At 44.1% G+C, this 59,876-nt stretch overlaps 1 protein-coding gene across 1 annotated transcript; it reads left to right on the top strand.

Annotated features, from left to right (window-relative positions):
- The first annotated feature begins 2,931 nt into the window (after positions 1 to 2,931).
- AGBL2 (ATP/GTP binding protein like 2) lies at positions 2,932 to 53,660 on the top strand. Its single transcript, XM_038765223.1, has 18 exons — positions 2,932 to 3,041; positions 9,140 to 9,200; positions 9,753 to 9,888; positions 14,243 to 14,428; positions 15,471 to 15,578; positions 20,323 to 20,479; positions 23,120 to 23,968; positions 28,173 to 28,332; positions 29,942 to 30,068; positions 30,439 to 30,539; positions 33,540 to 33,670; positions 35,245 to 35,311; positions 37,946 to 38,065; positions 41,023 to 41,115; positions 42,068 to 42,169; positions 47,077 to 47,152; positions 48,980 to 49,198; positions 53,641 to 53,660. Exons 2-18 carry the CDS (start codon positions 9,186 to 9,188, stop codon positions 53,658 to 53,660), a joined length of 2,667 nt encoding a protein of 888 aa, XP_038621151.1. The 5' UTR covers positions 2,932 to 3,041; positions 9,140 to 9,185.
- Positions 53,661 to 59,876: the final 6,216 nt, after the last annotated feature.

Genomic DNA, 59,876 nt, shown 5'->3' with positions numbered 1-59,876 from the left:
CTTTCCTCCTTCCTTTTGTCTTTCTCTTTCTTTCTGTCTTTCTCTCATTCTCTTTTCTTTACATTCACGTACAGTTCAGGTTTTTTGGTTACCAGTTTTCCTGTCGTCAATAAACTGAATGTTTTGAGAGAGAACATTTGCATTACCCAGGTTTGAGGCGAAATATACACAGGCCAAGATTTCACATTTGGGAGCATTGAAGCATATTGGCAGTTCATTGAAGTGTGATGTCATCGGTGATCTTTGGATCGCCCCTGCCTTTTATTTCAGCCGTTGAAAATTCATCATGTTGTGACTGGTTTCTTTCGATTTAATCACAGAACTCCAAGTGGTAGGCTCCTTTTGGGGACGTTAGGCTGATAATACAAAATCATTTCCCCTCTGTGAATAGGATCCATTTGTGACTTGCAGCTCTGCCTCAGAATTCCTACCCTGAACAAGTGCAATTAAAGAGGAAACATCCTTTTGTTCTTCCTTTTTTTTTGTTTATTTTGTTTTGTTTTGGGTTTGTTTTTTTGTTTGTTTTGATTTTTCACCCCAGCATGTTTAAACCATGATTATTCCTTGGGAATTTTTGACTTCTACTGTTAGCATAAGGCTATTGTTCCTGTTCTACACCGTTGAGGTCTATCAAAAGCTGTTTCCCCATGTTGATGAATGACTGAACTGTGCAAAGAAGGTGTTCTCCAAGCAGGAAAAGAATGAAAAGTGACTGCTCATTTCACCTGGACTCACTGAGTATTGAATTTCAGAATTGGCTCAGAGATGGGCTTTTAATAACTTGAACTTTTTTCCTGGCAGTGGGTATGTCAGGAGCCACTTAAAGCTCCATCGGATTTCATTTTATCTGGGTTTCTAAGGCGGCTGATTTTTCTCCATAAAGATTCTAGTGTTTAAGCAGCAGTGCCCTTATTTCTATGTTTTATTGTAATCAGGTGAAAGTCACTTTGTGTAAACTGAAGGAAGAGCAAATTGTATTTTAAAAGGTGTTTGTATTTCTCCAGTTTTTGACTTTGTAAATTTGTACATAATGCACTAATAAATTCATTTTTTATACTTCCGACACCAGTTTTCCTTGTTTGTAACTAATCTGTTTTCCATTAATTCTGGAGTCAGTGGCACAAGAATTTGTCAACTTTAGGTATTGTTTTCTTCAGCATCACAGGGAAGATGGCTCAGGACGGTTATCTTCCACAGATCAATCATCAGTCGTATTTATTGAGCGCTTACTGTGTGCAGAGCACACAGATATAGAAAAGCATTAGCAGTGACTGCAGAGGTCACACTAAATCATGTAGGTTTTTTAAATTTGTTTTACTGCAGCGTACATAGGAACATTGCAGCGTTTGGGTGAAATGAACGACTTGGAAATCTGATAAAATTGAAACATCCACACCCATCCAGTCTTAATCTTCCCTCAATCCATCAGTATTTGAGGACCTACAGTGTGAAGCACTGTACTAAGTGCTCGGGGGGGGAGTGCAGTAATAATTCTGGTCATTTAAGTACTTACTATGTGCCAAGCACTGTGGATACAGTAGAGGGTATATTATACCAGAAGGACTTTGGCTATGGGGGAGAAGTGGTCAGTTGCATATGAAGGGGAAGAGCATTGAGCTGGAAGTCAGGCCTGAGATAAAAAGCAAGGAATAGTGCTTAGCTTAAAAGGAATCAAGTGTGGGATAATAATAATGGCATTTACGAAGTGCTTACTATGTGCAAAGCACTATACTAAGCGCTGGGGAGGTTACAAGGTGATCAGACTGTCCCATGGGGGGCTCACAGTCTCAATCCCCATTTTACAGATGAGGGAACTGAGGCCCAGAGAAGTGAAGTGACTTGCCCAAAGTCACACAGCTGACAAGTGGCAGAGCTGGGACTTGAACCTCTGACTCCAAAGCCCGTGCTCTTTCCACTAAGCCACGCTCTGGGATATACCGGGATAAAAGTGCAGGGAGAGTCGACTGCCTTAAAACCAAAGGTTAGGAGTTTCTACTAAATGTAGAGAGGGATAGGCGCAATTGAAAGGTTATTTTTTTTTTTGAGTGGGTGACAAAGTTATAGAAAAATCACCATTTCCCCTATCAGAAATTTAACATCTGTCTTCCCCTGTAGGCTTTAAGCTCCTTGTGTGCAATCAATCAATCGTATTTATTGAGCGCTTACTATGTGCAGAGCACTGTACTAAGCGCTTGGGAAGTACAAGTTGGCAACAACTTGCGTGCAGGGTTTGGTTCTACCAGGTATTGTATCGTTCTTTCCCAAGTGCTTAGTTTACAGTGTTCTGCGCATGGTAAGCACTCATCAATCGTATTTATTGAGCGCTTCCTGTGTGCAGAGCACTGTACCAAGCGCTTAATAAATAGCATTAATTGATCGGAGAGACAGGAAGCCGATCCAGAAGTAAAGCTGGGATATGGCGAGGGCTTATACCAAGGAGGTAGCCCTGGATGGAAAGGAAGGTAGAGATGCTGCAGACCTTGTGGAGAAAGAACTGACAGCATTTGGCCGGTTTTGTGGTGAGGTTGAAAGAGATTAGATGACACGTCCTTGCTGATCTCTGCCTTCTCCATCTGAACTTTTTCCCTATTTCTGAGGGTCAGACTTGTTCACCTGGAGATATTAGGCGCTTCCTCGAGCACCGGTGGCCACTGAAGTGGGCCTCACGGTGGCCTTTTTCCAAGATATTAGGCGCTTCCTCGAGCACCGGGGGCGACTGAGGTGGGCCTCACGGTGGCCTTTTTCCCCCCTCTCCTTGGTTTCCCGTGCCAGGTCACACGGGAGGGGGCAAGGGGAAGGACCCACTCGGTTTCCATGGTGACTAAGGGGGGGGGGCCAGCCTATGGGTGCGGAGCTCGGTTGCCTGGAAACCGGAGCTGTCTCGGAAACTGTTGACTGTTGACAAGCGAGCGGTTGAGTCTCCCCACTACAGAGAAAAAGGAGGAGCAGGAGCACTAAAGTGAAGCACCACCTCAACGGTATCCTCTGCCTCTTCCTGGGACACCTCTTCTCACCCGTATCTTTTTCTCCCCCACTTCCAGGTATCCTAGCAACCCAATCCGAGCCTGTCGCTTCCTTGGGATCTGTAAGCATTCCACTCTCCTGATCCTCTCCTTCTAGCCTTTCTTTTAATGATGGCGTTTATTCAGCGCTTACTATGTGCAAAGCACCGTTCTAAGCGCTGGGGAGGTCACAAGGTGTTCAGGTTGTCCCACATGGGGCTCACAGTCTTCATCCCCATTTTCCAGATGAGGTACTGGGGCCCAGAGAAGTGAAGTGACTTGCCCAAAGTCACCCAGCTGACAGTTGGCGGAGCCAGGGTTTGAACCCATGACCTCTGACTCCAAAGCCCTGGCTCCTTCCACTGAGCCACGCTGCTTCTCTGAGCATGAACTTATCAAATATCTTATCAATACCTATATATATGAAATATATATATATATATATATATATATATATATATATATATATATACAGTCTTTTAGACTGTGAGCCCACTGTTGGGTAGGGACTGTCTCTATATGTTGCCAATTTGTACTTCCCAAGCGCTTAGTACAGTGCTCTGCACATAGCACTCAAATACGAGTGATGATATATGTTTGTACATATTTGTTACTCTATTTTACTTGTACATATCTATTCTATTTATTTTGTTTTGTTAGTATGTTTGGTTTTGTTCTCTGTCTCCCCCTTTAAGACTGTGAGCCCGCTGTTGGGTAGGGACTGTCGCTATATGTTGCCAACTTGGACTTCCCAAGCGCTTAGTACAGTGCTCTGCACACAGTAAGCGCTCAATAAATACGATTGATGATGGTGATGATGAAATATCTTGCTTTCAGGTGGGTCCTGGGGTCATGTTTGGGGCAAGGGGGAGCCGGGCTGAAAAGTTGTTGCCAACTTGTACTTCCCAAGCGCTTAGTACAGTGCTCTGCACACAGTAAGTGCCGAATTGTACTTTCTAAGCCCTTAGGATAGTGCTCTGCATACAGTAAGTGCTCAATAAATACGATTGAATGAATGAATGAATGCACAGTAAATACTGCTGATTGATATTTTATTTGTACATATTTATTCTATTTATTTTATTTTGTTAATATGTTTTGTTTTGTTGTCTGTCTCCCCCTTCTAGACTGTGAGCCCGCTGTTGGTAGGGACCGTCTCTAGATGTTGCCAACTTGGACTTCCCAAGCGCTTAGTCCAGTGCTCTGCACACAGTAAGCGCTCAATAAATACGATTGAATGAATGAATTAATAAATATGATTGAATGAATGAATGACTGAATGAAAAGAAAGGAGACAGCTTTGAGCAGATCACCTGCTCAGCCTCCACAAGACTTCACCGTTTTTAAATGATATTTATTAAGCTCTTACTGTGTGCCAGGCACTGTACTAAGCTCGGGGGTAGATAGAAGTCACTTCACTTCCCTATGCCTCAGTTGCCTCATCTGTAAAATGGGGATTAAGACTGTGAGCCCCCTTTGGGACAACCCGAGCACCTTGTAACCTCCCCAGTGCTTAGAACAGTGCTTTGCACATAGTAAGTACTTAATAAATGCCATCATTATTATGTCAGCTGCCAATCAATCTGCGCATCAGGCAGAAACTCCTCACCCTGGGCTTCCAGGCTGTCCATCCCCTGGCCCCCTCCTACCTCCCCTCCCTTCTCTCCTTCTCCAGCCCAGCCCGCACCCTCCGCTCCTCCGCCGCTCATCTCCTCACCGGGCCTCGTTCTCGCCTGTCCCGCCATCGACCCCCGGCCCACGTCCTCCCCCAGGCCTGGAATGCCCCCAATCCCTCTGCCCATCCGCCAAGCTCGCTCTCTTCCTCCCTTCAAGGCCCTGCTGAGAGCTCACCTCCTCCAGGAGGCCTTCCCAGACTGAGCCCCTTCTTTCCTCTCCCCCTCGTCCCCCTCTCCATCCCCCCGTCTTGCCTCCTTCCCTTCCCCACAGCACCTGTATATATGTATATATGGTTGTGGTTGCACATATTTATTACTCTATTTATTTATTTATTTATTTATTTATTTTACTTGTACATTTCTATCCTATTTATTTTATTTTGTTGGTATGTTTGGTTCTGTTCTCTGTCTCCCCCTTTTAGACTGTGAGCCCACTGTTGGGTAGGGACTGTCTCTGTGTGTTGCCAATTTGTACTTCCCAAGCGCTTAGTACAGTGCTCTGCACATAGTAAGCGCTCAATAAATATGATTGATTGATTGATTGATTGATTTTTAACTCAAACTATTATTGTTTTTTTTCTGTAGCTTTTTCAATGTATGGAGGCTGGGCGACACCCCCCCCGGGAGCCCCTTCCTTCCTCTCCCCCTCGTCCCCCTCTCCATCCCCCCATCTTACGTCCTTCATATATGTACATATGTTTGTACATATTTATTACTCTATTTATTTTACTTGTACATATCTATTCTATTCTATTTTGTTAGTATGTTTGGTTTTGTTCTCTGTCTCCGCCTTTTAGACTGTGAGCCCACTGTTGGGTAGGAACCGTCTCTATACGTTGCCAACTTGTACTTCCCAAGCGCTTAGTACAGTGCTCTGCACACAGTAAGCGCTCAATAAATACGATTGATTGATTGATTGTGTCCGTGTAGTAATAGTAATTATATTTATGAAGTGCTTATTGTATCCTCAAGTGCTTTGCACATAGTAAGCACTTAACAAATACCATCATTATTATGAGGTAACTGAGGCACAGAGAAGTGAAGTGACTTGACCAAGGTCACACAAGCAGACAAGTGGTGGAGCCAGAATTAGAACCCAAGTCCTTCCAACTCCCAGGCCCGTGCTCTCTCCACTAGGCCACATTGCTTCTCACCATTAATAATAATAATGGCATTTGTTAAGTGCTTTGTGTGACGCACTATTCTAAGCACTGGGGGGGATACAAGGTGATCAGGTTGTCCCACGTAGGGCTCACGGTCTTAATCCCCATTTTACAGATGAGGGAACTGAGGCTCAGAGAAGTTAGGTGACTTGCCCAAGGTCACAGAGCAGACGTGGCGGAGCCGGGATTAGAACCCATGACCTCTGACTCCCAAGCCCGAGCTCTTTCTACTGAGCCACGCTGCTTCTCACCATTAACTGTCCTGGAGCGGGGAGCCTCCATAAACTGAACCTTAGTGTTTTATCACCCCAGTCTTGACTTTTAGGAGAAACACGATAAGACAGCTGGTCTCGGTTGCCCTCCGTTTCCCCAACTCAACTGTTTCCTCAACTACAGAGAAGCAGCGTGGCTCAGTGGAAAGAGCCCGGGCTTTGAAGACAGAGGTCATGGGTTCAAATCCCGGCTCCACCGATTGTCAGCTGGGTGATTTGGGGCAAGTCACTTCACTTCTCTATGCCTCTGTTACCTCATCTGTAAAATAGGGATTACGACTGTGAGCCCTCTGAGGGACGACCTGATCACCTTGTAACCTCCGCAGTGCTTAGAACAGTGCTTTGCACATAGTCAGTGCTTAATAAATACCATCATTATTATTATTAACTCAAACTATTATTGTTTTTTTCTGTAGCTGTTTCAATGTTTGTACATATTTGTTACTCTACTTGTACATATCTATTCTATTTATTTTATTTTGTTAGTATGTTTGGTTTTGTTCTCTGTCTTCCCCCTTTTAGACTGTGAGCCCACTGTTGGGTAGGGACTGTCTCTATATGTTGCCAACTTGTACTTCCCAAGCGCTTAGTACAGTGCTCTGCACACAGTAAGCGCTCAATAAATACGATTGATGATGATGATGATGATGATGATGATGATGAATGTATGGAGGCTGGGCGATGCCCCACCCGGGAGCTTGTGTCCATGTAGTAATAGTAATTATGAAATGCTTATTGTATGCAGAGCACTGGGAAAGAGTATGCTGGTGTATATACACCTGTATATATGTATATATGTTTGTACATATTTATTACTCTATTTATTTATTTTATTTGTACATATCTATTCTATTTGTTTTATTTTGTTAGTATGTTTGCTTTTGTTCTCTGTCTCCCCCTTTTAGACTGTGAGCCCACTGTTGGGTAGGGACTGTCTCTATATGTTGCCAATTTGTACTTCCCAAGCGCTTAGTACAGTGCTCTGCACATAGTAAGCTCTCAATAAATACGATTGATGATGATGATGGTGAGAATTAAGCATGGACCCTGTCCCTCAAAAGGCACACAAATCTGTGCCTTTCAATAGCCTCAAGTGCCTTATGCAGAAATAATAGCCTGAGACCGGGAGTTAGATCGGAACAGACAGGTTAGTCGATATGCATGACACCCAAAAACAGTGTTAGTCATAATTCAGCAAAAATGAAATTATTGATTCTTTCATTCAGTCGTATTTTTTGAGCGCTTACTGTGTGCAGAGCACTGTACTAAGCGCTTGGAAAGTGCAATGCGGCAACAGAGACGGTCCCTACCCAACAATGGGCTCACAGTCTAGAAGGGGGAGACACAACAAAACAAAACAAGTAGACAGGCATCAATAGCATCAAAATAGATAAATGGAATTATAGATATATACACCTCATTAATAAAATGAATAAAATAAATATGTACAAATATACATAAGTGCTGTGGGGTGGGGAAGGGGGTAGAGCAGAGGGAGGGAGTAAGGGCAATGGAGTGAGGATTTTTTGCTTCAAGCGAAGGTTGATAGGCAGCCACTCGAGATTTTTGAGAAGAGGGGTGACATGCCCAAAGCTTTTCTGTAGAAAGATAATCCGGGCAGCAGAGTGAAGTATAGACTGAAGCAGGGAGAGACAGGAGGATGGGAGATCAGAAAGGAGGCTGATGCAGTAATCCAGTCGGGATAAGATGAGAGATTGAACCAACAAGGTAGCAGTTTGGATGGAGAGGAAAGGGCGGACCTTGGCGATGTTGTGAAGGTGAGACCAGCAGGTTTTGGTGACGGATTGGATGTATGGGGTAAATGAGAGAGCGGAGTCGAGGATGACACCAAGGTTGCGGGCTTGTGAGACGGGAAGGATGGTAGTGCCGTCAACAGAGATGGGAAAGTCAGGGAGAGGACAAGGTTTGGGAGGAAAGACAAGGAGCTCAGTCTTCGACATGTTGAGCTTTAGGTGGCGGGCAGACATCCAGATGGAGATGTCCTGAAGGCAGGAGGAGATGCGAGCCTGGAGGGAGGGGGAGAGAGCAGGGGCAGAGATGGAGATCTGGGTGTCATCAGCGTAGAGGTGATAGTTGAAGCCGTGGGAGCGAATGAGGTCACCAAGGGAGTGAGTGTAGGTGGAGAACAGAAGGGGACCAAGAACTGACCCTTGAGGAATCCCTACAGTAAGGGAATGGGAGGGGGAGGAGGAGCAGCCCGCAAAGGAGACTGAGAATTAATGGCCAGAGACATAAGAGGAGAACCAGGAGAGGACGGAGTCCGTGAAGCCAAGGTTGGATAGCGTGTTGAGGAGAAGGAGATGGTCCACACTGTCAAAGACAGCTGAGAGGTTGAGGAGGATTAGGATGGAGTAGGAGCCATTGGATTTGGCAAGAAGGTCATTGGTGACCTTTGAGAGGGCAGTTTCGCTGGGGTGGAGGCGATGGAAGCCAGATTGGAGGGGGTCCAGGAGAGAGTTGGAGTTGAGGAATTCGAGGCAGCGAATGGATGCAACTCGATCACCTTTCCCCCTCCTACCTCACCCCCCCTTCTCTCCTTCTCCAGCCCAGCCCGCGCACTCTGCTCCTCTGCTGCCACTCACCTCCTCACTGGGCCTCGTTCTCACCTGTCCTGCCGTCGACCCCTGGCCCATGTCCTACCTCTGGCCTGGAATGCCCTCCTTATATCCGACCAAACTAGCTCCCTTCCCTTCTTCAAAGGCCTTCTGAGAGCTCACCTCCTCCAGGAGGCCTTCCCAGACCGAGCTCCCCTTTTCCTCTGCTCCTACATACAGGAGGCTCCTTAAGTGCACTCCAATGGTTCTTAATTTTTTATGCTCAATTGAAAACAGGTGGTATCTGATCCAAAGGGTGAGGTAAGAGCTCTAGGTTTAGAATTAATCTTCTAAACTTAATTTCATGCTTTCTGACACCTAGAATTAACCTTAGATAACTGTTTGACACGTTGATCATTATTTGACTGGAACTGGCCAGGCCGATGGTCTTTTCTTTTTTTTCTTCCACAGTCCTTCACTGATTCCTACGAGGACTTTTTGTTTCATTTGCAGTATTATGGCTACTTCAGAGGTAAAACATAATTCCTGTGGGGTTGGGAGTGGGGTGAGAGTATCGGAGTGTTTAAGAAGAACAGACCCAAGTGCAAAGGTGATGTAGAAGGGAGGGTGAATACGGTGGGGAAATGAGTAATTTGTCAGGCATCATGGTCTAACCAGACAGATGCGTGTTGTCAGAAATATTTTTCTCCAATTCCCAACGGGTGAAAACGCACGTGTGATGAGAGAGCAGACTGTATCTAACCAATATCATCTCATTGACTCACAATATGCTTAAATGGAGGCCTCGTTTGGCATACAGAGATTGGATGACTTCCACGCGCAGGAGCTGAAATGGAATCGAGTCTCATTTCCTGATTCCCTGATGTTCCATCCACTGCCAGAGTCATTTCTCCATAGCTGTTCTGTTAGGAATTACTTCAGCGCTTTCATCCATCCCTTCCCTCTAGGCTGACAAATCAACACTCTGAAAGTGTGGGCTAAAAATTGCGGCGGTCAATTCCAGTGTTGTTTCTTTGAGCGTCTCAAGTAACAGGCATCCCGTTAACGATATATTTGTTCTTAGAGCAGAGTGATCATTTGCCGGACTGCCAAACACCAGTGTGTTTGGAAAAGGTGCCCTCAAATCCTTTTGGAAAGGGATAGTAACCCCAAGAGAAGTGATTTGGGCCAGAAAGAGGAGGAGAAGAAGCAGCTAGTATGTGAGTATCTGACAAGTGCAACCAAACATCTCTACAATCAATCAATCAATCAATCGTATTTATTGAGCGCTTACTGTGTGCAGAGCACTGTACTAAGTGCTTGGGAAGTACAAGTAGAGAAGCAGCAGACAAGTGAAGCAGCATGGCTCAGTGGGAAGAGCACGGGCTTTGGAGTCAGAGGTCATGGGTTCGAATCCTGGCTCCGCCACATGTCTGCTGTGTGACCTTGGGCAAGTCACTTAACTTCTTGGAGCCTCAGTTCCCTCATCTGTAAAATGGGGATGATTACTGTGAGCCCCACGCGGGACAACCTGATCACCTTGTATCCCCCCCAGCGCTTAGAACAGTGCTTTGCACATAGCGCTCAACAAATGCCATCATTATTTATTTATTATTACAAGTTGGCAACATATAGAGAGAGTCCCTACCCAACAGTGAGGTTGGATTTAAAGTGGTGGTGGAGGGAACCAGGGGAAGAGAGGTAGGGAATTCGCCATATTGCCTCAGCCTCAAGCGCTTAGTACAGTGCTCTGCACACAGTAAGTGCTCAATAAATATGATTGATTGATTGATTGATTATGCGTAGACCAATCACGCATAATCGATCAATCGTATTTATGATACGATCTGCTTCCTCCTTTCTCTCCCCCTCCTCCCCCTCCCCCCAGGCCTTACCTCCTTCCCCTCCCCACAGCTCCTGTATATATGTATGTATGTTTGTATGTATTTATTACTCTTATTTGTACAGATTTATTCTACTTATTTTATTTTGTTAATATGTTTTGTTTTGTTCTCTGTCTCCCCCTTCTAGACTGTGAGCCCACTGTTGGGTAGGGACCGTCTCTATATGTTGCCAGCTTGTACTTCCCAAGCACTTAGTACAGTGCTCTGCACACAGTAAGCGCTCAATAAATACGATTGAATGAATGAAAGAATCACAGAGCGCACATGCTGCTGGTCTGCCTCTGCTCTTTGCCTGAGGCTCCTCGCTGACCTCCCTGTCTCCAGCCTCTCCTTTCTCTTCATTCTACGGCCCATATAATAATAATAATGGTATTTGTTAAGCGCTTGCTATGTGCAAAGCACTGTTCTAAGCGCTGGGGGATACAAGGTGATCAGGTTGTCCCATGTGGGGCTCCCAGTCTTAATCCCCATTTTACAGATGAGGGAACTGAGGCACAGAGAAGTTAAGTGACTTGCCCAAAGTCACACAGCTGACAAGTGGGAGAGGCAGGATTTGAACCCATGACCGGTGACTCCAAAACCCGGGCTCTTTCCACTGAGCCACGCTGCGCCTGTCTCCCCACTCCTCAAAAACAGCCAGTGGTTGTCCATGCCTCTCTTTAGCCAGCGGAAACTCCTGAATATTGGCTTTAAAGTGCTCAATCAGCTCTTTCCTCCTGACTTATCCTCTCTCTTCTCCCACAGCACCCCAGATCACACTCTTCATTCCCCTCAAGCCAGCCTATTCCCACACCTCGTTCAATCAATCAATCAATCAATCGTATTTATTGAGCGCTTACTGTGTGCAGAGCACTGTATTAAGCGCTTGGGAAGTCCAAGTTGGCAACATCTAGAGACAGTCCCTACCCAACAGTGGGCTCACAGTCTAGAAGGGGGAGACAGAGAACAAAACCAAACATACTAACAAAATAAAAATAAAATAAAATAAAATCATTCCTGTCTCTTCCACCATCAGTGGCTTGCTCACGACCTCCCTCCATCCTGGAATTCTTGGAAGTACTTGCTTCCTTTATTTTTTTACATATTTATTTATTTATTACTATTTTATTTTACATATTTTACATATCACACATATTTTACATATTTATTACTCTATTTATTTATTTATTTATTTTACTTGTACATTTCTATCCTACTTATTTTATTTTGTTGGTATGTTTGGTTCTGTTCTCTGTCTCCCCCTTTTAGACTGTGAGCCCACTGTTGGGTAGGGACTGTCTCTATGTGATGCCAATTTGTACTTCCCAAGCGCTTAGTACAGTGCTCTGCACATAGTAAGCACTCAATAAATACGATTGATTGATTGATTGATTGATTCCGCTCCCTAAAGCACTTCTGAGCTTTCCACTCCATTATTTCATCTATCAAAGTAATCCAGTGCTTCTAATCAACAAGGTTTCACAGGAGCAGTGTGGCCTAGTCATTCACTCATTCAGTCACTCAATCATATTTATCGAGTGCTTACTGTGTGCAGAGCACTGTACTAAGCGCTTGGGAAAGTACAATATAGCAATAAAGAGAGACAATCACTACACACGACGGGCTCACAGTCTAGTCGTTAGAGCACGGGCCTGGAATCAGGACCTGAGTCGTTATGTCAGGGAATGTATCTACTAATTCTGTTCGTATTGTACTGACACAAGCACTTAGTACAGTGCTTGGCACTTAGTAAGCGGATCGAATCATAAATACGATTGATCGATTGATTCTAATCCTAGCCCCACCATATAGTCTCTATATGTTGCCAATTTGTGCTTCCCAAGCGCTTAGTACAGTGCTCTGCACATAGTAAGCGCTCAATAAATACGATTGATGATGATGATGATGATATAGTAATAATAGTGGTATTTGTTAAGCGCTTACTATGGGCCAAGTGCTGTTCTAAGGACTGGGGTAGAGACAGGGTAATCAGGTTGTCCCCCGTGGTTTGTACATATTTATTACTCTATTTATTTATATTACTTTTACATATCTATTCTATTTTATTTTGCTAGTATGTTTGGCTTTGTTCTCTGTCTCCCCCTTTTAGACTGTGAGCCCACTGTTGGGGAGGGACTGTCTCTATATGTTGCCAACTTGTAATTCCCAAGTGCTTAGTACAGTGCTCTGCACACAGTAAACGCTCAATAAATATGATTGATTGATTGATTAATCCTCATTTTGCAGATGAGGTAACTGAGGCCCAGAGAAGCTGTGTGACTTGCCCAAAGTCACACAACTGACAAATGGCGGAGCCGGGATCAGAAACCCATGACCTCTGACCCCCAAGCCCATGCTCTTTCCACTAAGCCAAGCTGCTTTTCAATGATGATGATGATGGTATTTGTTAAGCGCTTACTATGTGCCAAGCACTGTTCTAAGCACTGAGGGAGATACAAGGTAATCTGGTTGTCTCACGTGGGGCTTCATCCCCATTTTGCAGATAAGGGAACTGAGGCACAGAGAAGTGAAGTGACTCACCCAAAGTCACACAGCTGACAAATGGCAGAGCTGGGATTTAGAACCCATGACCTCTGACTCCCAAGCCCGGGCTCTTTCCACTGAGCCACGCTGCTTCTCTGTGTGCTTCTCTGCTTCTCTATGTGCCTTCTCAATGTGCCTGCCGTGTGACCTCGGACAAGTCACTCAACTTCTCTGTGCCTCGGTTACCTCATCTGTAAAACGGGGATATCACACCCACAATCTCCCTCCTCCTTAGATTATGAGCCCTGAGGGAGACAGGGACTGTGTCTGACCTGGTTATCTTCCCTAGCACTTAGAACAGTGTTTGATACATAGTAAGTGCTTAAAGATACCACAATTGTTATTATTATTATTATCATTATTATCATTATTATTCAAGGGGCCTCCAACCTAATTTAGAGAAGCAGCGTGGCCTAGTAGATAGAGGACAGAAGGATCTGGGTTCTAATCCCAGCTCTGCCACGTGTCTGCTGTGTGACCTTGAGCACTTCACTTCTCTGGGCCTCAGTTACCTCATCTGTAAAATGGGGAACAAAGATTGTGAGCCCCATTTGGGACAGGGACGGCATCCAATCCAATTTGCTTGTATCAATCCCAGCCCTCAGAACAGTGCCTGGCACGTAATAATCAATCAATCAATCAATCGTATTTATTGAGCGCTTACTGTGTGCAGAGCAATCAATCAATCAATCGTATTTATTGAGCGCTTACTGTATGCAAAGCACTGTACTAAGCGCTTGGGAAGTCCAAGTTGGCAACATCTAGAGACAGTCCCTACCCAACAGTGGGCTCACAGTCTAAAAGGGGGAGACAGAGATCAAAACCAAACATACTAACAAAATAAAATAAATAGAATAGATATGTACAAGTAAAATAAATAAATAGAGTAATAACTATGTACAAACATATATACATATATATTAGTGGCATTATATATTAGTGGCATTTATTAAGCGTTTAGTATGTGCAGAGCACTGCATCAGCCTCCCAACCTCCCGTCTCTTCCCGCTTCAGTCCAGACTTCACTCTGCTGCCCGGATTATCTTTGTACAGAAAGCACTTAACGAATGCCACGGTTATTATTATTTAGAGTAACTTTTACCGGGTGTCGCAGGGGCGTTTCACCCTCCGTCTCTCCCTTTAATAGGTACCTTTATGCTGGACGCGACAATTATCAAGAGCAATCAGCTACTTTATGACAGCGAGGGCCAGGGAACCCCTCAACTGAGGGAACCTCGAGAGCTCTTTGCCTTTCCTGCCCTGAATGAATCGCTACGGGCCCCACGGTGGCCAATAGAACGCGAAGTCATCAAGGAAAAAATCCATCACATTGGTACTGTGACTTCCGTTATCTTTGCCGACCTCCCTATTTTACAATATACTGGGAAATAGTGGGTTTGGAAGTGTGCACATTTTCCTTTTAAATCTATAGAACCCCTATCCTCATGGAGCTTGCATTATAATTAAGTAATCATTCATTCATTCATTCAATCGTATTTATTGAGCCCTTACTGTGTGCAGAGCACTGTACTAAGCGCTTGGGAAGTCCAAGTTGGCAACACATAGAGACGGCGGTCCCTACCCAACAGCGGGCTCACAGTCTAGAAGGGGGAGACAGGGAACAAAACCAAACCTATTAACAAAATAAAATAAATGGATAAATAATCAGCTAAAGCTATAGGGGGTTGTCAACCTCACCAGCTCTTTAGGGCTCGGGCTTCATTTCAAGTCCCTGTGGTTTTCGTCTCTTGAAGCGAGGACTTTGGCATCTCTTGAAAACTGTAATTTTAGGAATGTTCAATAGAAAGTCCCCCCCGCAAGCGTTGTTGAGAAGAGGAATCCTGATCGATTTCCCAATCCAAACTGGAAAAAAAAAGGGTAAACTTTAGAGACACGCGATAGGCGAACAAGATAGGTTTCTTTAAGGATTTAGCCCTCATCATCATCAATCGTATTTATTGAGCGCTTACTGTGTGCAGAGCACTGTACTAAGCGCTTGGGAAGTACAAGTTGGCAACACATAGAGACAGTCCCTACCCAACAGTGGGCTCACAGTCTAAAAGAGTGGGCTCATAGTCCAAAGATGATGATCAGGACAGTGTTATTTAGTAATAATAGTAATAGTAATAATAACATTTATCAAAGCAACAGAGTAATAGAAATACATAAGTGTACACAATTGAATAAATGCCTATTCATAAGTCCCGAGAATGGTTAGAATAAGTACATAACTTTTTATCAGTTCTGGTAACTTGTACTATAAGAATGTTCTCACAGTTGATCATTTTTTTTTATCAGTTCGAGTTACATGTGCCTCAGAAATGTTTTCTCAGTTGATCCTCCTGTTATGCCTTTCTTGGGTGTCTCTTTTTCAGAGTGGATTCCACCTCTACCTGAGTATTTCTACCAACCTACAGGACAGGAGAAGGTGCCACAAATTGTAGGAGAGGAGAAAGGAACTGTTGTATATCATATAGACTCAGGTATTCTCATTTTCCTGGGCACGGAAAATATAAAAAATAGATTTTCAATAGTCTGTGGCAAAACCAACAGCTGAAGTGTAATGAAAACCTCTCCCCTAGTCTAATGTGAGGGAGAGCTTAAATATGATTAGAAGAGAGGTACAGAATTTAAGACAATTTTAACAGCAGGTGCTCTCCTGAAATATAAAATGCATGTGGGTTTGTATATTTGTATGTATGTATATGCATATATACATTTTAAGAAAATGCCAACCTAGGATAAGATTTAAAACATATTTTTCTGTGATTTAAGTCACTCTGCTGCACACTGATCCAGGGCCAAAAAGATAGAAACGAAAAACCAGAAAAAATTAAATCTTAAAATAACCACCCAAGGCAAGGAGCGAGAACAGAGGTAGAACAGAAGGTTTTCTTTAGAGAGAGGCTGTAAATTATCCATATTAGAGTATTTAAATAACTAAATTTTCGCTAATAAGGGAGAGAAATGTAAAGTTCTCAGAGTTTCGAAGTCAAACCCCAAACTAGTAAACAAAATGACCATGCCTGCACAGAGTGGACACATTTTTAAAAAAAGAATTGACTAGAATTTTCCTAAACAAAATTCTGCTGGGGGCTTAATTCTAGCGTGGCTCAGTGGAAAGAGCCCGGGCTTTGGAGTCAGAGGTCATGGGTTCAAATCCCTGCTCCACCACTTGTCAGCTGTGTGACTTTGGGCAAGTCACTTCACTTCTCTGTGCCTCGGTTGCCTCATCTGTAGAATGAGGATTAAGACTGTGAGCCCGATGTGGGTCAACCTGATCACCTTGTAACCTCCCCAGTGCTTAGAACAGTGCTGTGCACATAGTAAGCGCTTAATAAATGCCATCATTATTATTATTATTACCTAGATCAAACATTCGTTCGTTCATTCAGTTGTATTCATTGAGCGCTTACTGTGCGCAGAGCACTGGACTGAGCACTTGGGAGAGTACAATGCAACAATAAACAGACACATTCCCTGCTTACAGCGAGCTTACAGTCTAGAGGGGGAGACAGGCATTAATGTAAATAAATAAATTACAGATATGTATTTAAGTGCTGAGGGGCTGGGAGGGGGGATGAATAACGGGAGCAGGTCAGGGGGACGCAGAAGGGAATGGAAGACGAGGAAAGGAGGTCTTAATCAGGAAGACCCAACATTAAGCTCTCGCATTATATCAGGGATTGCCCTATGAAGATAAAATAAATGCATTTGGTGGCACTGATCCCGTTTTTGCACTTTTTCACCAAACAACGCCATTCAGCGTTCTGCCCACAATCCAAGTAGGCTGGCGGGAGGCAGCAGCTGTCAATCAGAAAACTCCTCACCGATCAGGAAACAAGAACAAAGATAGTTTCTCCCATTCTGTGCCCCTCTGGGAATATGGCTGGTAGGAACAAGTGGAACAAGGAACAATTGGAATCGTCCTAAACTGGACGATTCCAATTTCCCCACTGAACTGCTTTCAGATCTTGATATCGTTTGGACTCCGAGCCCGTGTTCCAGGCCACTCTATTAACAAAAACATGGACACATCAGCCATTCAGATGCAAGAAATGAAAGCGTATGGTTGGAGAACAACATTACAAGGATGGGATAAGCTGCAAAAGGGGAGCAGTGACCCCTACCCCAAATCTTCTCATCCCCTAATTATTCCTTCCAGCAACTCCGTAGTTCAATAACATTAAAGATGTACGCTAGAAAGGCGATCTCATAGTGGTGGCCAACATCTGGGCCCTATTACTTCTCTATGTTGTTGGTATTTCCCTTCCACCTTCCCCTCCCCATTGTAATAAGTACATATTTATTACTCTATTTATTTTACTTGTACGTGTTTATTCTATTTATTTTGTTAATATGTTTTGTTTTGTTGTCTGTCTCCCCCTTCTAGACTGTGAGCCCGCTGTTGGGTAGGGACCATCTCTATATGTTGCCAACTTGTCCTTCCCAAGCACTTAGTACAGTGCTCTGCACACAGTAAGTGCTCAATAAATACGATTGAATGAGTGAATGAACCAGAGAATGCAAATGGCGCTGGGCAAGCCGCTATCATCATCATCATCATCATCAATCGTATTTATTGAGCGCTTACTATGTGCAGAGCACTGTACTAAGCGTTTGGGAAGTACAAATTGGCAACATATAGAGACAGTCCCTACCCAACAGTGGACTCACAGTCTAAAAGGGGGAGACAGAGAACAAAACCAAACATACTAACAAAATAAAATAAATAGAATAGATATGTACAAATAAAATAAATAAATAAATAGAGTAATAAATATGTACAAACATATATACATATATACAGGTGCTATCAATATAATCAATTCCTTTGTGCAGGTTCTTGGGCCTGAAGTTTCAAGGACCAGATCTGTCCATTGTTCTCGATGGGAGGAGACTCCATCAGCTTAATCAGTCAGGCACCATTAATGGAAGTCGCCTTGTGCAGCCATAGTGTCTGCCCACGAAGTGCCTTAAAAATGATTCCCAACACATTGGTCATGAAGGAAAAGTAGACTCTTAGAGAATCACATCTGATGGGAAATGAAATTATAATTGATGAATGTAGACGAAATCATCAAGGCTCTCTGGCAAAATAGATGGTTTAGGGAGGATCATGAGTGCTGCTGATATTATCATTCCTTGCGAACAAATTTTTTTCCACCCCATTAGAATATAAAGAAATGCTATCGAGCCTTTGAGCTTCCAAGTGTTCTATTGTGCTATTCGGCTTCCCGCACTGAATTTCTCCCGAGCCAAGCTGAGAGGTTTAATTTTTTTTCCACATTCTTAGCACTAAAAATACAACCTGCTCCCAAACCTGTAGAGAAGCAAATGCACGCCCAAATTTGCCGGGATCTTCGGGGCCGGAGGCATTTCGATTTCACCCCTTCCATTCTTCTAACAAATAACTCATTCCCATCAGAAGTAAGAGTAGAGCCCAGCATTGGAAGATCAAATACTTGCTTGAAAAATGATCAAAGATCTGCTCCTTCTCACAAGTATCGGCTACAAGAGAGTGGGGAGACTAGAAAGACTAAACCCTTCAAGGCAGAAGAAGCAAGAAGGACTTTGCGTTTGCTTTTTACCCTCCCGCACCATTCGTAGGTGTAGAAGTGTCTCTGCCCTATTTCTTCCATCTCCTTCTCCTTTCTGCCTGTCTTTGCGGGTATGCTTCCTGTTGCTTCTTTGAGCCGAGCCTCCCCTGCTCTCCACCCTGACTGCTGCAAATGCTTTTTTTAAAATATAGTTAAATATATTCTGAAATTAAAAAATAAAGAGGGGAAAGGGAGCAAGAAGGTCAACTAACGATGTGTGTCACTGAGCTAGGAAACAAATGAAAGATCCACAGATATGTGGTGAAAGACGAACGAAAAATGAATTGTTTTTCCATCTGAAGCACCAAATTTTAGAGCGTTCTTAGGTTTGGAATAATACGATATGGTACAATTAGCCCAAGATGATAATTATGACGATGAGGGGCAGTTTGGCCTAGCAGTAAGAAGATTCAGGCTTTTGTCCCAACTCTATCACTGACCTCCTGTGTGACCCCAGGCAAGTCACTTAACTTCTCTGGGCCTTGGTTTCCTCACCTCTAAAACGGGGGATTTAATCCCTGTTCTCCCCCACAGTTTATACCATGAGCCCCGAGTGGGCTCACAGGTGCGGTCAGACTACGTCTGACTTGACGTTTCTGGATTTACCCCAGTGCTTAATACAGTGCTTGGCACAGACTAAACCCTTAATAAATACCATTATTATTACTGTTGTTATTACAGGCCTCCATCAGTCAACAACGGTGACTCATTTTAGACTGTGAGCCCGCTGTGGGAGGGGATTCTCTCTATTTCCTGCTGAATTGTACTTCCCAAGCGCTTACTACCGTGCCCTGCACCCAGTAAGCGCTCAATAAATGCAACTGAATGAATGAATGGCCTGATGTGTGACCTTGCACTCTTCATTTTGACCTCCCTCACAGTCTAAGGGTCAAACTGATCACCTTGTAACCTCCCCAGAGCTTAGAACAGTGCTTTGCACATAGTAAGTGCTTAATAAATGCCATCGTTATTATCTAAGCAGGAGGGAGAACAGTACCCCCTGTTTACACTTGAGGGAACCGAGGCCCAAAGAAGTTAAGTGACTTGCCCCAGGTCACGCGGCAAGCAAGAACCCAGGTCCAGTTTCGTCCTCCGTGAAATGGAGATGATGGATTTGTGAACCCTGGGCGGGTCATGAATGGCATCCAATCTGATAGCCATGTGTCTATCCCAGGCACACAGCAGGCTCTCTATAGATGCCATAATTAGAACATTTCAGCGCTTAGAACAGTGTTTTGCACATAGTAAGCGCTTAATAAATACCATTATCATTATTATTCATTCATTCAATCATATTTATTGAGCACTTACTGTGTGCAGAGCACTGTACTAAGCGCTTAACCTGGAGTCGAGAGACCTGGGTTCTATACCCAGCTCTGCCACTGATCTGCTGTGCAACACTACACAGGTCTCTCCATATCCTAATCTGTAAAATGGGGAGAAAATACATGCTCTCCCTACCTCTGACGCTGTGAGCCCCACTTGGGGCAAGGACTGTGTCCAATCTGATTTCTTACCCCAATGCTTAATACAGTGCTTGACGCCTAGTAAGCACCTACAAAATATCAGTACTATCATTATTATTATTGCAGATAATAATATTGTCACAACCGGATCTTTATTCCAGCAGCATCAGCTAATGGTACCTACTTCACCAGCTCCAGAGTGGGAGGCAGACGGGGAATCATCAGGCCCTCGGCGGTTGAACTGAAAGGGCCCGAGGACAATACTCTGCTGTTTGAATCGAGGTTCGAGAGCGGGAATCTTCAAAAAGCCGTAAGAGTGTAAGTAGAAAAGAAACCCGAGGAGTTGTACAAGAGGGAGAGGGACTAGGCTGACCGCCGAGTTCTCTTATAGGAGAGGGCTGGGAGAACTGTAATCAATCAATCTATGGTATTTCTTGAGCGCTTACAGGGTGCAGAGCACTGTCCTAAGCGTTTGGGAGTAATCCTCAATAAATATGATTGAATGAATGAATAATAATAATAACAATGGCATTGATTAAGTGCTTACTATGTGCAAAGCACTGTTCTAAGTGCTGGAATGGTCCCCAAAATCCCCTTTTTTACATCTCCTGCCTCAAGCCAATGTTTCCCAGCCCAATTAAACTCTTAATTTGGGGTTGATGATGGTGAGCCGCACATCGGTATCCTCTGCAGCCCCTCCTTCTCTCATGCCACATTTCTGCCCTTCTTACTAGGGCTGGGACGGTTGCTTCGGGGCAGTCTCTGGGGGCAGAAGGGTCTCTCAGCCTCACAACCCCCGGGAGGATGAGACCCTCAAGGCCCTGGCCCTGCTGGGACTTGTAGTCCTGGGGCTAGGGCCTGCCCACTGGGGACTACCTAAATCCTAAATCTGCTTATTTTCATCATCATCATCATCATCAATCGCATTTATTGAGCGCCTACTATGTGCGGAGCACTGTACTAAGCGCTTGGGAAGTACAAATTGGCAACATATAGAGACAGTCCCTACCCAACAGTGGGCTCACAGTCTAAGAGGGGGAGACAGAGAACAAAACCAAACATACTAATAAAATAAATAGAATAGATATGTACAAGTAAAATAAATAGAGTAATAAATATGTACAAACATATATACATATATTTTCAGAGTCGCTCTGTCTGTAGCAACCCCCCAAAATAGCTGGACCCCACCACGGGCAGTGGGGGGTCACTCTGGGGCTTGGAATGGGCCCTTCCCAGAGACTCTGTGTCACTTCCCTAAGGAAAATCCATTTCAGAGGTCAACTGATTCCATCACTCTAGTTCCCCTTCGACTAAAGCAGTGAAGAGAAAAGGCACAGAAATGAGTTCCAGGGCCGTTTAGAGATCATCATCATCATCAATCGTATTTATTGAGCGCTTACTATGTGCAGAGCACTGTACTAAGCGCTTGGGAAGTACAAATTGGCAACATAAGATCAGCCACCATTGGCAGCTGCCCAGTCCTTTACAGCCAGCCAGCCCTTACTGCAGGTAAAAATTGGGACTGCTTAGATGTCTTTTTATAGTTCGTTCCTGAGGCAGGGTATTTCTGGAAGTGCCAGCAAAAATGGAAGACCCGGTTCTCTGAGCCAGTGCTGAGGTATCTGGTCTTCTCTGCCTCCTAGTTAAAATTTTTGCTCTTCAGCCTCTCCAAATTTCGGACCTGGTAAGCTGCCGCTTTCTGGGTGAGGTTGATCTTACCAGTGAGTGGTGGAATAGTTGAAGTCCCTTCTGTTCCTGGATTCGTTGGTTCATTCGTTCAATCAATCTTATTTATTGAGCACTTACTGTGTGCTGAGCACTATACCAAGTGCTTGGAAAGTACAAAAAGCAATAGAGAGAGGCAGTAGAGAGAGACAATCCCTGCCCACGGCGGGCTTACAAATTAGAGGGGGAGGAGACAGACATCAAAACAAGTAAACAGGTATCAATATCCCCTACTGAGAGCTCACCTCCTCTGGGAGGCCTTCCCAGACTGAGCCCCCCTTTTTCCTCCCCACAGCACTTGTGTATATTTGTACATATTTACTACTCTATTTATTTTATTAATGATGTGTATATAGCTGTAATTCTATTTATTCTGTTGGTATTGACACCTGTCTACTTGTTTGGTTTTTTTTGTCTGCCTCCCCCTTCTAGACTGTGAGCCCATTGTTGGGTAGGGACCGTCTCTATATGTTGCCGATTTGTACTTCCCAAGCGCTTAGTAATAATAATAATAATAATGGCATTTGTTAAGCACTTACTATGTGCAAAGCACTGTTCTAAGCGCTGGGGGGATACAAGGTGATCAGGTTGTCCCGCGTGGGGCTCACAGTCATCATCCCCATTTTACAGATGAGTTAACTGAGGGTCCGAGAAGTTAAGTGACTTGCCCAAGGTCACACAGCAGACATGTGGCGGAGCCAGGATTCGAACCCAGGACCTCTGACTCCAAAGCCCGGGCTCTTCCCACTGAGCCACGCTGCTTCTCATAATGATGGAATTTGTTAAGCGCTTACTATGTGCAAAGCACTGTTCTAAGCGCTGCGGGAATACAAGGTGATCAGGTTGTCCCACGGGGGGCCCACAGTCTTCATCCCCATTTTACAGGTGAGGGAACTGAGGCTCAGAGAAGTGAAGTGACTTGCCTAAGGTCACACAGCAGACATGGGGCGGAGCCGGGATTCAAACCCATGCCCTCTGACTCTAAAGCCTGGGTTCTTCCCACTAAGCCATGCTGCTGATCACTGAGCCACGCTGCTGATCACGCAGCAACAGTACAGTGCTCCGCACACAGTAAGCGCTCAATAAATATGATTGAATGAATGAAAATCATCTTCCCAGTCACTCCCACCCCACTGCCCCCGCAATCCCCTCAGAACGCCCAAACGGCGTTTAGGCATTTGACATTCCACCCCTTCCACCTCCGCCGGCTTTCGCTTCCTCAAATTCCAGTTTCCCCCAGGCGGGAGGGACTATCCAACTTGCTGAGCATCCTTTCCTCCACCCCGCCCATTTCAGAGACACCTTCGAGTACGAACTCACCCTCCAGCCGGACCTGTACACCGGCAGGCACACCCAGTGGTTCTACTTCCGGGTCCAAAACACCCGAAGAGGGGTCGCCTATCGCTTCACCATCGTCAACCTGACGAAAGCCAAGAGCCTTTACGCCACGGGGTTGAAGCCCCTCATGTACTCCCAACTGGACGCCCAGACCGGCCAAGTCGGTTGGAGGAGGGAAGGGGGAGACATCAAATACTACAAGAGCAGCCAAGGTGCGGGGCAGCGGCCTTTGTACTGCCTCACTTGGACCGTCCAGTTTCCCCACGACAACGACACTTGTTTCTTCGCTCATTTTTATCCCTACACTTATACCGACCTGCAACGCTACGTCCTGACAGTGGCCAACGACCCCGCCCGGGCTTCCTACTGCAAGCTCCGAGGCCTGTGTCGGAGCCTGGCCGGGAACACCGTGTACCTCCTCACCATCACCAGCCCGTCCAGAAGCCCCCGAGAGGCGGCCGCCAAGAAAGCTGTGGTGCTAAGCGCCCGGGTTCACCCCGGGGAGTCCAACGGCTCCTGGGTGATGAAGGGGCTCCTGGATTTTATCCTTAGCGATGCTCCGGATGCGCGACTTCTCCGAGACACCTTCCTCTTCAAAGTGGTGCCCATGTTGAACCCGGACGGGGTCGTGGTGGGGAATTCCCGCTGCTCCCTGACCGGCAGGGACATGAACAGACGTTACGGGACCATCCTGAAGGATTCTTTCCCTTGCATTTGGCACACCAGCAAAATGATCAAGAGGTGAGGGGGAGAGCGGAGAGCCAACCGAGCCGCTTCTGCTCGGGAACGAAAGTTGGCTTTTGAACCTGCTGAAAAAGGGCGCTTTGGTAGAAAAGCGGAGTTGGTCCTTGTCTGGGTTTTGTTGAAGCGAGTGCTTCTTTGAGAGAGCCAGCCTTCTTCCATAGTCTATTAAATAGTCACCCGGGTTCCTTTGTTACAAGACCAAAAATTTTACCATCCTGCTACATCTTTTAGACTGTGAGCCCACTGTTGGGTAGGGACTGTCTCTATGTGTTGCCAATTTGTACTTCCCAAGCGCTTAGTACAGTGCTCTGCACATAGTAAGCGCTCAATAAATACGATTGATTGATTGATTGATCTAAGGAAAAGAAATTTCAGCTAAAGTTGCCAGGTTCCTGTTCACTGAATTAGAGATAATAACAACCATAGAGGATTTGTTTAGCACTTACTATGAGTGTACCGAGCGCTGGGGTAGATTACAAGATAATCGGGTCCCACGTGGGGCTCACAGTCTTAAGTAAGAGGGAGAAATGGTAATTAAATCCCCATTTTGCAGATGAGGGAGCCGAGGCACAGTGAAGTTAAGTGACTTGTCAGAGGTCACACAGCAGGTAAGGGGAGCTTTCCACTAAGCTACATTGCTTATGTTCTCACTTGAGCAGTGGAATGATCCAGTCTACCAGTGATGGGAGTGTTCTGTAAAAGGATTTATTACCGTCATGAATCAATCAATCGGTAGTATTAATTCAACTCTTATTGTGTAAAAAGCACTCTAGCACTCTATAAAACACTTGGGGGATATTTCAGTAGAGGCAGAGGATACAATTTCTACCCTCAGGGAGCTTACAATCTAATAGGAGAGATGGAGGCGAAATAATCCGTCATTGGTATTTATTGAGCATTTGCTACATGCAGAAGCAGCGTGGCTCAGTGGAAAGAGCCCGGGCTTTGGAGTCAGAGGTCATGGGTTCGAATCCCGGCTCCACCACAAGTCTGCTGTGTGACCTTGGGCAAGTCACTTAAATTCTCTGAGCCTCAGTTCCCTTATCTGTAAAAATGGGGATTAAGACTGTGAGCCCCACATGGGACAACTTGATCACACTGTATCACCCCAGTGCTTAGAACAGTGCTTTGCACATAGTAAGCGCTTAACAAATGCCATCATTATTATGCAGAGCACTGTATTAAGCACTCGGGAGGGTACAGTGCAACAGAATTAGCAGAGAAGTTCCCTGTCCATAGGAGCTTATAGCCTAGAAGAGGAGACAGACATTAATATGAATAAATGATAATAATAATAATAATAACAATGATGGTATTTGTTAAGCACTTACTATGTGCAAAGCACTGTTCTAAGCACTGTGGAGGTTACAAGGTGATCAGGTTGTCCCCTGGTGGGCTCACAGTCTTCATCCCCATTTTACAGATGAGGGAACTGAGGCCCAGAGAAGTGAAGTGACTTGCCCAAAGTCACACAGCTGACAATTGGCAGAGCCGGGATTTGAACCCCTGACCTCTGACTCCAAAGCCCGTGCTCTTTCCACTGAGCCATGCTGCTTCTCTAAATAAATAATAAATAATTTACTACATATATTTTTAAAGATATGTACATAATAATAATAATAATGATAGCATTTATTAAGCACTTACTATGTGCAAAGCACTGCTCTAAGTGCTGGGGCAGTTACAAGGTGACCACGGGGGGGGGCTCACAGTCTTAATCCCCATTTTCCAGATGAGGTAACTGAGGCCCAGAGAAGTGAAGTGACTTGCCCAGAGTCACACAGCTGGCAATTGGCAGAGCTGGGATTTGAAGCCATGACCTCTGACACCAAAGCCCGGGCTCTTTCCACTGAGCCACATTGGTGCTCTGAGGTTGGGGGTGGGACAAGTACCAAATGTCCAGAGGTCACTGATCTGAGAAATAATGTACAGAAAGGAGGAAGGAGAGAATGGAAAAACGGATATGTGGACAAATAAGGACCGAACTAGTAAACAGATATGAAGAGAAGTGCCACTGTGAGGGACTTAAGTGCTGGGGTGTGCGGATGTGCTAAAGTGGTGGTTGGGAGGGCATGAAGTAGGGAGAAGAAAAATGAATCAGGGAAAGCCTCCTGGAGAAGGTGGGATTTTCAGGAGAGCTGAGGTCTGGCAGAGCTGGAGGGGAGAATTCTTGGAAGGTGGAAGAGTGTGAGCAAGAGCTCAGAAAAGGGAGAAGCCGGAAAAAGGCTCAGTGAGAAGATGAGTTGGAGAAAACTGGAGTGGGCAAGCCAAGGCACAGTGGGAGAGGAGAGTGGATAGGGCGGAAGGAGAGCGTTGATGAAGCCAGTGGTCAGGAATTCCTGCTTGATGCAGAAAAATTGGGTAGCCATTGAAGAGGAGTGGGAAGATAATAATAATAATAGTAATAATGGTATTTGTTAAGTGCCTACTGTGTGCCAAGCACTGTTCTCAGCACTGGAGTATATAGAAGGTAATCAGATTGTCCCACGTGCGGTTCAGAGTCTTAATCCCCATTTTACAGATGAGCTAACTAAGGCACGGGGAATACTACTAATAATAATAATGGTATTTGTTAAGTGCTAACTATGTGTGAAGCACTTCTCTAAGCGCTGGGGAATATACAAGGTAATCAGGTTGTCCTATGTGGGGCTCACAGGCTTAATCTCCATTTTACAGGTGAGCTAACAGGCACAGAGAATAATAATAATAATAATAATGGTATTTGTTAAGTGCTTACTAAGTGTGAAGCACTTCTCTAAGCGCTGGGGAATATACAAGGTAATCAGGTTGTGCTATGTGGGGCTCACAGGCTTAATCTCCATTTTACAGATGAGCTAACAGGCACCAAGAATAACAATAATAATAATAATAATGGTATTTGTTAAGTGCTTACTATGTGTGAAGCACTTCTCTAAGCGCTGGGGAATATACAAGGTAATCAGGTTGTCCTATGTGGGGCTCACAGGCTTAATCTCCATTTTACAGATGAGCTAACGGGCACAGAGAATAATAATAATAATAATAATGGTATTTGTTAAGTGCTTACTCTGTGCCAAGCACTGTTCTAATCCCTGGGGTAGATACACGGTAATCAGGTTGTCCTATGTGGGGCTCACGGGCTAAATCTCCATTTTACAGATGAGCTAACAGGCACAGAGAATAATAATAATAATAATAATGGTATTTGTTAAGTGCTTACTATGTGTGAAGCACTTCTCTAAGCGCTGGGGAATATACAAGGTAATCAGGTTGTCCTGTGTGGGGCTCACAGGCTAAATATCCATTTTACAGATGAGCTAACTAGCACAGAGAATAATAATAATAATAATGGTATTTGTTAAGTGCTTACTATGTGCCAAGCACTGTTCTAATCCCTGGGGTAGATACACGGTAATCAGGTTGTCCCACGTGGGGCTCACAGGCTTAGTCCCCATTTTACATTTGAGCTAACAGAGGTGCAGAGAAGTGAAGTGACTTGCCCAAGGTCACTCAGCAGACAAGTGGCAGAGCCGGGATTAGAACCCACGACCTCCGACTCCTAAGCCCGGGCTTTTTCCACTCAGTAGACAAACGATCTGGGCAGTAATAATAATAATAATGATGGTATTTATTAAGCGCTTACTATGTGCAAAGCACTGTTCTAAGCGCTGGAGAATGAAGTATGAACTGGAGAGGGAAGAGGCTGCAAACAGACCAGAGAGGAGGCGGATACAGCAGCCTAACCAGGGTATGATCATCAATCGGGCCTATTTATTGAGCACTTACTGTGTGCAGAGCACCGTACTAAGCACTTGAGACCAAGTTGGTTGACGATCGGATGACGAGGAAGGGGTGGATCTGGGAACTGTCGCGGAGGGGGAAAACACCTCACACGTCTGTCCGATAATAATAATAATAATAATGGCATTTATTAAGCGCTTACTATGTGCAAAGCACTGTTCTAAGCGCTGGGGAGGTTACAAGGTGATCAGGTTGTCCCACATGGGGCTCACAGTCTTCATCCCCATTTTCCAGATGAGGGAACTGAGGCCCAGAGAAGTTAAGTGACTTGCCCAAAGTCACACAGCTGACAATTGGCGGAGCCGGGATTTGAACCCATGACCTTTGACTCCAAAGCCCGCACTCTTTTCCACTGAGCCACGCTGCTTCTCCAATGTCCGATGATGCATCCCTGATTGTTTCGCTTGTTCCTTCTCACTAGAATCCTTGAAGAGCGAGAGATTCTGCTGTACTGTGATTTTCACGGGCACAGTCGGAAGAACAATGTCTTCATGTACGGTTGTAACAATAAAAATGACCATAAACGCCAACTTCATGAGCGGGTCTTTCCTTTAATGTTAAGCAAAAATGCCCCAGATAAGGTAAGCAGGAGTAATAGTTTTCCATCTTTCTTGTTGGGTAGGGACTGTCTCTATATGTTGCCAACTTGTGCTTCCCAAGGGCTTAGTACAGTGCTCTGCACACAGTAAGCACTCAATAAATACGATTGATTGATTAAAAGAAAAGAAAAAAGGAGATTTCATGCCCTTTGAAGCTTTTTACTTGCACCTTTGGAATATTTGGTGGGCGTGGGGGTGGAATTAAATCATGGCAAGAAGGATTGTTCAGATTTAGAAATTACTGTTGGGTGGTGTCTGGAAAGGTTTTTAGAGTTACTGTGAATGTTTGTCTTAGGTCTTGGCCTCATAATATTAATCGTAACTGTGGTATTTGTTAAGCAGTTACTATGGACCGAACACTGTACTATGTCCGCGAGGGGTCGAGTCCCGTATGGGGCTCGCAGCCTAAACAGGAGGTAGAACAGACATGTAATCCCATTTTAACAGATGAGGAAATGGGCACAGAGAAACTAAATGACTTGCCCAAGGTAATACGGCAGGCAAGTGGTGGAAGCGGAATTAAAACTCAGGTCTCCGACTCAAATTTTTGCTCTTTGGAGATGTCCGCCCATTATCGGACATTCGCATTCGAAGATGTCCATCAAAATCAGAAAGTTGAGGATCGAGAAGCAGCGTGGCTCAGTGGAAAGAGACCGGGCTTTGGAGTCAGAGGTCATGGGTTCAAATCCCGGCTCTCCCACTTGTCGGCTGTGTGACTTTGGGCAAGTCACTTAACTTCTCTGTGCCTCAGTTCCCCCATCTGTAAAATGGGGATGAAGACTGTGAGCCCCCTGTGGGACAACCTGATCACCTTGTAACCTCCCCAGCACTTAGAACAGTGCTTTACACATAGTAAGCACTTAATAAATGCCATTTTTATTATGATTATTATTATTATTATCATTTCTGATCCTGAACAGAATATTGCAGACCACCACAGGCTCCTTAATATGTAAAACACAACTAAAGGGTTGGAGAGACATATAAACCTAATAGAGTTGGACCAAGTAAACCCTCTATGTTGATGATGATGGCATTTGTTAAGCGCTTACTATGTGCCAAACACTGTTCTAAGCGCTGGGTTTGTGAATAGAGAGAAGCTTGTTCTGGGCAAGGGAATGTGGCTCCTAACTCTGTTATATCGTACTTTCCCAAGTGCTTAGTGCACTGCTCTTCACACAGTAAATGCTCAATAAATATGATTGATTGATTTTGAAAGATGCAGAGAAGTAGTTCTATAGCGCAGACTTTTAAATATCAAATTACAGAGAATGCCAAGAAGAAATGAATAGAGAAAAGCTTGTGCTCAAAATTAGGGGAAAAAAAATTATGTAGGTCAAATCTATTCAATTAAATTGTTCCTTCACATAAAGGGATGGTAGAGGAATTGGAGTTTATAAAGTGGGAAAAAAAAAAAGATCTAACAGGTCAACAAATGGGAGGAGGGAGAAACTACATTAGTTTGGAGAGGAAATGTCAACCAAATTCCTTAAGTTCGGAAATCTGAATTATAAAGTAAAAATCGCAATAATGAGTTGAAGCCATTTACATGCTAATTCCCGATTAAGTGACCATAAGGAATGTTCTTTAGTTTTCTTTCCAGAGTTGTAGGTTTAAGGTCCAGAAATGCAAAGAAGGAACCGGGCGGGTTGTGATGTGGAGAATGGGAATCCAAAATAGCTACACTTTGGAGTCCACATTTGGAGGCTCAACGCTTGGTAAGGTTACTTGACACTGTTACCTTTTATCATGCTTGGGTTTGCAGGGATCTGAGCAAAGTGGGGCTGCTTTAATGTTAGAAATCAAACAAAGGTCTATGCCATCTGGGGCCAGAACTAATGAACCAGGGGAACCGAGAGGCTGAGAAGACTCGTGTTCAGTGAAACACATGCTTGCATTGGGCTAGAGAGGCTGCTCTATCTGTTCCCACCTCTTCCAAAGAGCATAATGGCCTGGAATTGGGCTCTCTTCTGTAAAAAAAAAAAAAAAAAAAAAAGTCCAGGGTCCTTCTGGGGAGCCCTGTTCTCAGATTCAATTAAAATCTCATTTTCTTGCCAGTGTTTTTGGGGTTTTCTTTTTCCTTCCTAGGTTGTAAGAGAGAGATTCATTTTACCACGGAAGACCTGAAATCCCTTGGTTATCAAGTCTGTGATACTTTATTAGATTTCTGCGATCCTGACCGCTCCAAGGTAAAAAGGAAACCCCTGGGGACTTCATGGTTCTAAGAAACATGGAGCTAAGGGGATGCTCATATTAATGCTCAAAACTAGGTGAGCCAGGAAACTCTGCAAGAGAATTGATTAGTATTCGTTCACTAATCTCTATACTTCTGTTTCTTTACATTATCTAGCAATCAATTGTATACATTGAGTGCTTACAGTGTGCACAGCACTATACTAAGTTCTTGGGAGAATGCAATGTAACTATATAACGGACTCATTCCCTGCGCATAACAAGCTTACAGTCTACAGAGCCAATTATACTAAACTCAGATGCCCTTAATCAATCCATGGAATTTAATGAACATTTGCTGTGTGCAGAGCACTTAATTTCTTGGGCGGGTATAATACAACAGAGTTGGTAGACACGTTCCCTGCCCAACAGGAACTTACCATTTAGAGGGACATCGTAAGATCTCAGTTGCTATGTTAGGAGGAATGAAGAAGAAAAAAGAAAACACTAAAGTGCACACAAAATGTTAAATTATAAAAAGATAGATCCATCTCATTTAAGTGTTGTATTTGTCTTAACATTAAAATTATCTAGACAAACTACAATTATATAGCTCACAGAACTTACGTAAGACTTATCTGCCACTTACCTGCTGAGCAACCTTGGGAAAGTCACTTAACTTCTCTGTGCCTCAGGTACCTGTAAAATGGGGCTTAAGACGGTGAACTCCATGTGGGATCATGTCCAACGTGATTAGCTTGTATCTGCCCCAGTGCTTAGAACAGTGCCTGACACATAGTAAATACTTAACAAATACCGTTAAAGAAAAAAACCGTTCTGTGAGATCCAGAAGTAGAACATCTCTGGAGAGGCCCACAGTTCCCCACTGTGCATCATTCGATCATATTTATTGATCGAATAAATCAATTCTATCAGACTGAACCCCTTCCTTCCTCTCCCCCTCGTCCCCCTCTCCATCCCCCCATCTTACCTCCTTCCCTTCCCCACAGCACCTGTATATATGTATATATGGTTGTACATATTTATTACTCTATATTTATTTATTTATTTATTTATCTTACTTGTACATTTCTATCCTATTTATTTTATTTCGTTGGTATGTTTGGTTCTGTTCTCTGTCTCCCCCTTTTAGACTGTGAGCCCACTGTTGGGTAGGGACCGTCTCTATGTGTTGCCAATTTGTACTTCCCAAGCGCTTAGTACAGTGCTCTGCACATAGTAAGCGCTCAATAAATACGATTGATTGATTGATTGATTGATTGAGCACTTACTGTGGGCAGAGCACTGTACTAAGCACTGTGATATGCCCCATGACTTTGTTCTGTGGAGTCAGTATATCTTGGACAGGATCTCACTTTCAACTGTGTCTGTCTTTCCCAAGTGTCTCTCAAAACATTCTCTACCTTTTGAATTACAAATACACAGCTCTATTTAAGTGCAAGCCCTAAATGAACTTCCAAAATCACTTGGGACCACAAACAACTCATCCCCTTTAAATCTGCTTCATGTCTTCCTACAAGCTTTTCAAGCAAACTCTAACATCTGCAGGCTTCCTCTAATGTTACGTTGCCTCCAAAACATATCTCTTTATTTAGTGCGTGGAGTCAAATTATGGTGATTTATCTAGCCTCCAAACAGTTGTGAAGGGACTGCATTGGCTCCACCCCAGAACTACAGAGCTATGCATATAGTAAGCACTTAGCACATTCTGCAGTATGTTACATAATTCACTGCCTGATGCCGAAATCGCCATTCCCTTCTGCAAGAACATCCCTTTTCAGTTTTACCAAATACACATAAGCCTTGTCTGAAAGAGCAAGTGAAATGACCGTCGTCTTTTCCTAGTACAAAACATGTCCAATGCTAGAATTACATTACTATAATTGGGTATATTAATCAATGATATTTATTGAGCACATGTGCAGAGCACTGTATTAAGCACTTGGGAGAGTACGGCACAACAGAGTTGGCAGACACAGTCCCTTCCCACAATGAGCTCACAGTCTATTTTAAGGTTTTCTCCCCCTGAGGGTTATCTAACAGACTGGTGTCCAACTCCACTTAGAAAAGGACAAAGAAAAATGGTCTATGTCCCCTCCAAAATCACCTTCTAATACTTTTTTCTACACTGCTTTAAGGGGCTCTTAGACTGTAAGCTCTTTCGTGATGGGAATGTGTCTACCAACTCTGTTGTATTGTACTTTCCCAAGCACTCAATACAGTGTTCTGCACACAGTAATGTTCAAAAAGTACCATTGATGGATTGCTTGATTGATGAATGGTTAGATGCACAGAAACCTAGGCACATATCATCACAGGGTCAATTCCGAACTGCACCGTTTGTAATTTTCTCAGTATCAGAGCACATCTGAGGCAGAATGTGAACTCATAGTTATTTAGGGTCAACTGATGAATATAGCTACCCTACTATCATCATCATTATCATCAGTGTTTACTGAGTGTTTACTTTTATTCAGTGCACTGTATTAAGCTGTAGCCTCATAACCCCATCCCAGTAACCTGAAGAATATATTATTTTCTTTGCAACGTGTTTTCAGTTTAGTATTATTTTAAGGATAATCCTGGTACTGTGCGTTCAATATATCTATTTTCACTTGCACCCATCTTTGTCAGCCATTCTGGCCTTTTCTTGAGATTTCAATAAACTCAAGTGTTCTGGAGTTAGAGAAGCATGTAGTTGACTGCAGTGCAAACTGCTGGTGTGATTTAATTTTTACAAAATAACCACTGCAACGGAGCTAGCTCTAACTGATTCACCAGCACTTCCTGCAAAAATTAATCAATCAATCAATCATATTTATTGAGCGCTTGCTGTGTGCAGAGCACTGTACTAAGTGCTTGGGAAGTACAAGTTGGCAACATCTAGAGACAGTCCCTACCCAACAGTGGGCTCACAGTCTAAAAGGGGGAAACTTGTTTCTATTACCACAACTTAGGGAAAACAAAATATGACCTTCTTGTCTCCTCCCCTACAGTTCAGGCAGTGTTTATCAGAGCTTCAGGAGATACTTCAACAAGAAATCTGTAAAAAATGCGAGCACCTTGGACAAGAGAAGGATTTGGAAGGCACTTGGAGTGACATCTCTTGGTCTGACATTGAATCCAGGTAACAAACTCTCCTGGAGAAAAATAGGAGAAATTGGCATTTATATTCCTTGTGGGAGGGCAGACAGATTGGTGGGATTCCAGAGGGTTTAGTTCAGAAGAGGCCAAAGAGCTGTTGAAAGAAATAATTCTTAGAACTGCCATTTTATCTCATGTCTTGATTAGTAGTCTACAAAAATAGGAGATGTAACTTCCAGAGCACTTAGTTCAGTTTTAGCCAATCTCACCCCAGAAATCAATCAGTCAAGGGTATTTTTGAGTGTTTATTGTGCGCAGAGCACTGTCCTAAGAACTTGGGAGATTACACCATAACAGAGTTGGTAGACGTGTTCCCTGCCCACAACAAGCTTACAGTCTAGAGGAACAGTCAGTGTACAGTTTCCAGAAAAATCGTGATGAAAGAGGAATGTAGTGTGGCAAGAAGAGACCTAGAGAGCTGAAGAATTGAGAAGGGCAGAGCTTTGAACTGGACAACTGTGTAACAGAAACTTGTAAAAGAAAACTTCAGAGGATAATTCCTGATGGAGAGTATTTTAGAGTTTGGTTCTTCCTTCAATATATGTCTACAAAAGTACACCTGCCTCTTTAAGGGCTCTCCATTGCCTAGGATCAATCCACTGTATTTATTGAGCACTTCCTGTGTGTGAGCACTGTACTAAGCACTTGGGAGAGTACAACAGAATTAGCAGATGCATTCCCTGTCCATAATGAACTTACAATCTAGAGGATGAGTCCTTAAGGCACACGGTTCCACTAGGGCCCCTTGATAAGATCCGAATCAATCGTATTTACTGAACACTCCCTGTGTGCAGAGCAGTGTAGTAAGCACTTGGAAGAGTACATATAAATGACCAGGAGGATCACGGTCTTCAAGGATCTCTGAGTAAAATGGTTGAATCCTTTTTTTCCCTTGAGATCCTCCTCTCCAGAAATGCCCTTTCTTCAGAAAGCAGTCTCACTGGTGGGCTGGCAAATTTTTCTGCCCTCTTTTTCTGCTGGTGTCATTTGCCCAGGTCTGCTGTCAATCAATCAATCAATCAATCAATCGTATTTATTGTCAAAGAAGCTGTAGCCACTTCTGGGCTGGACACATGACTTCAATAAGAGTTCTTCTGGTTCCTCTGAAAAAGCCTCCTTGACACCCTAGAACTGAACTGTACAGGACTTTCATTTCTCTTCTGAAAATTCCAGACAGGGAATTTTCATTTCCAAATGAATGGAGTGTGGCTCAGTGGAAAGAGCCCGGGCTTTGGAGTCAGAGGTCGTGGGTTCAAATCCCGACTCCGCCAATTGTCAGCTGTGTGGCTTTGGGCAAGTCACTTCACTTCTCTGTGCCTCAGTTACCTCATCTGGAAAATGGGGATTAAGACTGTGAGCCCCCCGTGGGACAACCTGATCACCTTGTAACCTCCCCAGTGCTTAGAACAGTGCTTTGCACATAGTAAGCGCTTAATAAATGCCATTATTATTATTATATCATGTCAGAAAATAGCAAATGAGGGATCCTGTGAAATGGATTCTACTCTCTAGGGAGATGCTTAATAAAGCGAATTCCCATCTCTTTCTTGGAAACAGCACCAGTGGCTCCGATAGCTCCGAATCCGATGGCCTCCCTGTGCATCTACTGAACCTCGTGGAAAAGGTGAGCATCACCATCTTGACCCCAAGAAAGAGAGCAGCTTGGAAAAACAACACAGATAGACTACAGACTGGAACCAAATACAGTTATAGCACCTTGAGAAGCAGTAAGGCCTAACGGAAAGAGCTCGGGCCTGGGAGCCGGGGGACCTGGGATTCATTCATTCATTCCCTCAATCAATCAATCAATCAATCAATTGTATTTATTGAGCGCTTACTGTGTGCAGAGCACTGTACTAAGCGCTTGGGAAGTACAAGTTGGCAACATATAGAGACAGTCCCTACCCAACAGTGGGCTCACAGTCTAAAAGGGGGAGACGGAGAACAAAACCAAACATACTAACAAAATAAAATAAATAGAATAGATATGTACAAGTAAAATAAATAGAGTAATAAACATGTACAAACATATATACATATATACAGGTGCTGTGGGGAAGGGAAGGAGGTAAGATGGGGGGGATGTTGGCAACATATAGAAATGGTCCCTACCCAACAACGGGCTCAGAGTCTAGAAGTGGGAGACAGACAACAAAACATAACACGTAGACAGGTGTCAATACCATCAGAATAAATAGAATTATAGCTATATACACATCATTAATAAAATAAATAGAATAGTAAATATGGACAAGTAAAATTAATAGAGCAATAAATCTGTACAAACATATGTACAGGTGCTGTGGGGAGAGGAAGGAGGTAGGGCAGGGGGGATGAGGAGGAGGAGAGGAAAAAGGGGGCTCAGTCTGGGAAGGCCTCCTGGAGGAGGTGAGCTCTCAGTAGGGCTTTGAAGGGAGGAAGAGAACTAGCTTGGTGGATGTGTGGAGGGAGGGCATTCCGGGCCAGGGGGAGGACGTGGGCTGGGGGTCGACGGCGGGACAGGCGAGAACAAGGTACAGTGAGGAGGTTAGTGGCAGAGGAGCGGAGGGTGTGGGCTGGGCTGGCGAAGGAGAGAAGGGAGGTGAGGTAGCAGGGGGCGAGGTGATGGACAGCCTTGAAGCCCACTTATCTGCTGTGTGACGTTTGGGCAATCCACTTAACTTCTCTGTGCCTCAGTTCCCTCAGCTGCAAAATGGGGATTCAGTTGACCTGTTCTCCCTCCCACCCATGTAAGAACTGATTGTCTTTTACCTACCCCAGTGCTTGGCACATAGTAAGCAATTAACAATACCACAGTTGTTATTATTATTATTACTATTACCTTGATTTTTTTAATCCAAGCCCCTGTGCAGAAAACATAGAACTTTTATCCTCCTAATTACGAACAGAAGATTAAAAAATAGGTTTTGGTTTCATTCTTTCTTGGCCATTGTTCTTTAATCTGTCTTGGACTAAAATTTATCTGACATAGATAAAAAAATTTGCACAGTGTTTAAATTGTCCAACTTGTACTTCCCAAGCGCTTAGTACCGTGCTCTGCACACAGTAAACGCTCAATAAATACGATTGAATGAATGAATGAATGAATAAATGAAATTGAGGGTCATATCAATCAATCAATCATATTTATTGAGCACTTACTGTGTGCAGAGCACTGTACTAAGCGCTTGGGAAGTCCAAGTTGGCAACATATAGAGACAGTCCCTACCCAACAGTGGGCTCACAGTCTAAAAGGGGGAGACGGAGAACAAAACCAAACATACTAACAAAATAAAATAAATAGAATAGATATGTACAAGTAAAATAGAGTAATAAATATGTACAAACATATATACATATATACATCTGACATAGATTTAAAAAATTGCGCAATGTTTAAATTGTCCAACTTTTACTTCCCAAGCGCTTAGTACAGTGCTCTGCACACAGTAAACACTCAATAAATATGATTGAATGAATGAATGATTGAATAAATGAAATTGAGGGTCATATTAGTAATAGGGCTACAAACGTTAGTGTTTTTCAGGTTTTTGAAAAGTGCTTTTATTATTATATATAGGCATAGATGGGTACCGTTGAGACTATTAAATTCTGTTTTTTCACAGCCTTCTCTCATTGAGAAAATAAAGGGATATACCGCCAACAAGATCATTTGTTCTAGTTTAAAGAAACTGCAGTTGTACTTACAGAATCCATCACGAGTTTTGGGTTGGACCATATGAGTTGGGGGGTGCTACCCAGGTTTGGGGGAGGCTGGGGGAGTAACCTAGTGAGGTTTATCCAGGCTGTCAGTCAGCACAGGCTGAAGGGAGACTTGATTAATTACTGCAGGGGGTTTCAATCCTTGTCATCTGGGCCCTTATAATCACATTAAAAAATATCAAGTTGAAGCAGGCCCCCAGTTGTCTGGGAGATGGTGGGGAAAGGAGGGGGGAAGGGGAATATCATTTCCATCTTGACAGCATCTCCTCCTCATTGTCATCTCCCTCTCCCATCTCACCTCCAAAATGTTATTTAGGACTTAAAGAATTAACGCTGGCAATGTCAGGGAGAGAAGGGTACGATGAGAAGCAGGAGGATTGTTTCACGAGCAGAAAAGGACAGAGTTCAGCCTGAAAGCCCTGTCAGACTTTCTCTGCACAGGGGCCTCCCGGGACCTGGGCCTGAGCCGGCTATATTTGGGCTGACAATCACTCCCCTGATTCTATGTGATTTTTTAAAAAATGTGTATTTGTACTTTCGGGACTATTTTAATCAGAAAAAGAAGAAGATAAGGAAGAAGAAGAAAAAGAAGGCTCTCCCAACTAGAAAACAAAGAAACCAACTGCAACAGAAAAACAGTCTGATCTGGGAAGCAAAGTTATCAGAAGAGAGTCCAGTAAGAAACCCCGGTGCTGTCGACCCGTATAGTACCGTTTTTCTTTTCTGTAGACTCGAGGCGTTCACATTTTTTCCAAAGGAGTCACTGATTTTTCAGATTTTGCTGAGGTTATTTCAGGGTCATAATTTTCGGTCGTAAACATTTTGAGAAGGAAGATGGAGAGGGAGCCAAGGGTGACTGGGAAGGAAACCAAATGAGATCTGGGAGATAATCAGGAGGCTGCATTTAATATCTCTGTACATATTTATTCTATTTATTTTATTTTATTAATATGTTTTGTTTTGTTGTCTGTCTCCCCCTTCTAGACTGTGAGCCCGCTGTTGGGTAGGGACAGTCCCTATATGTCGCCAACTTGGACTTCCCAAGCGCTTAGTACAGTGCTCTGCACACAGTAAGTGCTCAATAAATATGACTGAATGAATGAATACCCCGCCTCTCGTTTCCCACCCTTAGCCAGATTCATTCATTCATATTTATTGAGCACTTACTGTGTGCAGAGGACTGTTCTAAGCGCTTGGAAAGTACAATTTGGCAACAGATAGAGACAATCCCTACCTTTACTGAACACTTACCGGGTACAGCACACTATACTGAGCACTTGGGAGAATATAATACTGTTGTTTGACACAAGTTTAGCCCACAAGGAATTTACAGCATAGATGGGGAACATAGATGGGAAGCAGGGGCTTGGAAGTCTTAGTACAGTGCTCTGCACACAGTAAGCGCTCAATAAATACGATTGAATGAATGAGTGAAAGTCAGAGGACGTGGGTTCTAATCCCGGCTCTGCCATTTGTTTGCTGGGTGACCTTGGGTAAGCCACTTAACTTCTCTGTGCCTCAGTTCCCTTACCTGTACAATGGGGATTAAGAGTGTGAGCCCCACATGGGACAACCTAATTACCTTTTATCTACCCCAGCACTTAGAACAGTGCTTGGGACATAGTAAGTGCTTAACAAATACCATTATTATTATTATTATTATTATTATCACATAAGACTGTAAGATGGAACTGCTGGATACGAGACATGGACAGAGCTGTTTGGGTTGTCCCCTGCCAAGAGAAGGAGATGGTTTAGTGGAAAGAGCCCAGGCTTGGGAGTCAGAGGTCATGGGTTCTAATCCCACCTCCGCCACTTGTCAGCTGTGTGACTTTGGGCAAGTCACTTAACTTCTCTGGGCCTCAGTTACCTCATCTGTAAAATGGGGATTAAGACTGTGAGCCCCACGCGAGACAACCTGATTACCTTGTATCTACCTCAGCGCTAAGAATGCTTGGCATATAGCAAGCGCTTAACAAATACCATTATTATTAAGAGCAGAAGCAGTGTGGCTCAGTGGAAAGAGCCCGGGCTTTGGAGTCAGAGGTCGTGGTTCAAATCCCGGCTCTGCCACTTGTCAGCTGTGTGACTTTGGGCAAGTCACTTCACTTCTCTGGGCCTCAGTTACCTCATCTGTAAAATGGGGATGAAGACTGTGAGCCCCCTGTGGGACAACCTGATCACTTTGTAACCTCCCCAGTGCTTAGAACAGTGCTTTGCACATACTAAGCGCTTAATAAATGCCATTATTATTGTTATTATTATTAAGAGGGATGAAAGTCTTCAGAACACCCTCAGCATCCTCAGCTGTAAAATGGGGATTAAGACTGTGAGCCCCCTGTGGGACAACCTGATTGCCTTGTAACCTCCCCAGCGCTTAGAACAGTGCTCTGTACATAGTAAGCACTTAATTAATGTCATTATTATTATTATTATCGTGTTCAGATTCCAATTTAATCCAAATCATTTAGTAGAAATAGTACTTATTAAGCACCCACTATTCATTCAATCGTATTGAGCACTTACTGTGTGCAGAACACTGTACTCAGCACTTGGGAAGTACAAGTTGGCAACATGTAGAGACGGTCCCTACCCAACAGCGGGTTCACAGTCTAGAAGGGGGAGACAGACAACAAAACATGTAGACGCTGTCAAAATCGTTAGAACAAATAGAATTATAGCTATATGCACAAACTAAAATAAATAGAATAAATATGTAGAAGTAAAATAAATAGAGTAATAAATATGTACAAACATATATACATGTGCCAAGCACCGTACTAAGGACTGATCGTTGACCCCCAAGGGGCTCACAGCCGGGATGAGTTAGGTGACTGACATATAAGGAAAAATAAAACACAAATCTAAAAGAAAAGGACAAATGTGACAGGAGTGGCAGGGCCTCAGTTTCCTCACAGCTGAGACCAACAGTCCCAGAAGTCCCAGCTGCAGCCGCGGCGGTGGATTTCCCATTCATTCAATCATATTTATTGAGCGCTTACTGTGTGCAGAGCACAGTACTAAGCGCTCGGGAAGTACAGGTTGGCGACATATAGAGATGGTCCCTACCCACCAGTGGGCTCACAGTCTAGAAGGGGGAGACAGACAACAAAACGAAACATGTGGACAGGTGTCAAGTCTCCAGAATAAATAGAATTAAAGCTAAATGCATGTCATTAACAAAATAAATAGAATAGCAAATATGTGCAAGTAAAATAGAGTAATAAATCTGTACATACATATATACAGGTGCTGTGGGGAGGGGAAGGAGGTAGGGCGGGAAAGTTGAGAAGGCCTCCCACTGCCACTGGCCAAGTCCTGCCCAGATGGGAGCTTCCAGAGGAGCGGGGAGCGGGCAGTCTCCCAACCATGTGATGGGCGCCCGAGGTTGGGAAAATCGGGAGCGATGGATGGCTTAGGCTGCTGCCGCCATTTACACCCCAAAACCCATTCTAGAACTGCAACCCGAATCCTTCCAAATTTTTGCCCCTCCCATCTTTGTTCTACTTTCTCCCAACTTTCCAAGACTACGCTGTGAGACTCGAATGAAGTACGGCGGAAATTTTGCATCGACGTCTTTCTCTCTCACTGTACGGTGTATATCGAGAATTAATAATCCTTCTCCCACTCCAGGAAAGGGCAGCGTGTGCTGACACACAGAAGAAAACTCACAGACTCATCAAGAGTTCGGAGAGAAACAACTCCTCAGCAGAGAAGAAGAGCGAGGTAGCGTTTTCGCTTGAATATTTTGTTGTTAAGCCCCTGAGAACACTCAGCGTGGCTCAGTGGAAAGAGCCCGGGCTTTGGAGTCAGAGGTCATGGGTTCAAATCCCGGCTCCGCCACTTGTCAGCTGTGTGACTTTGGGCAAGTCACTTAACTTCTCTGGGCCTCAGTTCCCTCATCCGTAAAAAGGGGATTGAGACTGCGAGGCGCCCCGTGGGACAACCTGATCACCTTGTAACCTCTCCAGCAGTACTTTGCACATAGTAAGCACTTAATAAATGTTATCATTATTATTATTATTATTTTACTGATTTCTCTAACTAGTGTTATAAATTCATTCATTCATTCATTCAATCGTATTTATTGAGCACTTACTGTGTGTACAGCACTGTACTAAAGCACTTGGGAAGTACAAGTCGGCAACATATAGAAACGGTCCCTACCCAACAACGGGCTCACAGTCTAGAAGGGGGAGACAGACGATAAAACCAAACAAGTAGACAGGTGTCGAAATCTTCAGAATAAATAGAATTATAGCTATGTGCACATCATTAATAAAATAGAGTAGTAAATATGTACAAGTAAGAGAAAGTAATAAATATGTACAAATATATACAAGTGCTGTGGGGAGGGGAAGGGGGAAGGGCAGAAGGAGGGAGGGGGTGATGGGGATGGGAGGAGAGAGGAAAAAGGGGGCTCAGTGTGGGAAGGCCTCCTGGAGGAGGTGAGCTCTCAGTAGGGCTTTGAAGGGAGGAAGAGAGATAGTTTGGCAGATGTGTGGAGGGAGGGCATGCCAGGCCAGGGGAAGGACGTGGGCCGGGGGTCGACGATAATCAGATAAATCTGAACGAATCAGATAAATCTGAATGAATCCCTTATCTAACTTGTACTATTTTAATAATCACAACTTGATGAGTTAAAATATTTAATGACAATGTACCCATTGCTTTTTAGCTACAGTCAGCCAGAGGGGGCAGAGGCAGAGGAAGTCCAAGCCCCAACACCCTACAGAAACTTACCACCGTGACTGTGGTAGGGAGGAGCAATGAAATACAGGTAAAATATGCTTTTTTTAATGGTATTTGTTCAGCACTAATATATATCAAGCACTTTTCTGAGATAATCAGATCCCACAGTTTAAGTAGGAGAACAGGTATGGAATCCCCGTTTTGCAGATGAGGGAACTGAGGCACAGAGATGTTAAGTAACTTGCCCAAAGTCACCCTGCAGATAAGTGGCAGAGCTGGGATTAGAACCCAGATCCTCTGGCTCCTTGACATGGGCTTTATCTACTAGACTACGCTGCCTTCAACTTTGAGTTTACACTGACCTAAATTTCCTCATCCAAGAGCCCTATTCATAGTTACTAGAGTTTGTGAGGGAAACAGCATTAAACAATTGAGTCGGGTAACCAGAAATCCCTTTTAAAATCTAGAATTTATAAATATAAGATCCCTTCTCATGCCAATTCAAAATGCCATACATCATCATCATCAATTGTATTTATTGAGCACTTACTGTGTGCAGAGCACTGTACTAAGCGCTTGGGAAGTACAATTTGGCAACATATAGAGACAGTCCCTACCCGACGGTGGGCTCACAGTCTAAAAGGGGGAGACAGAGAACAAAACCAAAAATACTAACAAAATAAAATAAATAGAATAGATATGTACAAGTAAAATAAATAGATAAATAAATAGAGTAATAAATATATACATATATACAGGTGCTGTGGGGAAGGGAAGGATGTAAGATGGGCATACATGACCCTGAGCTTAATGGCAAATCTTCTAGACTGTGAGCCCCTTCTAGACTGTGAGCCCATTGTTGAGTAGGGACCATCTCTATATAATAATAATAATGATGGCGTTTATTAAGCGCTTTCTATGTGCAAAGCACTGTTCTAAGTGCTGGGGAGATCACAAAGTGATGAGGTTGTCCCACGGGGGGCTCGCAGTCTTAATCCCCATTTTCCAGATGAGGTAACTGAGGCACAGAGAAGTTAAGTGACTTGCCCAAAGTCACACAGCTGACAGTTGGCAGAGCCGGGATTTGAACCCATGACCTCTGACTCCAAAGCCCGTGCTCTCTTCCACTGAGCCACGCTGCTTCTCGTGCTTCTATATGTTGCTGACTTGTACTTCCCAGGCACTTAGTACAGTGCTCTTCACACAGTAAGTGCTCAATAAATATGGTTTATGAATGAATGAATGATCCCAAATGCTTAGTACAGTGCTCTGCACACAGTAAGTGCTCAATAAATACAACTGAATGAATGAATAAATCTACTTCTGACTTGAGGTTTGAAACCCTGGCCAGGATCTACTGAAACTATGTTCTGTTTTGCTGGAGGTCATATTAGCTGTGGAAAAAAAGAAAAAAGGATTGGTTTGTGGGTGAACCAGTCAGTTCTCTGGTCACTTTCTTCCCAGAACCAGAGGGGAAGAGACAGAGTAGGTTAAACATCATGTCTTCTCAGTTATAGGTAAAGCAAGGCTCAACCAAAAGTACTTATTGAACTCCTGCTGGGGAAAGAGCACTGGGCTAAGTGCTTGAGAAAGTATAGTAGAATTAGTGGACACAATCCCTGCTTCCCAGGAGTTTACCAGAAAAAACAATGCCTAGTTTTCACATGGGTCTGGGAATCAGAGGACCTGTGTTCTAATCCCAGCTCCACCACTTTTTTTTTAATAGTATTTAATCAATCAATCGTATATTTTACTTGTACATATCTATTCTATTTATTTTATTTTGTTAGTATGTTTGGTTTTGTTCTCTGTCTCCCCCTTTTAGACTGTGAGCCCACTGTTGGGTAGGGACTGTCTCTATATGTTGCCAACTTGTACTTCCCAAGCGCTTAGTCCAGTGCTCTGCACCCAGTAAGCGCTCAATAAATACGATTGATGATGATGATGATTTATTGAGCGCTTACTGTGTGCAGAGCACTGGACTAAGCGCTTGGGAAGTACAAGTTGGCAACATATAGAGACAGTCCCTACCCAACAGTGGGCATGTGCCAGGATGGGACCTAAGCTCTGGGGTAGAAACAAGTTAATCGAGTTGGGCACTGTTTCTGTCCCACATGGGACTCACAGTCTGAACCCCCATTTTACAGATGAGGCAAATGAGGCACAGAGACATGAGGTGACTTACCCAAGGTCACACACCAGACAAGTAGCACAGTCAGGATTCAAATCAATCAATCAATCAATCGTATTTATTGAGCGCTTACTGTATGCAGAGCACTGTACTAAGCGCTTGAGAAGTACAAGTTGGCAACATATAGAGACAGTCCCTACCCAACGTGGGCTCACAGTCTAAAAGGGGGAGACGGAGAACAAAACAAAACATACTAACAAAATAAAATAAATAGAATAGATATGTACAAGTAAAATAAATAAATTCAAACCCAGGTCCTCCCTGGCCTGTGCTCCTTCTACCAAGCCGTGTTGTTTCTTCACTTAAGCACTTGCCTGCGGAGTGACCTTGGGCAAGTAGTAGTGTTAGTAATGGTATTTATTAAATGTTTACTATGTTCAGAGCAATGTCCTAGGACACAGTCCAAACTGCTACTTTGCTGGTTCAATCTCTCATCCTATCCTGACTGGATTACTGCACCAGCCTCCTCTGTGATCTCCCATCCTCCTGTCTCTCCCCACTTCAGTCTATACTTCACGCTGCTACCCAGATTATCTTGGTACAGAAACGCTCTGGGCACATCACTCCCCTCCTTGAAAATCTCCAGTGGTTGCCTGTCAACCTTCGAATCAAGCAAAAACTCCTCACCCTTGGCTTCAAGGCTTTCCATCACCTCACCCCCTCCTACCTCACCTCCCTTCTGTCCTTCTGCAGCCCAGCCCACACCTTCCGCTCCTCTGCCACTAACCTCCTCACTAGGCCTCGTTCTCGCCTGTCCCGCCATTGCCCCCCAGCCCACGTCCTTCCCCGGGCCTGGAATGCCCTCCCTCCACACATCCACCAAACAAGCTCTCTTCCTCCCTTCAAAGCCCTACTGAGAGCTCACCTCCTCCAGGAAGCCTTCCCAGACTGAGCCCCCTTTTCCCTCTCCTCCTCCCCTCCCCATCACTCCCCTCCCTCTGCTCTACTCCTCCCCTCCCCATAGCACTTGTATATATTTGGACATATTTATTACGCTATTTAATTTACTTGTACATATTTACTTCTCTATTTTACTAATGATGTGCATATAGCTATAATTCTATTTATTCTGATGGTTTTGACACCTGTCTACTTGTTTTTGTTTTGTTGTCTGTCTCCCCTTTCTAGACTGTGAGCCCGTTGTTGGGTAGGGACCGTCTCTATGTGTTGCCGACTTGTACTTCCCAAGCGCTTAGTACAGTACTCTGCACACAGTAAGCGTTCAGTATGATTGAATGAATGGATGAATGAATGTCTCTCTGGGAGCTCACAATCTAAGAGTGTAAGTGGGGTATTTATTTTACTTGTACATATCTATTCTATTTATTTTATTTTGTTAATATGTTTTGTTCTCTGTCTTCCCCTTCTAGACTGTGAGCCCATTGTTGAGTAGGGACCGTCTCTATATGTTGCCGACTTGTACTTCCCAAGCGCTTAGTACAGTGCTCTGCACACAGTAAGCGCTCAATAAATACGATTGATTGATTGATAGAGGGGACTGGAGATGGATACACCAAGAGAGAGGAAATGATAAAACACCAAAATATGAAACACAAGTAAAAATAAAAATCTGTTGGGCATTGTGACTAGAGAAGCAGCATGGCTTAGTGGAAAGAGCACGGGCTTTGGAGTCAGAGGTCATGGGTTCAAATCCCAGCTCCACCACAAGTCTGCTGTGTGACCTTGGGCAAGTCACTTAATTTCTCTGAGCCTCAGTTAAAATGGGGATTAAGACTGTGAGCCCCACGTGGGACAACTTGATCACATTGTATGCCCCCAGCGCTTAGAACAGTGCTTTGCACATAGTAAGCGCTTAACAAATGCCATCATCATTATTATTATCATTGAGGGGGCCTCATTCAGCAGGAATTTTTATCTTCCTCACTGGAGTGGTGGAAGACAGAACAGGATGGAAAGAGTCTCCTCGGTAGTGCAGAGGAGAGCCATTGCTGATTCTTGGATTCTGTCCAGTGGTTGGGGTGGGGACTGTTGGAATGCCAAGAGTGGGCAGCAACTTCTCTGTGCCTCAGTTTCCTCATCAGTAATCCTATTTGTTAAGCACATACTATGTGCCAGATACTCTACTAAAGACTGGGGTGGAAACCTGTTCTCCCTCCTACTTAGACTGTGAGCCCCATGTGGGACAGGGACTGTGGCTATAGGCCAGCGCTTAATACAGTGCTCGGCAAATAGTAAACACTTCACAAGTACGCCAGTTATTATTACTGTTATTGTTAGTGAGGAAGACAGACTTTAAAAAAAATTAGAGATGGAAGAAAAAAAGAAAAGCGGATATGAGGGCTCAAGTAATAGGGTGTGTGAGTCTATACCAACAAGAATCTTGGGATCTAGAGGACAGTAATGTAATATTATTATTATTATTATTGAGGGAGACAGACATTTAAAAAATATAGAGATGGAAGGAAGAAAGAAATGGGGATATGATTGCTTAAGTAATAGGGTGTGTGAGTCTATATCAACAGGAGTCTCAGGATCTAGAGGAGAGTAATGTGAGAAATATAGACCTTTGGGGCTGCTTTTACTCCCAGAACCATAGAAGCAGAAGTACTGCAGCTTGAGAGATGGAAAGTGGATGAAAAAGCAAAAGAGGTGAGGCAGGGACAGGGATCTGAGATCGAAGCAGGTGGATGGGATTGGAGACAGAGAGCCGGAGGGAGAGCGGATGGATGAATAAGATAAAAAGGATGTTAGAGTATTTGAGTCAGTGCTGAACAAATTCCAAATCATAACATCAGGAATCTGGACATAAAATGACTTAGGTTTCCTATGTCTTTTCTACTCAGCGCAAGAACCCGGGAGCTTTAGCTGTCTCATACTTGCCAAAGAAAGAATCAGGCAAAAACCTAGGGGCATCTCCAGGTAAGAAGCAACGAGGTTGCCTTTTTGATAGTCTGGTTGAATGCATCACCACTTCATTGCAACATATTATCACAGCCAATGATTCAGGCAAGTTACGTAGGTGAGAATATTTATTATTATTATTATAATGGCATTTATTAAGCGCTTACTATGTGCAAAGCACTGTTCTAAGCGCTGGGGAGGTAACAAGGTGATCAGGTTGCCCCACGTGGGGCTCACAGTCTTACTCCCCATTTTACAGATGAGGTAACTGAGGCCCAGAGAAGTTGTGACTTGCCCGAAGTCACACAGCTGACAAGCGGTGGAGCCGGGATTCGAACCCATGACCTCTGACTCCAAAGCCGGTGCTTCTTCCACTGAGCCACGCTGCTTTCCGAGCTGCTAACCGAGACCTGCTTTCAACCCAGTGTAAAGAAGCAGTGTTGCCTAATGGGTAGGGCCCAGTCCTGGGTTCTCATCCCTGCTCCACCACTTGTCTGCTGTGTGACCTTGGGCAAGTCCTTAACTTCTCTGTGCCTCAGTTATCTCATCTGTAAAATTGAGATTAAGACTCTGAGCACCATGTGGAGCAGGGACTATGCCCAACCAATTTGCTTGTATTCACCCCAGCACTTAGTACAGCTCCTGGCACATAGTGTTTAACAAATAACACTATTATTATTATCATTAATAAGAAAAATAATAATAAAATGAAGCATATTGATGAGCAATACTTTGCTAGGGACTGTACAAAGGTGATTGGGGCAAAGAAAGAAAAATATATGAATCTATGGTCAATTCAGATATAGTAAGATTAGTTTAAACCCTGAAATAACTGGATGTGTGGAATATATGGAGTCAAAGTCATCATTAATTGGGGAATTTGGTACTATAGTACTAGGCTTACTATTTACTCATTACATGGAAACAGAAACGTTCAGATAGTAAGTAATTCTTATAATTACCTTGAAGGAAACTAGGTCAGTGGTAGCTATAGCAGAGGAAATAACTAAACCCTATTCATTCATTCAATCGTATTTATTGAGCACTTACTCTGTGCAGAACACTGTATTAAGCACTTGGAAAGTACAATTTGGCAACAGATAGAGAAAATCCCTACCCAACAACGGGCTCACCTATGTCATTTGCCTACGGTGAGAGGAGTAGAGATAAAATTAAAGCTCGAAAATTCCGGTTTCCCAGGTGTTCTCAGGCCACCATAGTTAAATCACCTCAAATAATAATAATATTTGTTAAGCACTTATGATGTGCCAAGCACTGTTCTAAGCACTGGGGTAAATACGGGGTAAGTAGGTTGTCTCACATGGGGCTCACAGTCTTAATCCCCATTTTATAGATGAGGTAACTGAGGCCCAGCGAAGTGAAGTGACTTGCTCAAGGTCACACAGCAGACAAGCGGCGGAGCTGGGATTAGAACCCACGACCACTGACTCCAAAGCCCGGGATCTTGCCACTAAGCCACGCTGCTTCTCTAATGCTTTCAAAATGCTTTCAAATGCTTTCAAAACCCACCTTTTAGACTGTGAGCCCACTGTTGGGTAGGGACTGTCTCTATATGTTGCCAATCTGTACTTCCCAAGAGCTTAGTACAGTGCTCTGCACATAATAAGCGCTCAATAAATACGATTGATGATGATGATGACCTATCGTATACGGCATTTGTACTAAGTTCTTGGGAGAATATAATTCATTAAGAGACACAGTCGTTGCTCTCAAGGAACTCACAAAGGGCCTCGAGTTCCGGGTGACTGGGGGAAACACCGAAACAAGCTGTATTTTTCAAGTACCACAGAATGTTTCCTGTGACTTTTTGTTTCTGTTTCCTAGTGGAGTTTGCCTGGGCAGAGAGTCTGAGAGATTCCCACCCCTCTCTTCCTCCAGTCAAGAAGCTCCACCCGTTACTCATCCCCATGGTGGCTCCAGCTCCATCAGAAATCTCCAAAAGGTTCACTTCTACTGTTAAACGGGGTCAAAGTGTGCCTCACGGACAACTGAGCCAAGAGGGTTGTGAGAAACATGCTGCTTTGCACAGTGAACTTAAGAGAGGTAATGGTTTCCTGAGTATGCCATGGCGCGGGTGCAGATTTGTATCTTCCCAGATGATCATTTAATAATAATAATAATAATTGCATTTATTAAGCGCTTACTATGTGCAGAGCACTGTTCTAAGCGCTGGGGAAGTTACAAGGTGATCAGGTTGTCCCATGGGGGGCTCACAGTCTTCATCCCCATTTTACAGATGAGGGAACTGAGGCCCAGAGAAGTGAAGTGACTTGCCCAAAGTCACACAGCTGACAATTGGCAGAGCCGGGATTTGAACCCATGACCTCTGACTCCAAAGCCCGGGCTCTTTCCACTGAGCCATGCTACTTCTCTAAGTAGCCTTCATCTGGCCTAAAGAGGTCCCGAGAAGGGACAGTACACCCCAAAATAAAAAGCAAAATATTTCCAAGGCTAATATATCACCCAAGGAGTCTTAGCCATCAGCTCTAGTGGCATCAAAAACCTTTTCAAAAGCCAGAGATTCCCTTAGCCAAAGGAATCAAGCTAATGGACAGACATATAATAATAAAAAAATAATAATAATAATAATGGCATTTGTTAAGTGCGTACTATGTGCCAAGCACTGTTCTAAGCACTGGGGTAGATACAAGGTCCTCAGGTTGTCCCACGTGGGGCTCCTAGTCTTAATCCCCATTTTACAGATGAGGTAACTGAGGCACAGAGAAGTTATAATAATAATAATAATGTTGGTATTTGTTAAGTGCCTACTATAATAATAATAATAATAATGTTGGCATTTGTTAAGCGCTTACTATGTGCAAAGCACTGTTCTAAGCGCTTGGGGGGATACAAAGTGATCAGGTTGTCCCACGTGGGGCTCACAGTCTTAATCCCCATTTTACAGATGAGGTAACTGAGGCTCAGAGAAGTTAAGTGACTTGCCCAAGGTCACACAGACTTGCCCAAGGTCACACATGTGCACACTATGTGCTAAGCACTGGGGTAGATACAAGGTAATTAGGTTGTCCCACGTGGGGCTCATAGTCTTCATCCCCATTTTACAGATGAGGTAACTGAGGCTCAGAGAAGTTAAGTGACTTGCCCAAGGTCACACAGACTTGCCCATGGTCACACATGTGCACACTATGTGCTAAGCACTGGAGTAGAAACAAGGTAATTAGGTTGTCCCACGTGGGGCTCATAGTCTTCATCCCCATTTTACAGATGAGGGAACTGAGGCCCAGAGAAGTGAAGTGACTTGCCCAAGGTCACCCAGCTGACACGTGGTGGAGCTGGGATTAGAACCCAGGACCTCTGACTCCCAAGCCCCTGCTCTTTCCACGAAGCCACGCTGCTTGCCCAAAGTCACCCAGCCGACAAGTGGCAGAGGCTGGATTAGAACCCACGACCTCTGACTCCCAAACCTGTGCTCTTTCCCCTAAGCCACACATAAATGAGAGTCTTAATTCTGGATAACTATAATGCAGAAGTAGATATCATTTAGTCCATGTTTGGACTGGTGAAAGAGAGTATTTCACATGCATTCTCTATTTCTAGCTCTGTCTGTGATTGCACAGGACAATCTTAATGGAAGGTCAAAAAAAATGCATAGAGTCGACCTGTTTGTGAATATTGGACTAATATCCACATGGGCATATTTATTTCTCTATTTATTTTACTTGTACATATCTATTCTATTTATTTTATTTTGTTAGTATGTTTGGTTTTGTTCTCTGTCTCCCCCTTTTAGACTGAGCCCACTGTTGGGTAGGGACTGTCTCTATATGTTGCCAACTTGTACTTCCCAAGCGCTTAGTACAGTGCTGTGCACACAGTAAGCGCTCAATAAATACGATTGATGATGATGATGGGCCAGCTAAAAGATAGGAGAATTTTCTACTGGTTATTTTTTTGTCTCATGTCAGGACTCAAAAATAATAGTGGTGTTCATAGAATTAGTATTTATTTAGCTTCCACTGGGGGGAGTGCACTGAACAAGGGGGCTTGGGAGGTAGCAGCGTGGCTCAGTGGAAAGAACCCAGAGTCAGAGGTCATGGGTTCAAATCCCGGCTCTGCCAATTGTCAGCTGTGTGACTTTGGGTAAGTCACTTAACTTCTCTGTGCCTCAGTCACCTCATCTGTAAAATGGGGATTAAGACTGTGAGCCCTGCATGGGACAACCTGATCACCTTGTAACCTCTCCAGCACTTAGAACAGTGCTTTGCACATAATAAGTGCTTAATAAATGCCATTATTATTATTATTATTACAGAATGAAAGAAGGCGCTTGCACTCCAATGGAGGAGACAAACATAAAAATATTTACAGGAGTATTTAAAATAAATAATTGAAAGTTTAACAATATATTCAAGAGTGCTGAGGATGAGGAGAAAAGAATTCATAAATGGTACAGTGGGCTGAAGGGTTTTTACAATTTAGGGTGCAGGGAAATTCATCAAGGGATTCTTATTGGCGGATGTGAGATTTTAGAAGGGTTTTGAATGTGGAGAGAACTGTGGTCTGTCAGATCTGGGAAGGAAGGGAGTTCCAAGCTAGGGGGATAAATGAACAAGGAGATGGAGGTAGAATAATTTAGAGTGCAAATCAACTAGAAGGTTGACTTGAGAGGAGCAGAGAGAGTTTTTTAAAGTGCTGACGATGTGCCAGGCACTGCTGTAAATGCTGGTACTCCAGCATTTACAAGATAATCCGGTTTCACACAGTCTTAATCCCCATTTTAAAGGTGAAGTAACTGAGGCACAGAGGAGTTAAGTGACTTGTCCAAGGTCAACTAGCAAACAAGTAGCCTTATAGTGCCCCCCAACCCCCCTTCCCGGTCCGGTCCTGACTGACTCCCCACCCCCCAACCCGGGAAAAAGGCCCTTGTTATCACCAAGTTACATTAACGACAACCTCATTCGCACCTTCTCAGCCTTCCTGTCCCCGCCATCGACCCCCGGCCCACGTCCTCCCCCGGGCCCGGAATGCCCTCCCTCTGCCCATCCGCCAAGGTAGCTCTCTTCCTCCCTTCAAGGCCCTACTGAGAGCTCACCTCCTCCAGGAGGCCTTCCCACACTGAGCCCCTTCCTTCATCTCCCCCTCGTCCCCCTCTCCATCCCCCGCATCTTACCTCCTTCCCTTCCCCACAGCACCTGTATATATGTTTGTGCATATTTATTACTCTATTTATTTATTTATTTTACTTGTACCTATCTATTCTATTTATTTTGTTTTGTTAGTATGTTTGGTTTTGTTCTCTGTCTCCCCCTTCTAGACTGTGAGCCCACTGTTGGGTAGGGACTGTCTCTATATGTTGCCAGCTTGTACTTCCCAAACGCTTAGTACAGTGCTCTGCACACAGTAAGCGCTCAATAAATACGATTGATTGAAGTAGCCGAGCCGGGATTAGAACCCAGGTCCTCTGACTCACAGGCCTGTGCTCTATCCATGAGAATAGCCGGTGAAGAAAGTTCTCAAGAGTAGAAACCCACTCAACAGGTCTCAGATGAGTTTAGGTTGAGCTGAGCCGTGTTGGATATTTTTTCCCCAAGACTGATCCCTGGGGTTTCCTACTGCCAAGATCCGCCCTTTCCTCTCCATCCCAACCGCTACCCTGCTCATTCAAGCTCTCATCCTATCCCGTCTGGACTACTGCATCAGCCTTCTCTCTGATCTCCCATCCTCGTGTCTCTCTCCACTTCAATCCAGACTTCATGCTGCTGCCCAGATTATCTTTGTCCAGAAACGCTCTGGGCATATTACTCCCCTCCTCAAAAACCTCCAGTGGCTACCAATCAATCTGCGCATCAGGCAGAAACTCCTCAGCCTGGGCTTCCAGGCTGTCCATCCCCTGGCCCCCTCCTACCTCACCTCCCTTCTGTCCTTCTCCAGCCCAGCCCGCACCCTCCGTTCCTCCGCCGCTCATCTCCTCACCGGGCCTCGTTCTCGCCTGTCCCACCATCGACCCCCGGCCCACGTCATCCCCCCGGGCCTGGAATGGCCTCCCTCCTGCCCATCCGCCAAGCTCGCTCTCTTCCTCCCTTCAAGGCCCTACTGAGAGCTCACCTCCTCCAGGAGGCCTCCCCAGACTGAGCCCCTTCCTTCCTATCCCCCTCGTCCCCCTCTCCATCCCCCCATCTTACCTCCTTCCCTTCCCCACAGCACCTGTATATATGTATATACATATTTATTACTCTATTTATTTATTTTACTTGTACCTATCTATTCTATTTATTTTATTTTGTTAGTATGTTTGGTTTTGTTCTCTGTCTCCCCCTTTTAGACTGTGAGCCCACTGTTGGATAGGGACTGTCTCCATATGTTGCTAATTTGTACTTACCAAGCGCTTAGTACAGTGCTCTGCACATAGTAAGCGCTCAATAAATACGATTGATGATGATGAATGACCCAGGAAATGGCAAAATTGACAGGATCGGCCTGGGAATGCTGGTAGTTCTGTGTTTCCCTCTCCATCTTATCCACAGCCTTTCAGGCCCCAGATTGAGAAACATTGATGTAGTCTGACTCCTTTCTTTCCATTACATCCAGGTGGGAGAACATCAGCCCAAATTTCATCACTCCAACGGCACAGGTCCAGTGAGCTGTGGGAATGTCAAGCGAGGCCACCATTCTGGTATTAATCATTCCCCCTGGAGAACCTGGTAAAACTAGGTAAGATAGTGCTTTCCATCAAGGGAAGAAGATATGTCCACCTTTTTTTTTAATGGCATTTATTAAGCGCTTACTACGTGCAAAGCACTGTTCTAAGCACTGTGAAGGTTACAAGGTGATCAGGTTGTCCCACGGGGGGCTCACAGTCTTAACCCCCATTTTACAGATGAGGGAACTGAGGCACAGAGAAGTTAAGCGACTTGCCCAAAGTCACATAGCTGACACAGTCACACAGCTGACAGAGAAGCAGTGTGGCTCATTGGAAAGAGCACGGGCTTTGGAGTCAGAGGTCATGGGTTCGAGTCCCGACTCCACCACATGTCCGCTGTGTGACCTTGGGCAAGTCACTTAACTTCTCTGAGCCTCAGTTCCCTCATCTGGAAAATGGGGATTAAGGCTGTGAGTCCCATGTGGGACAACTTGATCACCTTGTATCCCCCCCAGCACTTAGAACAGTGCTCTGCACATAGTAAGCGCTTAACAAATGCCATCATTATTATTATTATTATTAATTGGCAGAGACAGGATTTGAACCCATGACCTCTGACTCCAAAGCCCGGGCTCTTTTCCACTGAGCCACGCTGCTTCTCTCGAACAGGGAAAATCAAAGCTAGTAATATATATATAGCTGGCACTACACCTGTCTACATGTTTTGTTTTGTTGTCTGTCTCCCCCTTCTAGACTGTGAGCCCGTTGTTGGGTAGGGACCGTCTATATATGTTGCCGACTTGTACTTCCCAAGCGCTTAGTACAGTGCTCTGCACACAATAAATACGATTGAATGAATGAATGAATTAGTAAGTAGTATCAATTTATCTGAGCCGGGTCAGGTGATAGAAAAAAAAAGCAAGACATTGATTCATTCATTCAATCGTATTTATTGAGCGCTTACTGTGTGCAGAGCACTGTACTAAGCGCTTGGGAAGTACAATTCGGCTCTTTATTTTATTTGTACATGTTTATTCTAATTATTTTATTTTGTTAATATGTTTTGTTTTGTTCTCTGTCTCCCCCTTCTAGACTGTGAGCCCACTGTTGGGTAGGGACCGTCTCTAGATGTTGCCAGCTTGTACTTCCCAAGCGCTTAGTCCAGTGCTCTGCACACAGTAAGCGCTCAATAAATGCGATTGAATGAACATATAGAGATGGTCCCTACCCAACAACGGGCTCACAGTGTAGAAATCATGCAGGGATATACACTGGTGAATAATAATGATGGTATTTAAATGCTTAGTATGTGCCAAACCCTGTACTAAACACTGGGGTAAAATATAAGGTAATCTGGTTGGACACAGGGTCGGTCCCACACGGGGCTAACAGTCTACTTGACTCAGTTTACAGATGAGTAAACTGAGGCATAGAGAAGAGAAGTGCTTCCCTAACATCTTTCAGCAGACAAGTGGTAAAACGTACCACTCCACAGGATATTTTTGTGTATGGTGGGAGGAGGTGTTGTGTATGTGTGTACGTGCATCAGACACAGTGTGGGTTAAAGCTTCTTTCTCCATCTGAAGTGAATTCCTATGAAATGCTTTTTTTAGTGGAATGTGGTCTATTGGGACTGCTGTGTAATAAATGAGGAAGAATAATTTTTTATGCCTCTCCCGTAGGAGCTGATGTTGGAATACAAAAGCAACTTTTGTGATCTTGCAGTTGAGTAATGCTTTATCTTTAAGACTTCAGATTCCTGTGGAAATCAAAGAGAAAAACTTCAGATTGTCTCCAAACCAGTAGCCCAACTAAATAAGAATGATCTGCTCCGTTTGGGCACATAGAGAAGAAATTAAATGCTGATCTTAGTGTGTCAAAAGAATGTCAAATCTTCCGAGAGATTCCACAATCAAAAGGACACAAGAGCTGGGTGAAAAGAGATCAGTGCCTTCAAACAGAGGCAAGCTGCCGGGATTCCTGGCAAGAAAACCAGAGTCCAAGAGCCTCTATAAAGTCAGGAAATGCTTCTGTTTCCCAGGACAGTGCCTTTGCTCCCAAAATAAAATGGTGATTGCCTGAGTGGCAAGAGTGATTTCAGGAAGCGTACTTCATCTAATGCTTTAACAATTGAAACGAAAAGTTTAGACAGTATGTCACAAGCAAGAAAGTGAGTTTGAACCGACAGGAAAAAATAGGATTCCGGTTTTACCTCGCAAATTCAAGATGAGTTAAGACGAACAGGGGGAGGTTCTTCCAACAACGCCGCTCCATTCTGTCTCAATGTCATACAGTCCTCAACACAGTAAGAGTGGATAGCCCACATTAATTAAGAAAATGGACAATTTGGGGAGTTGAACCGAATTGGCACGTGTCTCTCAGCCTAACGGGCTAAAGAAAATGCTCTCTCAGCCCCCCAAATTGTATAAATCCATCAGTCATCTCAAGCACTTATATACTTGGTGAGTATTGATTAGAAATTTAGACACATGAGTATGAGTTTCTGCTAAGGAACCAAATGGTGTTGCCTGGCTGTTGTACTTTTCCAAGCACTTAGTACAGTGCTCTCCACATAGTGAGTGCTCAATAAATTGATTGATTCTTTGGGGTTATGTGGAGGGGAACAGGGACAGTTCCTTCTCCCCTAGTAATTGTTACTAAGGAGCATCGCCATGATAACCCCGGGCATCAGGACAAATTGAGGAAAGGAAGGAAGGGCTGAAGAAACAGACCGTCCTTGACCTTGTGGTGTTGATAAGGGTGAATGAGGAGAGGGGAACAGGGGCAGGAGAGAGGAGAGATGTGAGCAATGGGCGACCTCATCCAAGAGAGTAGGTGGGAAGAGAAATAGGAAAGCACCATTGCCTAGTGGAGAGAGCACGGACCTGGGAAAAAGAAGGATCTGTGCTCTAATCCCTGCTCTGCCAATTGCTAGCTGAGTGACCTTGGCCAAGTCACTTGACTTCCCTGTGCCTCGGTCTCCTCAAGCTGTAAAATGGGGCTTCAATCCCTGTTCTCCCTCCTACTTAGACTGTGAGACCCATGCGGGATGGGGATTTTGTTCCACCTAATTTGTACCTATCCCAGCGCTTAGAAGGGTTGGACACATAATAACAAATATCATAACAATATATCATAAATATGTACACATACCATAAATAACCAATACCGTAAATTGGTATTGGAAGCAGCGTGGCTCAATGGAAAGAGCCCGGGCTTGGGAGTCTGAGGTCGTGGGTTCTAATCTCGGCTCCGCCACTTAGCTGTGTGACTTTGGGCATGTCATTTAACTTCTCTGTGCCTCAGTTCCCTCATCTGTAAAAGGGGGATTAAGATTGTGAGCCCCACGTGGGACAACCTTATCACCTTTTATTCCCCCCCAGTGCTTAAAACGGTGCTTGGCACATAGTAAGCGCTTAACAAATACCATCATCATCATCGTCATAAATATATCCATACATATATGTGTGTGTATGTATACGCATACATAAAAAGTAAAGCGAAACAGTGAAACCTGTGTGATGTCTCTGCTCTGGCATAAGTTGTATGCAACTATCATTAGAGCAACAGAATAATGATGATGATGATGATGATAATGGCATTTGTTAAGCGCTTACTATGTGCCAAGCACTGTACTAAGCGCTGGAGTAGATACTAATTTATCAGGTTGTCCCACATGGGGCTCACAGTCTTAATCCCCATTTTACAGATGAGATAACTGAGATGACTGAGGCAAGTAGTCTAATAGCCTCTAGACTGAAAGCTTGCTGTGGGCAGGGAATGAGTGTGTTGTACTCTCTTAATAATAATAATGATGGCATTTGTTAAACGCTTACTATATGCAAAGCACTGTTCTAAGCACTGGGGAGGATACAAGGTAATCAGGTTGTCCCACGTGGGGCTCACAGTCTTCATCCCCATTTTACAGATGAGGTAACTGAGGCCCAGAGAAGTGAAGTGACTTGGCCAAAGTCACACAGCTGACAAGCGGCGGAGCCGGGATTAGAACCCATGAACTCTGACTCCAAAGCCCAGGCTCTTTCCACTGAGCCACGCTGCTTCCTAAGCACTCAGCACAGCGCTTATGTACACAGTAAGTGCTCAATAAATATGATTGACCAGCTGATTTACTGCACTGGTGGCATCTGAGCCCACTGTTGGGTAGGGACCGTCTCTATATGTTGCCGACTTGTACTTCCCAAGCGCTTAGTACAGTGCTCTGCATATAGTAAGCACTCAATAAATACGATTGAATGAATAAATGAAAAAGGCTCCCACAGAGTGAATAGGAAATCTACAGCTGGCATAAAGCGCCTTGTTCTGCAATTGATCAATAGAGAAGCAGCGTGGAAAGAGCCCAGGCTTGGGAGTCAGAGGTCATGGGTTCTGATAATAATAATAATAATAACAATAATAATAATAATAATAATAATAATAGCACTTGTTAAGTGCTTACTATGTGCAAAGCACTGTTCTAAGCACTGGGGGGATACAAGGTGATCAGGTTGTCCCACGTGGGGCTCACAGTCATAATCCCCATTTTACAGAGGAGGTAACTGAGGCTCAGAGAAGTTAAGTGACTTGCCTAAAGTCACACAGCAGACAGGTGGCAGAGCTGGGATTTGAACCCATGACCTCTGACTCCAAAGCCCGTGCTCTTCCCACTGAGCCACGCTTCTAATCCCTACTCCGCCGCTTGTCAGCTGTGTGACTTTGGGCAAATCACTTAACTTCTCTGTGCCTCAGTTCCCTCATCTGTAAAATGGGGATTAAGACTGTGAGCCCCCCGTGGGACAACCTTGATCACCTTGTACCCCTCCCAGTGCTTAGAACAGTGTTTGGCACATGGTAGCGTTTAACAAATACCCTCATTATTATCAGTGTTCATTTACTACATTCCAACTCTTATCATTTACTGACATTCCACCTGTTTTATCATCTCTTCTGTATTTGTTTTTGGACTATTTCTACTGAGGGAAATAGCATATTAATAAATCATAATGTATGGACTAGAATCATAAATCATAATCAATAAATCACATCAACATATACCTCTTCTATTAAGTTTTTCAAACAGCAATTAGTCTTGTGGCTAGAATGTATTGATCTGAGAAGCAGCCTGTTTTAATGGATAGAGCAGGGGGCTGGGAGTCAGAAGGACCTGGGCTCTAATCCTGGCGCCACCACTTATCCGCTGTGTAACCTTGGGCTAGTCACTTAACCTCTCTGTGCCTCAGTTACCTCATCTTTAAAATGGGGATTAACTTGTACCGACCCCGGTGCTTAGAACAGGGCATGGCACATAGTAAGCGCTTAACAAGTACAATAGTTATTATTCTTATATTGGGGCTATTACATAGCTACTAACTTCCATATTCATATAAATGGGTGGGAGAGGCTGGCCACAGGGGCAGACAGGCCTCAGCTGCAACCTGAACTCAGCCCTCCCAATCAATCAATCAATCAATCGTATTTATTGAGCGCTTACTATGTGCAGAGCACTGTACTAAGCGCTTGGGAAGTACAAATTGGCAACATATAGAGACAGTCCCTACCCAACAGTGGACTCACAGTCTAAAAGGGGGAGACAGAGAACAAAACCAAACATACTAACAAAATAAATAGAATAGATATGTACAAGTAAAATAAATAAATAAATAAATAGAGTAATAAATATGTACAACATATAATACACTTCAGCAGATTGCAAAGCCTCAATGCCAGAATTCACCATCCTTCCTCTGCGTCATCCCGGGGCTCTGTCTGGGGCAGAGTAGGACTCTAGCAGCAACATCAGAGCAGGGGGAAGGATTTGGCTGGACGGAAATCAATCAATCAATCAGTCAATCATATTTATTGAGCGCTTACTGTATGCACAGCACTGTACTAAGCGCTTGGGAAGTACAAGTCGGCAACATATAGAGACGGTCCCGACCCAACAGTGGGCTCACAGTCTAGAAGGGGGAAAGGATCCTGAAAATGGCTACTTCAACCATTGAGCTCTCGGATTCACTGTTGTCCTTGTGTTGTTTTGTCTTCACCTAGTGCAATCAGGTGAAGACCTTCAATCAAGGTCAGCAACCGTGTTTTATTTGTCCTTTAATGTAGTCTTCCCCAGCG

The sequence above is a fragment of the Tachyglossus aculeatus genome, chromosome 22, assembly GCF_015852505.1.
Source record: "Tachyglossus aculeatus isolate mTacAcu1 chromosome 22, mTacAcu1.pri, whole genome shotgun sequence".
NCBI lineage: Eukaryota > Metazoa > Chordata > Mammalia > Monotremata > Tachyglossidae > Tachyglossus > Tachyglossus aculeatus.
Note: the sequence above shows the minus strand (reverse complement) of the source record. Positions and strands in the feature narration are given on the sequence as shown.

Coding starts and splice junctions, on each gene's coding strand:
- AGBL2 (XM_038765223.1), top strand. Junction 23,969..28,172: donor ACCAGCAAAATGATCAAGAG/GTGAGGGGGAGA, acceptor CCTTCTCACTAG/AATCCTTGAAGAGCGAGAGA. Junction 49,199..53,640: donor GCACAGTGAACTTAAGAGAG/GTAATGGTTTCC, acceptor TCTTATCCACAG/CCTTTCAGGCCCCAGATTGA.